The sequence below is a fragment of the Ornithodoros turicata genome, chromosome 3 (genome assembly GCF_037126465.1).
Source record: "Ornithodoros turicata isolate Travis chromosome 3, ASM3712646v1, whole genome shotgun sequence".
Lineage (NCBI taxonomy): Eukaryota > Metazoa > Arthropoda > Arachnida > Ixodida > Argasidae > Ornithodoros > Ornithodoros turicata.
The window spans coordinates 25,892,184-25,963,659 of record NC_088203.1 but is presented as its reverse complement, the minus strand read 5'-3'; the positions used below and the strand labels follow the sequence as shown (position 1 = coordinate 25,963,659).

The window sequence follows — 71,476 nt, the reverse complement described above, 5'->3', positions numbered from 1 at the left end:
CCAAGGCCGTTGCGCCCCTCCCACTGAGATGTGCAAAAACTGCAATGTGTCATGGAAAGGAGTCCGAGAACCAAAAGGAGAAAAACAGGGTCGCTGAAATTATTAGGAATCAGTCCTTAGGCACAGCAAGCCTTTTTTGTCCAGCGTCCTCCCTATACACCACTTTATCCGCACCGTATGTACGATATGGATATTAACCAGGGACGTACAACGTGTAAACAGTAAAACAGCCGTTCACGATTTATGTCGTCTAAACCGTTAGGTAGGCATGAATACGTGCTTAAAAGATGTGAATTCCTTTCCGTGGATCACTGGCGTTAATCTTCATTCGCTGTTTCTATTGCAGAGCACACCTGCGTTACATTCAAGTGCGCGGACTACCTGGTGAAAAGAAGCCTCGGTGCCATGCTTCACAAGCTCAACAAGGGCACCCCATGATGCTGCTGTGTACAATGTGCAAATAAATACTTTGGGTGGTAGTTCGCACCAACAGCTTGTCGGATGCAGTCCTGAAAATATAGCAAGGCCCACTGCGTTGTTTTTAGCAAAATAACATGCACACCCCGTAGAAGGGTGCTTGCTGGAGGCATGGATGACCAAAAAAGTAAGCTGAATGCTTCGAGCCAGTGTGAGTTCTGGGGCGCTTTAGAGACTGCATATTTTCTGCGGTAAGCCTGCATTGAGTTGTGCAGGCTTTCTGTAGCAAGGTACGCTCCATTTCTTCGACGGGTGGCAGCTAGTCTGCTGTATGCGTGAAGCCTTTCCGCGTACTAGGTCACTTGGAGTGTGTACGGTATCGAAAGCGGGGAAATTTATTCTACATAGACTTTCCATACGAAGTCTTGATCCGCTGGACCAAGAAAGATGAAAAAGCCTGCTCCAAGGTTTAAGCCTTTCTGAATACGGGGTCTGTTTAGTCATTCTCATTTCTGTAGGAAGACAGCAGAGCTTATAGTACGCAGACTTTCTATAGGAAAATGTGTTCCAATTGGGATTAGAAAGGTGACAGGTGTAACAGACGGTCTACTGGATTGTTTCACGTTTTCTGAGTACTAAGTCGTTTGAAGTCTGTATATTTTCTATAGGAAGGGCAGAAGATTTTTTGTAAGGGAAAGCAGAGTCCCATCACGTTGGGTAGAAGTAAGGCGAGGACGCATGCGCAATCGAATAGTACAAAGAGCACTACGTTGCGCAGAGTCATGCAACTTGTTGCTAACAACGCATCTTTCCTCAATCAAAGTCAACCATAGCATGCAAAAAGTTACAAAGCGTCGTCTCGCTGTGCCAGTGTTAGTATGTGTTCCGTATCTAACAGTCAGTGCGAAAGAAAGATATCTTTAGTGCTTAAAGGCGACGTTGTTGACTTGAACCACTCTGCGTAATCCAGACGAGCGGCCACAGTGAGTGATATTCAACGAGAACCATATCTACCACGCACCATGCAGTCATAAGTAATTTCAATAACTCAAACGCTACAACATTCCTCCCACTATACATTGATATGTTCGGTATGGCTAAGTATATGCCGGTCGCGGATAATCACAGGACCACGTTCTCTGGTGGACAACGACGCATATTGTTCAGAATGTCTATCAATGATCTGTTCCGTTAAAGGCGGTTACCCAACATCCGTTCAGACTGGTGGCCTGCTGACGTTGATCATCGGCTTGTCTCGTGTTAATATCTAGTAATTAGTCCTACCACAGATATTTAACGTCCTGCATGGCGTGTATATGAGTGAGTACGAGGAGATCCATCGTGCGTAATATTTTATGTGATCACACAGCACACAAATAAACACTTGGCTGTAACAAAAACTTAAAGGTAACGCTGCACCACAACCATAACCAAACGCTAAACTACACAGGGGAGCCTTAACCTAACCAGTCCTCTAGGTCTCGTAGAAGTGGAAGATATAGGTAGTCTATTTCTTCACGTAGTCCACGGTTTGAACAAAACGGTCAGGGTGAGCGGTTTCGTGCGCATAGTGGTGGTAGTCCGCATGATGGGTCTGGAAGTGGCCAGCGTCATCGAAGTATTGTCTCGTGTTGAGGAATGGGCCCTTGACGAGGAAGGCTCGTGAGTATGGACGGCCGTATGTCGCTGCTCCGTAAAAGGCTTGTCCAGCAGAATAAACGGGCTGATAGGCAGGTGCAGAGACAACGGTTTGAGTTACCGGCTGAGCGACAACTGTGGTAGCGGGCCTGGAGACGACTACGCTTTGAGCAACTGGTGCTGGAGCGAACACTTGAGTTACAGCTGGCTGTGCAACGACTCGCGAAACAGCTGGGGTCGCAACTACGGTTGGATGATGCTGAACAATACTGCTGACAGCGGGAGCCGCAACCACGTGAGATACGGCTGGCTGAACAACTCGAGTGACTGCTGGGGCTGAGACTACATGAGATACTGCAGGCTGAACAACTCGAGTGACTGCTGGGGCTGAGACTACATGAGATACTGCAGGCTGAACTACTCTAGTTACAGCAGGAGCCGCGACAACTTGAGCAACGGGCTGGTGGGCCACCACTCTTGTGTAAGCTGGCTGAGATAAAAAGGCCTGACTGTAAGCAGGTTGGGACAAGAAGGTCTGAGTGTATGCTGGCTGGACAGCTCTTGCCACAGCTGGAGCAGCTACAACGTGAGAGACAGCAGGCTGCACCACCCTGGTCACAGCTGGAGCAGCAACAAACTGTGCAACGGGCTGCTGAGCGACCACTCTTGTATAAGCAGGCTGGGAGACGAAAGTCTGTCGGACAACTGGCTGCACTACGCTGGACACAGCTGGAGCGGCTACAACGTGAGAGACAGCAGGCTGGACTACTCGAGTCACAGCTGGAGCGGCGACGACTTGAGCGACTGGTTGGTGGGCGACTAGACCAGAGTAAGCAGGCTGCGACAAGAAGGTTTGAGCGAAGGCTGGTCGGCTAACGAACTGGGTCGCAGCGTGCTGGGCATAGACAGCTGTTGGTTGGGCTACTACGTGGGACACGGCTGGTTGAGCAGCGAAGGTGGTGAATGCTGGGCGTTGAACGACCACCTGTCCCGGGTCGTAGTGGACGTAGGCACCAGAGGCGTGTACCTGGGGCACGACATTGGTGTTGTGGCGCACAAAGCTGGCCTGGTGAGAGGAACCGTCGGCGTGCTCGACGCGGTGATGGTAGCCCTGTGTGTGGGGATGGAAACCTCCGGCACTTACTAGCGCGGATGTTGCGAGGCAAACCAGAAGCAGGAAAGTCGTCTGGAATAAAATATATTATGTGGGTCAGTCTCAGTCCGAATTATAAGTAGCAGCAGCCCTAATAGCAACTTGAAAAGTGTGCCAGAACGCGGAACACATATTCCCCCCGTCCGTACCAGAACGCGGTTTAAACTACTCACACTCGCACTTTGGCACTTTAGAATTCTCATTGAGACCATTGGCCATGGAATATGCGCGTAGTGTGACGTGCAACCTCCCTCGGAGCACTGGGTTCAACGTTCAGTTGAGAAGTTGGCACGTTTGCGCGGTGTGGCGCTACGCGTATGTTGAAGGGCAGCTACCTTTAATAGTGCGCTTCAGTATATCGTACGCTATCGCATCCGCGTACGTATGGGATAGCGTTGCTGGATCTGCGCACGCGCAAGACACAAGCAGAGCTTTGCGCATCATCCCAAGAGTTGCATCGTCTGAAAGTCAATGTCGTAATCCTGCGCGGAATGTGATTTATTATTACGACTTAGTTCGCACTTGCTTTGTATAGAGACACCACGTGCACTCCGAGAGAAACTCGTGCCCTTCAGGCTCCGGAAGATGGAAGAGCCCGGTAGCCATCTTTAGAAAGGGCTGCCGGTAGAATGGAGCAGAAGAAGGCCATACAACGAGTAATATGTAAAGAATTGCAACAAAATCTTACAGTATGAGAAGCTACATCTAAACGTGACCTTCTTGTGACTTATTGATTTTGTGCTATAGTAGTTCCACTCCACCAAGTTGGCGGCGCTGTTATACCATCTGACATCATTTGTTTGTAAACAGGGACAGGTCTATTGCTCGAACCTTTTACCGCCGCCGGGCGGCGCTGATGCGGGTGAGTGGTGACATTTTACAGCGTCAGTTACGAAGGTACGACCGGGCTCACTGACAGACATTATGTGATGATGAACCATTTCAACCATTACATTATAAGAACCATTACGCAACTTTCTACGCACACTGATGCTGAAACTCAAGTTACAATTGCATAACTGTCCCGTCACCTTTTTTTTTTTTTTGTACTTGACTGAATATGATTTTTCGTGGCGTTGGATTTGGGTCATGAAGGACGCCAGCTCCAACATATTAGGTACTTGTGAGAATAATTTCCGTTGTACATATACTGTCATTCATACTCATCTAGCATAATCTTTTAATTTTGCTTTCTCTTGAGCTCTGCGCACCGCTGATACAAAATCATGCAGTTTCTGCAGTCCTCTGCTTGCGAATTTTCGTGGGCTTTTTGTGGCGAAATACAATCCAGTCATCCATATTCCTAACCTTTGCTTACTAGCTGGCCGACGCTTGACACACAAGACCCCCTAAACACGTGGGAACACATATGGACAGCACAAGAATCCGTCGCGCCGTCCGTGTGTATTCACATGTCTCAGGGCATTCATGTATGTAATCATGTATCACGAGCTAGCCTGCATTTTCTGTCTTCGTCCTGTCGCCGACGCTGACTGGATAGCCATTTGCGCACGCACACGCCTTTACACAGTTTTTCTGCACGGCGCCGAGTCCCATGTATGGAGGCTTACACGCTCTTCCCAGCCAATCCCGAAGGAACGTGCAGTTTTGAACGAAAATGTGAAGGAGTAAAAAAAAAACAAAAAATAAGAAAAGTGAACTTTGCGAAGATAGCGTTTACTTATCGAATTATTTTCTTTGTGCGTATGTACCGCACGGGTAGAGCTTTAGAGCTTGAAAAGAGCATTACCAAGGAAAGAGGCTGCGGAGTCTAGCCTCCCACGGCACGCGAGCGCCACGGCGCGGCCATAGAAGGTTCGAGGAATTAGTGACCACAGTTTCTCCGCGCGGTGCCAGGCTAGATCGGTCTGCTTACTTTTCCTCCATGACTAAAACTGTAATGCTCACTAACGCCGCACTTGTGACACTGGAAAAACATTTGCCCACTACCGTAGAGCACAGGCTTGCGTCTCTTCAGGGAAGCAGCCAAAAGGCGAAAATCATTGCCCGACACACACACACACACACACACACACACACACACACACACACACACACACACACACACACACACACATATATATATATACGATGATGACATGGGGCTGATGCCATTGCCCGAGATCCAAACGTTTCAAATATGTTTCAAGATTCATGAAATGAACGAAGGATATAGTGGCGTCCTGGAAGACGTGTGTAGAAACATTTGCTCTGCAGGTACCCAGTGACAGTTTTGTGCTTTAGTTATCTTGTTTCTGCTTCGAAGGAAATTGCGAAAATGGCTGGAGCGTTCATGTAAGACGACGATGTAAGCTATGTCACATTTCGTTCAATGTGCTCCTCAGTTCAACAACAAGCCTCAGAAACCTGATCATCATCTCTACGTAAGCGAGAGAGGCGAATACTCTATACTCCACACCTAGTTAACACGGCCCTAAGAAGTTTTGCTCCTTCGCAACAGTTCTTGTCAGATTAACTCCAGTAGACAACACTAATGTACTGCGTATTCTCTGACCACAAAAATCAGCACAGCACCATATAGGGACAACCAGCCCCTGGCGGGGGCCCCTTAAGAAACTAGAGGTCTCTCACTGATCACTTTAAATTCTGTGTTGACCCAATAAGGGATAAACGGAGGCCTCATAAGCGACATCACAAACCTTTCGGTATTCCATCTTGCAGCTCCAGAGAAGACACTCCAAAATCCAAATCAACTTATTTCTCTCACAACGGCGCTCTCCCGCTTTTATAGCGGCTGGAAAGCGAAACGTACACGTGAAGCTATCGGATCATCTGGCATAATTCATTCAGATCACAAGATAGCCAGAGACCCTTCTCCGGCGGCACTTCGAAGGCATCCCACGTTGCGCCCTCCAATGATGCGCCGCCGGGACAAAAGTTGACGTCAAGGGAGACCCACCAGGTCGTTCGGGTTACCCGGTCACTTTCGTTATCTTCCAATATCGACAAAACCGATCACTTTGCAACGCTATTGAAGGCAGTTGCGAAATGATGTAATAACAAATATGTGGGAAAGGGACGAAAGTTACCTCACCTTTCACATCGTCATCGGAATGAATGCCGATGAAGCGTGTCCTTCTGAAAGAACCGTTATTTTGTTTACACTTTCAGGGCAGTATGCTGCGAAATGAGAACGTGCTTCACACGTTAAATCAAATAGGCTTTGCGAATTCTGTGGACTGCCACACCACTCTATGCACTCATAACTGCGTAGACAGTATTCAGAAGGATGCGCATCAATAGGTCAGTTCTGCAATCCACTGTGAACGTGTAATGAAACATAAGACGCTGATATTACAATAAAATGGCATCAACGTAGGCAAGCTCCTGGATTGACTGGGATGAGAAGAGCCTGAGCTTGGATGACCACAAGGTTGATGACATAGAGACAGGGATGTTTCCTGTACAGTTTTAGACATAAAAACGGAATTATGGTTCAGCGCAGTGATTTATCCAGACCCCTCCTACACCACATAACAAAAAAAAAAAAAAAGGAAGAAAGAAGAAGAAGAATAAAGAATTGGGAGACACCCCCTAAAATTGTATGAGATTACGCAATATTTCGCCAAAAAGCATAGAAATACATGGGATTAGCCTCCATGTTGTCACGTCACACATCCCCTGCGGAGCCCGACACACCCCCAGGGACGAAATTCTGGGTAAACCACTGGTTCAGCGTCCCTTAATTCGTGCAGTGCCTATGCAATTGTGTTGAAGTTTCCGTTTCAATTTATTAGACGAGTACTTTAATGAAGAAATACGATGTCCAATGAGGAACTTTCAGCAAGAAACAATGCTTAACAATGTAGCACAGTTTGTTCGGCACTTTTTCATTTGTGATGATGGAATTCCGATGAATTCCGAAGCGTCAAACTGATTGCTGTCTTTCATTGTCGTGTACACTGACGCGTTTAGATTTTAAAGAATTAGATTTTAAAGAAGAAACAATGCCTAAAACACACACGAAATTACATAAATGAATGACAAAATTAAGTATGGGCATTATTTGCCAAAATAAACTGTTTTACTTTAGGTTTGAAGTTGCGAACTGGCGTAGCATGACGCAGAGCTAAAAGCTAATAATTCCACATCTTAGCAGCACCGAACGCTAGTGTAAACTGCCCAAAATTATAGTTCTTCGGGCTGGGAGCTTTATAGGCAGCTGCCAGACAGATAGGTTATGTCGGCGGCGTATAGTTAAACAGCTTGTTGCTTGTAAACTCAGCACAACAATTATACAGGGTGGAAACAAATAAAGTAGCCCAACATTTTCACACATAGCGCGTTCCCTGCATATCGTACGAACTTCTGATGGCGCACGACGGTGCATTTGTGCGGTGCACAGTGCCGGATTTACAGTGGTGGGGGCCGTGGGGCACTGTTCTGGGGGGGGGGGGGGGGCTCCTTCGTGTATTCTATGTCTATCCAATGTGTTATTCGGGGTCGACATCCGTGGACGGAGGACAGATTCTTACCAAGTTTCCGTTTCAGGGATGCGTTTCAGGCATGCAAAACAGGTTTCCCTTGGACAAGACCTTTACTGGTGGGGGCCCCTTTGTGGTGGGGGCCCCGGGGCAAGTGCCCCGCCTGCCCTCCCCTAAATCCGGCACTCGCGGTGCAAATCGAGAAAAAAAAATCGTGGTAACCAAACTTTGCGCAATAAAATCGTTAGCAACGCGAACTTCGATCCATGTATTTCCAATGAGACATGGCAGTGTAGCACAGTTGCGTCGCCCTACCGCTGGGGGTCCCACTCATGCAGAGACAAAACGAGATCTAGTACGCCTAGCAGTAGCTAGACGCAACTGTGACGTGTCCCTCATATTGACTTCTGCATAGGAAAATTGGGATGCACGGAGAGCAACGTTTGCATGGATAACTTTTTTATTACGTGGACTATACTATTCTCATACTATTTCTCATCCGTATTCATCGGATAAATGCGTCATCCCGCGCCACCGGAAGTCCATGCGGCAAGCAGGGAACGTCATACGTGCATAAATGTGGGACTACTTTATCAGCACCCACCCTGTAGACGTGACATGGCCTGCTGGCCGGCATCAGCCCCATCTCATCATCGTCTCTTCATGTGTGTCTGTGTGACATGGAGCGCTTTGTATCTTTAATGTGCTAGTAAAATTGCGGTAAAACTGCTCGAGGAGACGTCTGGTGGGAAATAATCCCCGATTTTAGAGTGTACTAGAAGAGGGAGAGTGAGCCACTTTGTGAGTGCGTCACAATTTTGAGCAAAATTGTGACGCAAGAGCACTGAAGGCTCAGTCTATCGAAAATGTAAATTTTCCCAGATTGCAGCTCCACTGCTTTACAGCATCGTAAGGTTATCCGTTCGAAGTTAATATTTAGAGGAATGAGATGGGAAGCAATTATAGCGGAGTCGTAAAATCCGTTTACGAATTTATGGAGTATGACAAGGTTTACCTGCAGAATGTGAAAAATGTTGGCAACCGACAACAAGCAGTCGGCAGATGGTATATATACATCCGTAGATCTAAAGATAAGACTGATCTTAGTGTTTTTCTCTTTTTCTTCATTTTTCTCTCTCTCTCTCTCACTTTTTTTTTAAGTGCGCAAAGTCTTCGAGCGCCCTTCAAAAACTAGCTGAAGTAGAGACTCGACATTAAAACCGCAACGGAATGCGAAACCGTAAGAACACCATAATATATTTGTTTACTATCTTGGGAGGGGGTATTTATTTTGGCAGGAAAAGTCGGCCAGGAAGGACGGTTTGCTATTCCTTGCTAAATAATTCCTTAGTGAGTAGTCAAGTTCCTGGGGTAGTTAGAGTCAGGCGATGTGGGGTCATAGGTCTCAGCCACGATGTCCCACCCACGATGTCACAGGCTGCTGAGGGGACCGCTATCCCGCAGATAGTGGAGAAGCGCTGCGGTTATACCACCGCTGCGTGTGCCAAGTAATGTTGCAAGAGAGATGTTGGAGTATCCGAGGCTGGTCAGGCGAGACTTGAGCATGTCGCGGAAGGTCTTGAAACGGCGGAAGTCGAAAAGAAGGTGTCGAATGTCTGGCTCAGCGTTGCAAGTAGAACACAAGGATGCCGTTTGCATATCCTTTTGGAACAGCTGTGCCATTACTGGTGAAGTTGGGGCGGAGCCGATGGATGACAGACTATTCCCTCCTTGAGACACGACTGCAGATAGTGTACTCCGCCGATGGGTCACTCTAAGAAGGGGTTGATCCTGGGATCCGCATGCATGCGCACCTTTAATCAACCCCACTATACGTCCGAGGCAGAACGTAATGTACTTTAATGGTCTTTATCGACTTTAGAGTTCGCTTCCTTGTAACCACTTCCTGTTTTTTATGACCCGTAGGGAAGGTACGAAAAATTTTCGTCGCCGCCGCCTTCATAATCAAACTTCACATGTTGTTGCTGCCTCTGTAGGTCAAGATGAGTCGCACTTATCATTATCCTCTTCGTGGGTCACCGCATGTGGTGTTACGTGACTTGGGTTTTGAGCCGTTAGATGTGCGACACATTCCACGTAGAACTTCTGCCACTTTCAATTGGGCTGAACGTTATTTCCAGTTTCTGCATTTCTTTACGAGTGAAACTTGGAAAAAGTGGATGGATGATGGAATGATAAGGAGATGATACTCGCAGGAATGTGAATGGTGGTGAGGCATAAGACGTAAACAAGGTATATTTTGACTTAAAGCAGATTCCTCAACGGTCGTTTGGGGTTGAAGGAGAAATGAAGGAGAAATTGGAAGGGTGAAGAAGAAATAAAATGGAAATTAACTGTACTCTTTTTGCGCACTGCCAAGCGCGTGAGAGATGCGGATGCTGAAACATGAAGCATTGTAGCAGACAAAGGGCAGCCCCTGCGCTGTGACAGTACATGATTTGTTTGAAATTGTTGTTTTATTGGTGCCCAAGAACAGCCTCATAGGCCTTAGTATTGGCGCACACAACATCACACATGTTAAAATGAGATACAAAATACTGTACAAGAAAGCAAGATAATTGAACAAAACTAAAGAAGACGCGAACAATAAAAAGAAAACCTACATAGAAACTATATGAAAAATCCAAAAAACAGACATGAAAGATTATCAAAGTAGTAGATGTTACGATAGGCACATGGTAATATCTCTCTTAAAGGACACAAAGGACGGAGAGAAGATGTCGCATGACATTGAAATTGAATTCGGCAACATTTGGCAACGTACAATAGGATCGTAAGGACAGAAACTCTTTACATAAAATGAAGGCGGATTGCGGAACGCAGCTCGAGGAAGACAAAAACTCAGACGACTTAAGAGAAATGAAGAATCAATAGATGAAAGTATAAGTAAACAAGGCATCAGCAATATTGCGTCGTGCATGCAGTGGGCGTAAGTTGAAATGCTTCAACAAACCATGGTAGTCATACAATTTAAAGGCCGGGATGCGCCGTAGAAAAAAGTAGTGAAGGATGTGAAGAGCTCTTTTGTGGACAGCTTCAAGGCGATTCACATCAGTGACGCACAGAGCATTCCACACAACCGACGCATACTCGAGTCTTGGGAGAACATAAGATTTGTACAGCGTTATAAGGACAGTGGGGGAATCAAAAACTTCACATTTATAGGTTAAAAGGCCCAGAACGTGTGCCGCATTGACATGTTCGCGGAAATGCAGTTTGGAGTCAAAAGCCACACCGACGTCACGAATTGTATTCACTCGGCATATCACACCATCGCACAAGTACGAAAAGATACTAACGTTCTTTTTACGAGTGAATGAGACGACTTTAGTCTTAGTACTGTTAATTTTTAGCTTATTGACCGAAAACCAAGTAGTGATATGAGACACATCCTCTTGTAACAGAACACAATCAGAGGAACTAGATATCACTTTCATCAATTTAAGATCGTCAGCATACTGCAGTAGCGTGGAGTGCTCAACACATGATACAATGTCATTAACAAAAATGTTGAAGAGCAACGGTCCAAGATTGAACCCTTGGGGAACCCCAGATGTAGGGAAGTACACATTTGAGTGTACCCCATGGACACAAACAGATAGTATACGATTACGTAAGTATGATTCAAAAAAGCGAATTAGGGAGCCACAAATACCGTATGTGGTTAGCTTGCATAAAAGAAGATCATGATTCATTAAATCAAACGCTTTAGAAACGTCAAAATAGATAACATCAACTTGACTGCGTGAATTCAGAGCGGGAGACACAAATGACATGAAATATACCAAATTAGTGAGGGTCAACCTACCCTTAGCGTCCGCTCGTTAGCGGTAGCCAAGGTCGTGCTGAAGACCGGGAGGTGTTGCGTTCGAATCCTGTCACCGGCTTTGCTGTCCGACGCTTTCCCGGCGGCAGACTTTCCAGGCGAATGTCGGCACGGTTCCCCTGAAGTCGGCCCAGGATGCACACCAATCCCTCCTGTCTCCCACTGCTTCCTCTCCTTCCTCCTCCTTCCATGGAGGAGGAAGTAGAAGAAGGTACAAGGAGAGGAAGATGGTCCTTCCTCCTCCTTCCCCTTCCTGCTGTCCTCTCTGTCCAGTCTGTACGCCGTTCATAGCTACAGTTGCCTCGTGGCTCTAACACGGGATCAACAGGAGCACACATTAGGGAGCTTTAGCGCATCCGAAGCGCTCCGCGAAAACTATACGATAAAGGATGCTGTCAAATCAACCATCAGCAACGTGATACCATCCACTTCAAGGAATCAGGCGCTTGGCTTATTATACTGTGCCCGGAACCAATATCGTAAAGACCTTCCAATCTGCTAAATCTCCATACTGAACCGGCGCCGCGATAAAGGAACAAACGAGGGGGAGAGTGCGTATCGCGACAGCGATGGTTGTCCCTATCCGTCTCCAAGCAGAGTGTGACGTGACGCGGCTATACAGGGGCCGCAAAAGTGCGTTACAGAAATGCAACCGCATTTAGAAATAAACCATGAAGAGATAGTGAAATTACTGTCGTACGAGTATACAGCTTGGGACAAAAGTTTATGGAACAGCGGCATGTCGCATTTCTCACCTGGAATGACACTCTAGCAGTAAACAGGAGCGGACGGACACATACTGAGAGATGGACAGAATTTTCGGCCACCCGTTTTTTTATTCGATCTCTTCTTGATATATAGCGGGGGACCGCTCCGATGAAGAAATACGCCAGTGCGGTGTTCCGTGAACTTTTGTCCCAAGCTTTACCAGTTTATAACGCGGGCGAAGCACGGATAAGTTGTAGCACGGTGGACGTTTGGACTTGTTATTACTCCACAACTGGACTGTTGAAGCCCTCAAGCGGGACACCGACGGACAGACGGAAAGCGCCTGTCTTCGTCGCGTCTTTAGTCCGTGTCCTGCTTCAGGGCTTTAACTGTCTAGTTATGGAGAAGTCGTACTACACTTCCTTAGATCTCTAAGCTTCAGAGTTTGGAGTGTACCTCAATGTCTCGAAATATTTGACTAGAGCGTGGAGCGTCCGTCGCCTGCCATGTGTGTGCCGTGGCTCCAGAATTTTGAATACGCTCAAAGGCGCTGCCAAGCAGATTCTAGGCGGCGACGTCCTCCAGAGTAACGATCATAGACATCTATGGGATGTACTGCCCTGCCTCCACAACTTCAAGCACCAAAGCAGTCGGAGGAGCACGCTTCTTGAGTTGAGAGAGGTGACTGTAGGGGACATTCAGGGGAAAACGACACAACAGTGTCTCTATGGGCCGGGACAGTGACGCAGGTACCACAAAGGCGTTGTCTGGGACCGCCCTGTAAAGTGACGACACGTCAAGCAGAATTCCCTGAACATTGTCTTGCTTATACACCGTTGTCCAGTCTCACACCCAGAGCTTTTGCAGCCAGCTCAGGCCAGAGAGAAGGAAAGCGATGCCTGGAAGGAAGCACACGGCCCGTGTGCTTTCCTTCTCTCTAGCTTGTGCGGTATACTGCTTTCAACGTCCTCCCCCGGCGTCTAGCCGGCGCTCCGTTTTCAATATGGCGGCGTCCATGAGAAAACACGTCTAGTCACTATATGGCTCAGGATTTTAGTGTTGGGAGTTACATTTAAGTACTAAGTGAATAAATAGCTGAGACAGGTTTTGATGAAATTTGTGAAAGCGGAACACAGCATACAGGCATGGGGACCGTTAGGGTCAATAATGCAGCTTGCCAGTCTTTCGCACCAGATCCTATAGTTTACTCTTAAGCGGTAACCGCATACGACGAAATCTCGACGGAAAACCGGCCACCGTCACCGTTTTTCCGGTGAGCCGACACGAGCAATGGGAACCAGGCTCCAACAGCTCCCCATAGAGCCCATAGTTTGAGATAATTCACACAACACTGGGCACACGACCAATGAGAGTGCAACGTTGTAGAAATTATGCAATGCCAGTCGGCCAATCAGGAGCCTTAACTTTGGCTGACCTTTCGACCGGTTCTGGCTACCATCGACTTCTACCGGATTTCACGCCTACCGCAGTTACCCGATATTCAAAATAACTGAAGCTTCTTTTGGCTATAAGAAATATTTATTTGACACAAAGCACTGATTCAAAGATCTGATACATGGATGCACTGTGAATACAAAGTCCACTGCGTTGCTGAGGCACTGTAACTAAGTTCGAACTTGAAGCAAAACGAACACAGCTCTCGAAATCCGACGGGGCCCGCGCTTGTTCTTCACACTCCAAGCGCTCCAACTCACGAAGCATTCCAGTTCCGGAGTTGATAAAGTGTTCGTGGGATAATAGTGGTGTCCAGGAACAGCACAACACACGTTGAATCACATCGACGCATGAATAAACCAGCGAACACTTCTACAAACTGTTCTGCCGATTGACATCACCGAAACACGGAACACAAAGAGGACGCCTTGCCGGCCGATTTTATGATGAGCATCTTCTTTCGTTGTTTGCACAGCGGAAAAGGCGCTTGTGTGGCACGTAATCGTAATCCTGTCTTTGTTGTCAGGCCTCAAAGTCCGAGGGCGCCCGAGCGCGTTCTTCACGCTCCAACCGCACCAGCCCACGAAGCATTCCAGTTCCGTAATTGATAGACTGTACGTGGGATAATAGTCGTGTCCAGGAACAGCACAACACACGTAGAATCACAAACTGTTCTGCCGACTGACATAACCGAAACACGGAACACAAGAGGCCGGACGCCGTGCCGACCGATGCGAGCTATTTCGAAACTATGCTGAAACTGCTGAAACGGCCGCCGGGACGCTGCACGGCTGCACACACATGCGCGCGTGCAAAATGCGATTTCAAAACGTTGTCGACCAATCGGAGCGCGCACGCAAGTCTGGGCCAATGAGCTTGCAACGTTGTAGATTGGCGCAGTGGTACATACTCTACAGCCGCATCCTCGGTTACCTGAGGAGGACTGATGGGAACTTCACCGATTTCTCGGAGACAGCGGTGGACAGAAAAATCCGGCGAAGAACGGAAGCGGCCGCTCGACGGCAGCCAATGGGACAGCTCCACGCGCTATCGTTCCACGAGCGGAAGTAGACGGCATTTCGAATGCGCGTATGACCGATCTGGAAACTTGGAAGCATGCTGTCGCCCGCCGGCCGCCGTCTGAGCGCGCTTTTGTAGTGCTTACTTCGCGAATATGCTTTGACCGCGAGAACTTCTTCTGTGCGCCACTATAACTTTTATATGTGTAGCAAAATATTTATCAGTTAATTTGAAGTCAAAATTTAACACGGACTAACGAAACGCCCGCTAGGGCGACACCGTACGCCGCAGTGGAAATTTGTGCATGCAGTTCGTCCCGCCGTTTCTCCGTCGAGTTGTCATGCCGGTGGGAAAGTTGGCGGTTTTTCCGTCTAGGAATCGCCGTATGCGGTTACCGCTTTACACAGCGAGACGTCAAAGAAGTAAGCTTCACAAGGACCGTGGTTAGAAACAAAAAATAAAGCTCTCTCTACCTCCCTCTCGCTCTCTGTCTCTCTTTCGATTTTTTTTCAAGCTGATCTGTCATGTTGTGGCCGTGAACAACTGTAACAGAAAGAAAAACGTTCTCTGGTTTCCAGATGCAAAGCGTGCAACAGGTGTGACACCCGTCCTATTGATCTGAGATAGATATCACTGAATGTCGGCGTGGGAGGGAAAGTGAAAAGATGCCCTAACTTTCGGTTGACGCTCGGCCTAAAATTCGCGTCACACGCCGATCACAATCGTCTTTTTTTTCGAGGAAAGCGAAAGCTATGCACATAACAGGATAGAGTTGTACATCTAGAATACAGATACCTCGCCAACAGCACCTGGACTGCGAAGGATATTCTCTTCGGCGGTACAACTCCGGCGGAAAGAAGCCAGATAATAGTTGCCTTGGCTGCCTTTCTTAAGGAAGCACATCCGCGGTGTCCTTCGCCTAGGTCCCCTCCCACTCTTCTTCACCACCAACAACGTCACCATCTCCACTCATGAACCTTTTCTCCGTTTTCTCTTTTTTTTTCTTTTTCTGCGACAGTCGTGACGTTGCCCGCTCTGGCGTGGCCAAATACGGCAAGCAGGGACATTCATCACCACCACCACCAGAATACAGAGACGGGGAGCAATTCATTACAAAGCAACGCATTACTGGTAATGCATTATAGTAATGAGCAATGTAATGCAATTACACTATGGCGGAGGAGCGTGGAGTGACATTACTCAGCAGCTGTGTTGTATGTGTCCCTCTTTTGTGATGTGTTCTGGTGCTGTTTCATCCACGGCATGACATTACTCGATGCTTGGGTTGAAAGTCCGCGAAATGGCTACAGCCAGCGTTTACGAATTGTGACTGATTCAGGCAAGGAAACTCTGATGAAAAGTAAGGGTTCTGAGGCTGAAACACACAACAGATGGAAATAACACAAGCCTCGAGGTGCTTTCCTCCCTTCTTTTCCTCTGTTCTAATATATGTATACCCCCGCCCCTCAAGGTGCCTACATTAGGAATTGGAATATGACAGTCGTCGGAAAAGCCAGACAGCGTCGGGATTTGAACCATGCACCGGGTGCCAGCGTAGTGCTGGGTTGAAATCCCACTTCTATCTGGCTTTTTAGACGACTGTCATATTTCAATTCCTCAAGGAAACTCTGTCTATGCTGCGATTGATGTTATCAATGATTGCTCATTTAGATTGTCCATACTGCTCTCATCTTTCGATGAAATCACTCATGGGAGGCGACTTAACTCTAATTACTATCACTGATAATACTAAGCGTTAGTGTAGACCGTGATAAGGTGGCTTCCTAAATACCGTGTCTACCACGCACCCAATTAACTGATAAGATTCAGTGGGTCATGCGTACTGCCATTGGTTAGGTATACGGTGCCTTCACGGTGACGTTATCAACGGTTTACTCTTGTAGGAGAGGAAGTGTGAGTGCACGAGAGGAAGTGTGAGTGCACGAGAGGAAGAGGACGAAGGGAATAAAATCATTCCGTCTCGGTTTGCTTCGAGGAGCAAACATATCTATGTTGTGTCTCTAGGAGCTCTACAACTCTCTAAGGGAGTTTTAGTACATCGGGAGGTGTTCACGACAACAGTTCCGAAAACATGATAAGCCAGCCCTGAAGCCAACATGATACCCTCTTTCTTTGGAGCGAATGACATGACATTGCTAAGCTTGGATTTGATAACATCCTTTACCGTATCGTTTTCGTAGATTCCTTCCGACGTACTGCTTGCGACAGGGTTGTCTGAAATCAGCACCAACTGGTTTATCCCATCCCAAATCTCGAGGTGCTGTCAGATCAATTATTTCGCGCAAGAAACACGTGCAGCATATGGTCCGCCTTTAAAGACAATATTGGAACAGCATTTTCGAGGGCAATCAAGGAAATATAGGCCGCGCGTAGAACTACTGACAGGCGATTTCACACAACAGTTTCGCGAGCAGTACTAAACTCGCGAATGTGTAACGAAGTAAAAGTCGGATCACCTCTCTGTACAATATACGCTTGAAGCACACGGAAGACTATTATATAGTTCTGGAAAAATGTAATGCCAAATTAACGTCACTACTCTATGAGAGTAATGGTATTAGTAGTTAAAGTTCGTTCTTGTGCTTCCTCCTTTCTGTTTTGCATGATTTGCTTCCTCCTTTCTCTTTTGCTTTTTTTCATATTTTCTTTCCTCCTTTTCTCTTTTTTTTTTGCTTCTTTTTCTTCGGTTCCTTCTTCTGCTTCCTCTTTTTACTTTGGTTTCTTTTCTTTACTTCTTTTGTCCTTCTTTTCCTTCCTCTTTTTGCGTTTCGGGTTTCGTGTTAGCGTTTAACCTAGGCCAACATACAGGGTGTTCACGCTGTGAACATATCTTTAAAAAATATATATAACACTTTTTCCAAGATGAAATCAATTGCAATATAGCATATGCTGAAGGGCACTCCCTAGGAGGGCATTAGCAAAGTCCAAAGGCAATGTCTTAATTAACTTTCATTAATTAACTTGTTAATTATAAAAGCGACAAAGTTGTCTCAATGAGAACATCTGTTCCTTTCGGTCACCTGATATCGTAGCCGTTTTCAAAACAAAAATCCGTTCGATAGATCGCCCGCAGAAAATTAGTGAAGGAACGCCTATTTTTTCTTTATTTTGTTCATTGCGCATCTTAGAAGACGCGTATTTCCTTCATCCCCAACGTGAGAGGGGAAAGGAGTACAGGGCCGCCTCATGCGTCGAAGACGAGCTTTAACTTGCGGAAACAAAACAAAAACAAATGTATCGGGTGACTCTATCGGAACTGGCCTTATCTTGGGTTGCATTTTCTGGTTCCTTTTAATCTTTTTCCAGGACGCGAGAAGCGATAGTGTGCTCTTTCTTCCTCTCACATTGGGGGTGAAGGAAAGACGCGTCTTCTACGAAGCGCAATCAACAAAATAAACAAAAAAAATGGCGTTCCTTCACGAATTTTTTGCGGGCGATCTATCGAACGGATTTTTGTTCTGAAAACGGCTACGATATCAGGTGACCGAAAGGAACAGATGTTCTCATTGGGACAACTTTGTATCTTTTATCATTAAAAAGTTAATTAATGAAGGTTAATTGAGACATTGCCTTTGGACTTTGCTAATGCCCTCCTAGGGAGTGCCCTTTAGCATATGCTATATTGCAATTCATTTCATCTTGGAAAAAGTGTTATATATATATATATATATATATATATATATAAAGAGAGGAAAAAAGCCATTAAAAAATAAGAAAAAATGACGCTAGATGTGTTTGATATTCAAACTTACAGATTAAGATGGCTTCTATGGCTGCACGTAGAAAAACAGATACTCATGGAACGATGCGACAGCACCGGAGGACACGTGTTTCGCCGTGTTTGCGGCTCGTCGGCCCTGGGTAGCTGCGCATCGTTCGGGATTGGCAAACCAGGGGTCACTCAGCGAGCGATATACACCTGGGAGGGTGGCTGAGCACTCCTCAATGCCACAGTGCAAGCCAGTGAATTATAAAGAGAGGAAAAAAGCCATTAAAAAATAAGAAAAAATTACGCTAGATGTGTTTGATGCGCAGCTACCCAGGGCCGACGAGCCGCAAACACGGCGAAACATGTGTCCTCTGGTGCTGTCGCATCGTTCCATGAGTATCTGTTTTTCTACGTGCAGCCATAGAAGCCATCTTAATCTGTAAGTTTGAATATCAAACACATCTAGCGTCATTTTTTCTTATTTTTAATGGCTTTTTTCCTCTCTTTATAATTCACTGGCTTGCACTGTGGCATTGAGGAGTGCTCAGCCACCCTCCCAGGTGTATATCGCTCGCTGAGTGACCCCTGGTTTGCCAATCCCGAACGATGCGCAGCTACCCAGGGCCGACGAGCCGCAAACACGGCGAAACACGTGTCATCTGGTGCTGTCGCATCGTTCCATGAGTATCTGTTTTTCTACGTGCAGCCATAGAAGCCATCTTAATCTGTAAGTTTGAATATCAAACACATCTAGCGTCATTTTTTCTCGTTCAATGGGCCACGGAACGAGCGCCACTGCCTGCACACGCGGCCAACTGGGGAAAGGGGAAGCTTTGAGGCTTGTATTATATACGTTGGCCTAGGTTCAACTTAAGGAGCTACCGTGAGACGTTTCGAGAGGGTTATGCTGATGCATTTCCAAGGGATCCACGAATGGATCTTCATCCACGAATGGATCTTCCTAAAGTTTTTTGAAGGCTTGCACCACCCTTAGTAACGACCCAGAGGCGTCGTTTGGTAGACGAGGTCTACGCATGTTCCTCGGTCAGTGGAGGTGGACCTTTGGGGACGGCAGAACGGACAAAGTACAGAGAACGCATATTGAAGGCGAGCTGGAAGTCTTTCCCATCGGCTTGGTTGAAGTCTCCAACCATGACGACCCACTCCTGAGTAATCATAACGCAGTCCATCATCTGCTCTACAGTGGTTGCCGCTTATCTGTGTGTAATCCCTCACTGTAGAACACAGTAACGACGTTGAGATCCGTGTGAAGGCACAGGACTCATCGTATTCGTGAACGTTGCTGCAAATCTCTCGAGGTGTAACGCTGATGCCATCCTTAGCGTAAATGGCAACTCCGGCCTTTCGGTTTCCAGAACGTTTGGCTCCAGTAATGTAGGAGAAGCCCTTGATTTGGATGGGCACATCAGGATCCATCGCAGTCTCTGAGGGTCTAAAGTTGCAGTAGCAGTCTGAGTCTAAAGATAACATAACTAGGGTGTCGTTTCTCGCTGTCTTCGTTGTTTTCGTTCAAGCTGCTCCTGTGATTCTCAATATCATGGAGGACTCTGACCGGTACAGATGTGAACGCCGGGTGTTTCGACGCCAATTTGAGCTCCTTGACCGTAGACCATTCAGCTTGTCCAAAGTATTTGGCTTATGGAGCTCCCCTGCGCACCCCTGCATGAGAGGGTGACTGAATCGCCGCATTTCTGGCAGACAGACTGCCCTTCCCTCAAGTGTCAAACGAAGAGCCTCTTGCGCAAGCGCAGTCGTGTACACACGTAACACGCGCTCGCAGGTGCTGGGAACTGGCTGGTATTGCAAGCCCAACTTCATGCCCAAGTTCATGAGTCCATGCGCAGTTTTCCACTCTCGGGAGAGGACCAATATTGACCCCACGATGTCGAACTATAGACATTGGTGAGTTTTAGTGCATCGTAGGCTATCGCCATTGGGTACGTAAGGAATAGCGTTGGTGGTTCTGCGCACGCGAGCTTCGCGCATTGCGCAGAACCACCACGCTATCTCTTACGTACGCAAAGGCGATAGCGCACGTAAGGGATAGCGTTGGTGGTTCTGCGCATGCGCAAACAATAAAAAGAGCTTCGCGCATTGCACAAACTCACTACATGTTAAGTACGCAAAGGCAATAGAGTACGATGCATTAAAACTCTAATTGTGGACGTGCGAAGGAGACAGATTGCTGGGCAGCATGTCTGTCCTGTTTTTCATTCTTCTTCTTCTTTTTTTTTCTTTTTTCCCCTCTCCGTCCTGAACGACGTGTGTGAACGGTGGCGTGTTCGAATGTTTATTCAATGTGTTCTGATCAGAACGGGCAACGTAAGCGGAAGTCGCCCGAAACGTGCTTTAGAATTGATCGTTGCGGCAGGCCCGCGTTCACGTGCCTTCCGCCGTGTGTCCCACTACATTCACACAAACTTGCGTGATAGCTTCGTGGATATGTGCCACAAGCAGAGTAACACAGGCTGAAGGAAAGGATAGAGAAAGGTTCATGTTATCGAATGCTACGGATCATGACTGGCTGTCTGAAGGTGCGAGGTACGTCTGGTGTTACATTCTGTCATATACCTTACGCCCATAGGAGTTTCGTCATTGTCAATCTGCGTCCCTATCAGTATTGGCCATAACCTCAGAATGTAGCTGTATCTTGTTTATTTTTTGGTATCAAAGTATTATATACTTTGTTATATGCTTTATTATATATGTTACGTTATTATATATTATTACGTTTGTTGTTATACTTTATTATATACAAAGTATATTTGGCAAAGTACTTTTGTACCCAAGATACAACTTAACAAGAAATGATAAAAATTGATTAGCCAGATGGAAACACCCCGTTGTAACGATGAAAGATGGAAGTCACTGAAAAGGTTAGCCAGGCAGTAGGACTCGAACGCACATCTTCTGAGGCTTGCGTGTCTGTTTCGTCCCTAATTGTGGTCTGCCTTGGTCGTTTCTCCTTGTTTACGTCCGAAAGCACCTATCGCATCTGCGCTTTCAAGGAGCACCTGCACAGGGTTCCCTTTCCCATCCTGACAAGTTAGGGAATCTGGCTAAAAGCAACCAGTATATTACAGCTCACACTAGGGCCCTGCACGGGCCAACTTTTCCGAGCCCGACCCGGCCCGGGTGTATCGAAAGGCCCGGCCCGGCACGACCCGGCCCGGTGACTCAACGCCAGAGCTAGAGCTTGCCGATATAAAGACTACCTCGCGAGATAATTCTAAGAAGAAAGTGATCATTCTTGATCGTAGAGCCGGGAGTAGTTAGTGGCGTATGCGTCTCGCTTTATTGATTGCGAATGATTAGTTCTACGCCCAGCAAAAGAAGCAACATGTATTTTTATATATCTTTGAAGTATAACGAGTGTACGGAGTAGAGTATGCAATTTTCTGTGTTTACCATCTACATTCCTCTATTAATGGTTTCTGCTTTCCCTTTGTAGAGATACATTTTGCGTCTGAGCTTCATTCACACATGCTCCGACATCGCATTCGCCTTCTTTTGCAACCTTCTTCTTGCCTTCTTCTTGCTTTCACCTGATATCACGTTAATAGCCCTCTTTCGAAGTTGTGTTGCCGTAATTAGATGAATTAATAGACCGATCATTATCAACATATATGTCACTTTAACATATAAATTATTGATGGTTGCAGGATGCTCGATGTCCCGTTCTAGCCCTGTCCTTTTCTTTCTACTTTTGCTGACATTCTCCACCAATAGTGTAGGTAAGTACATGAACGTAAGAAGAACGCCACCCTCGCTGTTTCACTTTTGGAAGCATTCCAGTTTCTCGCATTTTTCCTTTCTTACTGCTGCTAACTATTCTTTGAACAATAACATAAAACACTGTATCACGATTATCGTGAAAATGAAACCTTATTTGCAATGTGCCTTTATATACATAGAACTACACTTTGAAGCTTCGTTTGCGAATACGGTTTCGTGATCTTTCATGCTTACCCACCAATAGATGCGACATATGTCTGCAACCTGCGTGCTCCTGCGTAACATAGTTTAGAGAGCAGAGGAAATAGCTTCGATTGCAATATAGCACGTACACAGGACTGAGCACAGGCAACCCAACTAGATACAGAAGGCCTGCTTATTGCCTCCTCTCCCTCCTTCGCTAGGTGGACATATAAAGTCAGAATTCGTCCGCTACTGCGATTCGCCGTTCTGTGAATTCAAGAACTCGCAAATGACTGCAGCTAACTTGGAACCTGTAGACCTGAATCTATAGTGCAACACGGTTTCCAGAAAATCAGTCTATAGAGAAAGATATCGGACCGCTTTGCGCTTTATTTTCAAGATTTCTTATTTAGCACATGGGGACATTCAATCACTACTCGCAGACGACGGTGGTTCGTCTCCATGGCTACGACCGCTGAAAGCACGTTCGTGATTGGTTACGGTCGTTGAAAACACGATCCTGATTGGCTTATCCTTAGTTGTTACGTCACGTCGACGAGTAAGCTGTCCTTCTCTATCTAGGTGGTGTTAGAGTCACTAGATAGGGGTACAGAGTATCGCATTTGTTTTCCGCGCGGGATACGCTATTCGGTGTTTGCGATTGGGCCGATCGTGTCACGTGATTTCTCCTTCCAAGTACGGCGCGCCGTTCATGTTGAGTCCCCTCCATCCAGAACCGGTTTCCTGCGTTGCGAGCTGGCTCGACTGAGCGCTGTTCTCCGTCGGAGAAGGGGGAGATTGGCCTTCCATTGCTAGGCCAGAGCCGTTTATGAGGAGAGTTTGGCTATTCTGTGATCTTTTGCCGCCTGCGGAGATAGGAAGCCGCCGTGACGTCAGATTCGTCATCGCTCCGCCCACTTGACCGGGATGGAAGGCGAGCCACGGCGGCACGTGGGGATTTCAAGGCTGTGCCTCTGCTCCAAAATGGCGGAATGGGAGATTTCAAGGCTGTGCCTCTGCTCCAAAATGGCGGGATGGGAGATTTCAAGGCTGTGCCTCTGCTCCAAAATGGCGGAATGGGAGATTTCAAGGCGATAGCTCTGATCCAAAATGATGCCGCTGGCCTTGGCGCCTCCCATCGTGTGACGTCAAATAGCGCGCTTTGAGACAGGCTCCTCCCAATGGCCAAACTCTCCTAATAAACGGCTCTGTGCTAGGTGATGCAGCAGCGCCGGACCCAAGATGGCGGGCTCGCTCGCGGGCGTGGCTCAGAGTCGCTACTCTGCGTCCTATCTGACGACTCTAGGTGGCGTCGGCACAGGTCGGTAGGTGTCCAGGAAGTACGATGAATGATCCGATACCCACGCGTTTCGAAAGGAAGCGCCAAGGGTGCGGATCAGCCATCCGTAAAGACAGAGATGCAGCTCGCCGATTTTACGGCGATGCTGAGCTGCTTGAAAACGCTCGCCAGGTGTTCTCTCCCCAACTCTTTGGCTTTGGGCTGAGAATATAGAAGTGGAAATGACCGGTCATAATAGCTTCCAGGATTGCGTGTGCGAGTCGATTCACCTCACTGTGAATTTCGGGATACCTGGCTTCTGTTGATGACTGGATTGTAAATGTATTGGTGGCTTGATGGATGAAAGCGTGGACGCTCGTGTTTCTCCGGCTGCGATGACAGCGTGACGTCCGTAATGCGCGAGGAAACGCAGATAATCTGGGACATTTTTGCTGTTGCGCACGGAAAGGCTCAGTGCAGGAATGGCCCTGGGTTCTGCAACTACCAGGCGAGTTTTTGCACCTCGTGAGACAGCAAGCAGCGCGTGAATTCTTTGTAATATTTTGCTTTGTAATATTTAATAAGGTTTGCTAGGTTGCTAATGGGCCATAAAAATGCCAATCATCATCAGCAAAGCATGCAGCTAGGACACATGTTTGAACGCGTTAGTCTTTCAGCAAAAGTTATAATTAATCATTTGGCGAGCTCTGCACAGAAGCCGCAGTTTCACTAAATTTGCCAAGAGTGCTATTTGCTATACGTTCGTATGACATCCATAAATAGCGCTGAAGACGCTGATGAAGCTCGAGTCAAGATGTTCCAGCGGTCGAAATGCAGATGTTGTCTGCACACAGGGAAGCACTAAGGGAAGTTTAGTTTCCGTCGAACGCAAGTCTTAATCCCCGCCATTACAATATTGAACGGGTGTACCTCGAAATAAAGTGATGGAAATCCCTGTTGCAAAATAAACTACGGTAAATGAATGTTATCAGCCTATAAAATACGCAGTCGACCGTGGGAAACTGCCAATGGCGAACTGCGACTAACCTGGACATAAAAATGCAAACACCGAACTTGCACTAACCTAATAATAAACTACCCACGACGACGACGACGTTGATCTGTACAGACGTTCGCTCATTCTGCTCCTGCTGCTATACTAAGCCTAACTTCGCTTGCCTGGGGTTTGACTTCTCGTAGTCCACCCCAGGGTTCTTCACGATGTCCGCCGCACTGTCCTGCGCGCTAAGCACCGTAAGGCCCCCAAAGGACCATGCTTTCAACTTCACCGTGCCCGACGAGGCTTCCGTAGATGGCGTCATGGATGCCGTCTGTGATCTGGTAGGTCACGACAATGTACACTCCATTCAACACCAGGGTGGTCTGTCTTTCCAAGTTCTTGCCAAAAATAGGCGAGCCCGTGATACTCTTCTCGAAGCCGCAAAGGTGGTGTATGAAGACAAGGAAGTCTCTCTTGACCCAGTTTCAAGCTCAAGGATCACGTATTTGACAGTCAAAAGGTTACCAGAATACGTGTCGGATGACGCACTTGTGCGGGCCCTTGCACCGTATGGAATAGTGAAGGATCTTTCGTTCCCGGTCTACAAAGACCGCCCAACTATACGCAACGGAATCCGAGTAGTCAAGTTCGATATGAGGAAGCCGGTCCCAAACTTCCTTCTGGTTGGGTTGGACCGTGCTATGGTAGACTACAAAGGGTTAAAGAAAGTGTGCGGTAGGTGTGGCTCGGAAGGCCACTTCCGAGGCGACTGTAAGGTATCACGCTGTGAGAGATGCGGAGTCTTTGGTCATCCAACTGTGGGCTGCCGAGCCCCCTGTCTTCGATGTGGTCAGAGCCATGCCACAGTCGACTGCGTTCTGCGTCGGTCCTATTCCTCAGCAGCGAAAGGGGAACACTCAAGGCCCAAGACCCCGTCTCCCGATAATAGAGGTCATGCCCGTGCTCTTGTGGACAGTGTTGCTGGCTTCCCAGTTTTGGAACCGGCAGTGCCTGATACCGGAGATCATGCCCACGATACTGCTGCTACACCTACCCCTACTTTTGTGGATAGCGTTTCCGACTTCCCGGCTTTGGCATCGGCGGCTGGGGTGACGGACAATGCTGTTTCTCCTAAGTCGGTACCTGATTCTGTGGGCTTGGACACGTCATGCACTCACAAGCTGCCCGACATCACAGTGCCAGTAATTGCGGCTGGCGGTCTTCCCCAGCTCAGTGGCTCTGAAGCAGGCACGGAAGAAAACTGCAATCTGTTGGGCCCAGAGGCCTGGCCAGTGCTTGATGATGACGGGATGGATGATTCTTCAACGTCCCTCTACTCCATCGCGAGTTCGGACGTCGATGAGAACTCCTCTGAGCCTCGAGCCGCAAAACATCAGCATTTGTCTTCGTCTGGGGACGCGGCTGCTGCTCCCATGCCGAAGCGTAAGAAGTGTGGTCGGACGAAGTCACGTACGGGCTCCCCGCCTAGCGTCCACATGCCGCCTGCGTCTGACGGCGAATCATGATGAGTGTATCCAGCTCTTTCATCCTCACTGTTATGGCTCTCCGCGTCATGTCCTTAAATGTCCAAGGGTTCCGGTCGCCCGCCAAACAGGTCTCCGTTATTCAGTTCGCTCGCAGCCTGAGCTGCGATCTACTTTTCTTGCAAGAAACGCACTTCACAAGGTATGCTGACGTCTTTGGCTTTACTGCGAGGTGCAACGTCCGCGCGTTTTTCAGCTTCGGGACTGTACATCGGAGTGGTGTGGGCGTTGTGGTTCTCAACCCGAGCCTAGAATCTCATTGCTTTGCGAGGCATGATGCGGAAGGTCGCGCCCTGCGCTTCGACTTCATTATCCAGGGGAAGAAGCTATCGTTCATCACCGTGTATGCTCCATCCCGCACAAGTGACACCAACACCTTCTTTTATCACCTCCGTACGAGTTTCATACCACCTAGTGGTGCCGTCCTGTGTGGTGACTTTAACTGTGTGGTGGATTCTGACTGTGACGTTCGTGGCCCCGGGCGCGGACGCCCAACTTGGAACGCGCGTGAGCTCCGTCGGTTGCTGCAAGAGCACCGTCTGCGCGACGCCTGGACGATGGTGCATGGGGATACATTCGTGGCAACGTGGTCACGTGCAGGCTCTGCGTCCCGTCTGGACCGTTTCTACATACCTGGGGACCTTCAGCCGTACGTTACTGGCTGCAGCGTAATCAGCACTGCCCAGCTCGGCGCTCATGTTAGTGATCATCATGCTGTGATCTTGATTCTAGATGTTTCACAGCTTCCCGGCAGCACTGGGCATGCAGTGCGTTGGCGTCTCGACTCTTCGCTTCTCCATGACGACTATGTTGTTTCGGAGATCAAGGGTAAAATCGCAGAGTACCTAGCAAGTCGGTCGCCAACTCCAGCAGAGTGGGATGAGTTCAAAGTCTGGGTGCGCGACCTCTTTCAGACGTGGGGACGCCGGAAAGCGCGGGCGCGAACAGCCATGCTTGCGCGTTTAGCTGCCAAAATACGTATTGTGAGCAGAGGAGCGCCGTTGACACCCATGATGGAGGAGTATCTCGCGGCGCTGCAGCACCGCTACCGTCTACTGCTTCAAGATTCTTCTGGACGGGCGCGACAAAATTACTTCAGGTCTCAGGCGCTTGCTGGCCCTGGCGTGGTCCGGTACCTGGATTCCGTGCGCCGCACCGAACAGCGTGAGCTTCCTCGTTTCCGAAGACCAGACGGCAGTGTGACTGAAGACCCCGGGGAGGTGCTCGCCGGCTTTGAAAACTTTTTTCGGAACTTGTACACTGACGAGTCTGTCAGCAGTTCGCGAAGCTCATTCTTCGAGGGCCTTCCGGTCCTTCCCCGGATCGACCACGACGCTTTAGAACATCCTCTGCGTTTGGAAGAGCTGGACATGGCGGTCCGATGTGCGGCAGTTGGCAAGAGTCCAGGACCTGATGGGCTTTCTTCCGAATTCTATGCTACGTTTTGGCCTTGCATTCGGGAGTTCCTCTTCGACGTTGTTCGAAGGGCTTTCGAAGGTGCCGACTTCCCGGAGTCGTTTGGTTATGGACATATAGTCTTGCTCCCGAAGACAAGCGGCGACCTTGGTAGTCCCGAACACTGGAGGCCAATAACGCTGCTGAACAGCGATTACAAGATAGTGACTTCCGTATTGACCAATAGAATCCAAAATGCTCTCCCGGCAGTAATCCACCATTCTCAGACTTGTTCAGTGCCAGGCCGCACGATGTACACCGCGCTGTCAGGGCTGAGAGACGCACTGAGCTACGCCACTCCACGTGTACCGGATGGTTGCTTACTTTCACTTGACCAGAAGAAAGCATTCGACCGTGTGGTGCATAGTTACATGTTCGCTGTCCTCAGAGAGTACGGGTTCCCTGGATGGCTCATCAGTGCCATCGCCAAGCTGTACCGCAATCATCGCAGCAGCCTGTACATGATGCAGCAGTTGTCTAGGGAGTTCCCAGTCTCCAGGGGCGTACGGCAAGGCTGCCCACTCTCTCCAGCTCTGTTCACCTTGGCAATTGATCCCCTGTTATGGAACATTGAGACCAACCCTTGCATTCGCGGTTTTCCGCTTCCCAGATCCGGGGAATGGAAGGTCAGTGCGTACGCTGATGACATCACGGTTCTTCTGCGGGATGCAAGCTCTGCGTCTGAGGTCCTTCGAGTCTACGAGTCCTATGCTGCACTTTCCGGTGGGATGCTCAACTTCGCCAAGACCAAGTTGATGCCACTCGGGAGCTTTTCTCCGTATTCATCACTGCCTTTCCAGTTCAGCGCGTCACTAAAAATACTGGGCATTGTGTTCGACTGCCGCGGCCCAAAGGTCGATAACTGGTTCAGGGCGCTGGAGGAGCTCCAGACGAAGTGTGATGCGACACAGGCATTTGACCTGTCGTACTGTGAACGATCGTTCCTCGCACGTACTGTCTTACCGGGACGCTTGTGGCATCTTAGTCACGTTTCTATTGCCCCACGTGCAGTCGTCGTTCGGGTGCACTCTTGCCTCTTGTCATTGTTCTGGAGAAAGCGGAGAGGCCCTGTCCTACGGACCATGCTGGCATTTGCGAATTCTAAGGGCGGGATGAGCCTTCCAGATATCGGGCTTATGAATCGGGGCATCGCTCTCAGCACCACGTTGCGAATTGTGCACGCTGAGGAAGACTCGCCGGCGAAAGTGCTGCTCACCTACTGGGTGGAACTCCTCGGGCCAAACCCTGTCAGTGGTTCACGGGCGGTAGCACCATTGGGGTTTCACGCCGCGGTTCATACGTACTACCAACAGCTCTCGCCCCTTGTTCCTGATGGCAGCCTCGTTGCGGCTTCCCCCTCTTCGATGGCTGGTGCGCTGTTGCTGGACTCCGTGTCAGCGAGCGAGAGCCTTCGAGTGCGTGTTGAGCAGGCGTCAAACATAGCATGGACGGTGTTTACATGGCTCCCTGGATTTCTGCGGGACACCATGTGGTCTTTCGCGTGGGGCGTGCAACCCACACGGGACCGCCTGTACTCGTGGCACGTAACAGCGACAGATTTGTGCCCTTACTGCAGTGAACGTGAGACAAACATGCACGTGTTGTTTGCCTGCCGCATTGCTCGCGTCTTTTGGAACCTTGTCCGACGAAGCACGAACATAGTATGCCCAGTGCGCTTTAACCAACGTCACCCACACCGCCTTAGTGTACTTCTCACAGCTTGCGGCGCGGTTGTGCTTTGGGAGGCTCGTTGTAAGGCAGTCGCGCAACGTCGTCGAGATGTGCCCATTTTTTGCTTGGTGCGGAGAGCGCGCATACTGCTCACTACTGAGTTGCAGCGGGAACTGTTCGCTATTGGAGATGACAGGTTTCTTCGTCGATGGCGCTTCCATCCGTCGCTTTCAGCCCGAGGTGGCTGCGTTACGATCAAGGGCACGCCGCCGTGAACTATATCATATCATTTCATCGATCACCATGTTGTAAATAACCGTTGTACATAATCGTTGCGTCATCCTGCAGCCCCTGAACATGTGACCATACCTGTCTCATACCTGTCTCATTAAATTTTCCTATAACAATAAACTACCCAACATGCTACGCCCCGTCGTGTCCGCCCTGCAAAGCCTAATGGCTGCCAAAAACTGGTATTCGATCACTAATCGACTTGGACAGACATCGGAGACCCGTGAATTTGAGTGGTGAAATACTGATGTCGTGTTTTTTAAAACAGGCATATCGTCTTACGAAGCAATGGAACATTCTCCTTGATTTTTCTTGGTTCGAGAACGTGAATTTCGAGATCGGGGATTTTGCGACTGGGAATATCGAGGTCCTCCCTATAGGCCTCAACCGAAGAAACGTCACCGTGACGTAATCATGACTTTGGTAGACATAGTCAAACCGAAACCGGGCGGGCGGAGAACACCGCCGTTTCGCAAAGCCGTATTCCTTCACGAAGGTCGCGGGTGGCTTCTTTGTATTAGTGGTACACACAAATGAGGTCACGTTTTTAGTCGCTTTCGTGTCTTCATTCGCGTTCCCAGTCCACAGCGGAAAGAAAAGAAGGCTTCATCGCAAGAGCTGCATCATATGAAAGCCAATGTTGTAATCCTGTGCGGAATGTGGTTTGTTATTACGCGCTTGCTCTGTATAGAGACACCACGTGCACGTGCTCCGAGAGAAACTCGTGCCCTTCAGGCTCCAGAAGATGGAAGAGCCCGGTCTATAGAAAGGTCTGCCGAAAAGATAGGACTACCGGTAGAATGGAGCAGAACAAGGCCATGCAACTAATAATGTGTAAAGAGTTGTAAAAAAAAAATCTTAAATATGAGAAGCTACATTTAAACGTTGCTTTCTTGTGACTTATTGATTTTTTGCTACAGTAGTTCCACTCTACCAAGATGGCGGCGCTGTTGTACCATCTGACGTCACTTGTTTGTAAACAGGAATTGGTCTATTGGACATGAGCGGTTTCAGTACGCTCCCCTGTGGCATTGTGTGCTATTCTAGATAGTTCTAGCGATCAGACCGGGAAAGCCACACGGTTGCGTCGGAGCTGTATACTTAAGAGTGACATTGCACTGAAAAGAAACATCGCAGATGCGTACGGGAAGCTGCAGGTGTGCTCGAATTATGTGATGAACTTTGTGGCGTCAACGTAGTGTGGTGGAAAACGAATTTTATCTGTCACAACAAAATTCTTCTCCGAGAGTGAGCGGATGTGACGAACCCTTATGTCACGAACCCTATGGGTATATATGGCGCCGTATACGTTCGAACAATGCTCAGATGGGGAGAGGTAGAATGAAAGCCAGAGGACAATTTCCTGGTGAGGCGACGGGACGGCGTGCCGCCGAGACTCCGTGTCTGAAAGAAATTGGAATCTGAAAGAAAGAACCATCGCCTCGAGTGAGTCGACAGAACCCGACGGCGGCGGCACCCAAAACCACCTGGGAGGACAGAGCGAAGGACAAACAAGTGGGTGGCCGGGAGACAAAAGGGACCGAGCTTTCGAGCGAGGAAAAGGACCCTTGAGAGGGAAGAAGAGCAGCATCCAGCGAACAGAAAAGATCTCCAGACTGGTGTGCTCCGAGCCGGCTGTTCGCCAGCGAACTCCGCCGTTGCAGCCTCTGTCCCCCGTCAGGAACCAACCTGGGCCAACTTCGCCACCATATGTCGACGTTAGCGACAACCTACCTTCCCCAGAGCAAGCAGCCTCGATGAAGCAGTGGTCACGCCGCATCGTAGTGGTGAGCCCGACGCACATGCGATGTTCATAGATAGGAATTAAACATTCTGTAATTGTTTGTCAGTTCCGTCTCGTCTTTCCTCACCTCAGCGTGGACCCACACAGTTCGAGTCGATAGATTTAATCGTGAGCGTGACGGGAGCAGGCGTGCGCATCACACTTCCCTTGCAGAAGCGTAACGACAGCTCCGGAGCTCCCACTGGGGATTTGGTAGCCCTGGAGGTTCTCCTTTAGGCTCCTCTTGAATCTCCAGAGTCGGGCAGGACTGTCAAATGGGGATGGAGGTGAAGAAAATTGGTGACAACCCTGCCGATGAAGCGCACGGAATGCCCTCTGTACAAGCTTGCCAGCACGTCATGCTTCCTGCATGACCTGGATGCTCACCCTCCAACGGGCGCTCAGCCTGGCTGCGGCACGCACGCAGATATTTTACACGAGAGGCAGACCTAGAGTGATGTGATGTGATGTGATAGAAAACTGAAAAAAATTGGGATTCAAGTCACGACAAAGTCAGACTGGCTACCCCAGACCACTTAGCCGCAGTTAGTTGAAATAAATCAAAAGGAGAAAGCCCAGTAGTTGGGTGGCGGGAGACAAACATCCCGGACTAGTGGGAACACTTGTCACGAACGAGGGACCAGAAAGTCCCACAAAAAGTCAATCGGATACGTTTCTTCAAGGAAACGTAGGAGCGCTTTCAATGCAGCCGCTTGATGATTGAATGGCTGAGGTCCCAGGAGCTTTACAAGGTCAAATGGCCGGGCGCCTGGACGAGCCAGACTTGCTTCTAGTGTCCTGCGACTGTTGGCATACTTGGAGCACCTGAGGAGGATGTGCTCTGTGTCCTCGACAACATCCCATTCACTGCAGTTTGGAGATGATGACTTGGCCAGTTTGTGGAGTAACCGACCGCTGTACGGGACATTCAGCCGGGGCCTGTGCAGGAGACACTCTGCTTGCCGAGGAAACGACGGATGTACCTGGAAGCGTAGCTCGGGGTCGACCCTGTACAACAGCGAAGATCGAGCAGATCCTGTCAGCCACGACGAGTTGCACATTTGTTGTCTCAGCTTACGTATCATCCTCTTTGCGTCCCGTTTGGTGAAATAAATGGGGGAATATGTTTATTAAGAAAAAAGAAATGAAAGGTCAGCCAGACGGAGGTCGGCTTGCTATTAAAAAAATGGAAAATTGGGAAGAAAAGAAAAGGAGAAGAAAAAAGGAGAAAAGGGGAAGAAAAGAATAGGGAAGAAGACAAGGAAAGGGGAAGACAAAGAACAGAAGAAGAAAAGGAAAAGAAGGAAAGAAAAGGGGAAGACAAAGAAGAAAAGAAAAGCGAAGGAAAGACACAAAACTAAAACTGAAAAGTCACACAATCACAAGGCGTTGACAAGGTTCGAAGCGTGGAGAAAGCGGAGGAGCGCAGTGGTGACTGCCCACTGGGTCGACTGACGAACGGGACCCAGTAAGGTAGCCAGTGTCATAGTGCCGTAGCCAAGCTGGGACAGACGACAGAGGGCGTCACGGTGCAGAAGGTGTTGCCGGCAGTGTAGGATGCAGTGGGGAATATCACCCACCACACCACAGCTAGTGCAGAGGGGAGTGCTTCTGCACCCATTCTGAACAGTTGCAGCGGTGTGCGGGCGACGTTTAGAGGAAGACGGTGCAGGAGCGATTCCTCGTGACGAGTGCAGCGACACGTAATAAAGAAGTTCATAGCGGTGTCGATTCATTGCAGGTGACTGTTGTATGAGGCGGCCTCAGCTCTGAATGCTTGGCCCGAGCAGCACACCGGCGGTGTATAGACATACAACACGCAGAAATAGTAAGGGGCAGATGTACCGTAGCATGAGTCACAACTTGTGCAGCACGTCGTGCATCCGCATCTGCGTGTGAGTTACCAGATAAGCCCACATGACCGGGAATCCACTGCAGAGAAAGAACGTGACCATTTGCACAGAGCCGATTGTATGCCTCGATGATCATGCTGGGCAGGTCACGTATGATGGTGGGCTGGGAAGACAGCAAAAGGAGGAGGGACGCCCTGCTGTCAGTGAGGACAACCCAGGACTTCCCAGGTGGCAGACCAGCAATGTACTCTAGGGCTGCGAAGATGGCATACAGTTCCACCTCAGTAGAGGGCACAGGATAGGGCAACGTGCAGGCTTGTTCGTGACGTAAAAGGCTGCCCCTGATGTGTCACACATCACAGATGCAACTGTGAAGATTTGAGGACAGCAAGGGTAGGTGTAGTTGATATGTGCCAAGGAGAGCTGATGGGCTACTACAGGAGGAGCTTCGTGTTTTCGAGGAAGGTACGGGATTGCAGGTTGAATGACGGGACGTTCAAGGGTCCACATAGCTGGCGCAAAGGAGGGAGTAGGTGTCGTGGTCGGGAGATAATCCCTTAGGCGGACAATGGCAGTACCGAAGGCGGGAGCAAGGCAGCTTTCTGCAATCTGACAAAGGGGATGGGAAGGGTGGGCCAGACAGCGGGCGTATACGCGCAGGGTGGTTGAGTCCCGTAGAGTAGGAATAGGGTGTTATCTAGCCTCTGCGAGGACGGAGTAGGTCTCCGTTGTCCGAGGGATCAATAGGCAGACACAGAGGCTGCGGGCTTGAAGGTTGAGAAGCTCTGGGTCTTGGGTGGGGCTGATTCCATGGAGGATAGGGAGGCTATACCGTAGCGCGCCCAAGAGAAGAGCCGTATGGACTCGGTGGAGGTCACGGCAGGAGGGGCCCCAGGACGCACCTGCGACATGCTTAAGGACGTTAACCAGGCTTGATGCTTTGGCAACAAGTGTCTTCACGTGGGGAGACCATGTCAAGCCTCGGTCAACGGTAAAACCCAAGTAACGGCAGGTTGAGACAAATGTGATGAGCGACGCTGAAAGGGATAATGGGTACTTGTGAAATGACTTCATTGAAAAGGCCATGGCTACAGTCTTGGCAGGTGAGATCGTTAGGCCTCGGTCGGCGAGATAGTGACATATTGTGTCCAAGGGGCCTTGCAGACGACGTTGGATCGCATCACGACGAAGGGCAGATTTCGAAATACAAATATCGTCCCCATAGAGTGTAACGTGAGTGTGTTTTGGCAGCTGTGCTGAAAGGGAGGCCATGACGAGATTAAACAATAGGGGGCTGAGTACGCTACCCTGTGGGACACCTCGTTGGACGTGATGCGAAGCAATATCCCGTGGGATCGACGCTTGGACTGCTATTCCTGTGAGTACCGTAAGGCCCAGTAAGCGTTGTGCGGAGTGCTTGGATGAGACATGGACGATGAGAGTGCATTATTTATTCATTCTGTGGCGGAGGACCTTGTCTTGCGTTGTGGTGAGCATATATGGCCTTTGTTTGTACGTGACCATGTTGAAGTGGTCGGCGCGCAGCAGCATCCGCAGTCTCGATACCGGCTATGCCGCAGTGACCAGGAATCCACTGTAATATGATATCATGCTCCTGTGAGACTGCGGCATCATATAGGTGCAGCTCATCATGAACAATTAGGGCCAGAGACCCTATGACTCTAGGCCACATCTTGAGTCACTGTACACAGACCACTGAGCACATCGGTTGAGAAATTATGAAGCTTAGTGCCAGATGGATCTCGTGGAGCTCAGCTGCTGAAGCCCAGGTGGTGTGTGACAGCCGTGCTGATCTTTCGACACCCATCTCAGGAATGACGAAGGCACATGACGAGCCAGATGCCGTTGTAGGTGCTTCAGTGAAAAGTTGAACTCTACCCGCCGACCTCTCCATTAGGTGTTCTGCCGGAGGACTTGAGTCGATACATCTTTCCGGCGTGGTAGACCCGGGATATTGACCCTCACTTGAGGTGGTGTCAGGGCCCACGTTGGAACAGCTCGGTACACGTGCTGCTTGTGCTTAGAGAGGATCAGCCGTTGTGCCTGGACATAGCCTGAGTGAACGCAGAACTGGAGCGCCGCAATAAGGCCCAGAGTGACCTGCTCAAACCTTAACCATTTACACCAAATAATGAATGGGAACGGATGATCAACTGTTCCAGCTGGTCTGCCGAATGTTGCAGGTAGGTATTCTGCGCACATGCGACACGAAGCGAGTGCCAGTCCGTTAAATTGACACTTTTATTTCCGTTCTCAGTTTCACTTGATGTATGGGAATGCGGACGCTACCTCTGCCGTCCAAGTCAGTGCAGATTTATTCATTGATTTATTTGTTGAGATACCTCAGGGGCCCCAGTGGACGTTACATGATATCGAGCCAAATCGAAACAACGATGTGCATGCGGCCACTTGTGCAAGGGTAATGCGGTGGGCGTGCTTTCTCCTGGTGATTCTCATCAGTTGAACTCCCTCTCTCTCATAGCTAATCTAGGGTGAAAGTGACGGCGTAGCGAGTCCGACCCTTCCGCGACTTACGACCCTTTTTTTTTTTCCTGTTCCCACCAGCACCACCATCATCATCATCACTTTTGATGACACACACGTAAGACGCTTAGAAACAATATAAATACATATACGTAGTTGTGATTTGTGTCGCATGCAATGTGCGCGCTGACCTACATTACCTACTTATGGACTGCGCCGCCTACCAGGAGGAACAGAGCGCGAGATCTTGCAGCGCAGGATGCATGCAGTCGACCGCCGCCCTTCTATCTTCGGCATGGTACTGGGCCCTTGGTCCAGTCCAAGTCATGTGCATCGAAGTTCCTGTCACTTTTGGTGTTTCTGTCATCAACCGGCCTCTCCACCGTGGGGCGCAGCCAGAAGATATTCCGTAGCAGACGACAAGAAGAGACGCATTTCATTGCGGCATCTCAGTTGACATTCCCTGGCACGGTGCGAATGCTCAATGTAATAAGCATGTTTTGCCCCGTGAGCAGTTTTTTTTTTCTTTTCTTTTTGCGCTTTTTTTTTCCCGCTAGGATGTTCCGTGGGGATGACAGAAGACGCGAACTATATCGCAATTTGTGATAGCACGGTTGTGCAAGTGGATACAGTCCTATACGACATCCTGGGTATAGTTGCGAAAAACTCCCGATCCCGTCCCGGGATCCCGGGATCCACATTTCAAAATCCCGAAATTGTAAAAACGGCTCGGGATTCCGAACCCTACACTGGTTCGTTAGTCCTCAGCGTAGTAGACATTCTCCACCAAGTTCAGCGCCTACGTAGTGAAGGTCATCATACATCCCTGCAGTGGATTCCTGGACACTGCGATTTAAGAGGCAGTGAGGAGGCTGACAGAGTAGCAGCAGCTGCTCATCAGTCGCCGACGACCGTGCCCATTGTGCTGTAGAGGGGCGACAGGAGGACGCTTGCGTGTTTTCAACCCCTGACTCTGCAGCAATGGCGCCGGAACATCACGGATCAATCTCTCATGTATTCGGTAGACCCAAATTTGTTGTTTTATTTTCCTGCCTGTTTATAACGCCATTTTACCGCCGTCCTGAGTAGTATCAATGTGGCTTTCACCCCACAATTCAAATACATGATCAGATGCCGTGAGACAAGCCTCAGCTCCACCTGCGGTGTCGTGGCGAACACCGAGCACATTCTTATGAAATGTGTACTCTACGGCCCGCAAAGGCGGATACTGTGTGATAAGCTTGCTGGTATCAGCAGGAGACCGCTCAACTTATCTGCACTCATTGGCCTCTGTGAAGATCCTGTGCTCCATCGTCGGGTTCTTCACCTGTTGATGGACTTGCTTGGTTGGTTGGTTTTAAGGAAAAAATAAAATGGAGATTCATGGACTCCTCTCGTCGAATAGGTTGCTCCAGGCGCTTTAAGTTGTTATCGTGTTTTCATCATTCCTTCATCATCTTCATATAATGTTCCACGTGCAATGGGGTAGGGTACCGCACCGCCACGGTGAAACACCCCATCTCATCGTCAGTATATATTGTTGTTGTTATTGTTGGGGCAGCGCCTAGCCCGCTGGACGGCATCAGCCCCATCTCATCATCGTCTCTTCTGTATGGCGTGCGTGCGTGTGTTTTAGTGATTTAGCAACAGGAGTACATGAGCCATAATATTAATGAATAGTTGATGTTGCGCCCTATAACAGACGGACGAATGTAAATATAATTATAGTTTGAACAGCACTGTTTAGTGTTAGTTCATGCTTAAAAGCAACGTGATCAGATACGGAGGCCAGAGAGTGGGGGGAGATCGTTCTATTCAAGAACATAACGTGGAAAGAAATGCTGCAGAAAACTTGCTTTGTATCGACCACTGATGGGTTCTGTTTGAAGAAGGTGACCAAATCGTGGGCACACAACATGCTGGGATTTTAAGAAAATTAGGTCGGATATGGGGACTACGCAAGAATTCATGGAGCAGAAAAAGAGAGCTACGCAAGTTAAGGGCCGAGAGGTTAATAGAGCTTTTAATAGCAGAGACGCAGGAAGGATGACCTGATTATTCATGGTGAAACGACTAGCACGATTTTGAACATCTTCCAGGGAGGTCAGATAGGTTAAATATATTGAGGTCCGCGATATACTACGGGTAAGTTCTAATTTCGAGCTTATCAAATGCAGTGTAGGCGGGTTGTTTTGGTTGTAGAAGGAGGAAGCCTTCGTGTGTGCTTCAAATAACCAAGTTCACGAATACTGTCGTTTATTATCGTATTTACACGATTAGACCACGAGAGGTTAGACGTAAGGTGCAGTCCTAAGTACTTACTATAAGAAGGGTACTTGCGGTACAAGAGATCCGCTGATAACCGTAAGTGTAAGGTTGCTTAAAACGTGAGAAGGAAACAGGCACGTATTTCGATATGTTAAGCGAAAGCTTCTAAGAAGAGCAGCAGGAACGAATGGAGTCGATATCTTTCTGGTGAGACGCTGAATATAATGCAAACATTATGGATCTGTATGAGTACGCAGTCGTCCGCAAAAATGCGAAGTGCGGTGTGTGGGACAAGAAGGGGAATATGAAGTAGAAAAAGTACTGAGCCTCGAGGGTTTCAAATTACGGCAGATGTCTCTTGAACACAGGGACGTGCCCAAAACACTCGCCTACAAATTTTTACATGATAAGTAGGAGAGCCGTCGGTTAACGTGGCACAGTTATAGGCTATTCACTAGTTCAGACAACAGTTTCCCTCGGCGATTGGTCTATGTGCACCTCCGCAGAGGATGATGAGCGTTAATGTCGCCAACCACGAGAATGTGGGTTGCGATGTTGTAATATAAACACATTGAGCGACACTCGTCACACTCCCAGTCAGTAAGCTTGTTGCGCAGGCTGCGTGAATTATGACATTGCATGAATATAGGGCGCTTATAGTACAACAGATCCACAGATGTACACTCTAAATCGTTTCACACCTTTAAAGGTGTAAAATAGGTGTATTAACAAAGATCACACCCCTTTCACACCCTACAACTTTGTTTTGGAAGTTCCTGAAGGTGTAACAATGGTGTACTACGCCCTCAGGTGAAATATGGTGATAAGTGTGTCGCCTGGGTGTAGAAAGGGAGTATATTTATTTTCGTTCACATGAACGAAGGTAAATATATACAACAACAGGGAACAGGAAGTCACATTACAAAAGTGCATGGCCTGGATTTACAACACGTCTACCATCTGGTAATGCATGCAGATTTAGAAGATCTGTTGCGATAGTGCTTAAATTTCTAAAATACGTTGCTCCTCATTGCAAGACAGAACAAATACATGATAGTGCTCATCATACTCAACTGTAGTTAATGTTTGTATGAGAAAAATGGAATCAGAGTTAATAACATGTATGCCTGCAATCTCAATGAACACGGGTAAGTCCTCCTCGGCTGTGAAGAGGTCCCTTGTAGAAACAAGCGGAGGGGAGTATGTCTGCTGTTCAGTGCGAATGGGTGCGCTTGACTTCACTGTGATTTCCCTGTACTTGCCCCCAGCGACCCGATATGACGTGAATAACCTCAAGAACATTCTGGACGGCCTGACACAACCGTTTGTGTTATGCGGGGACTTTAACGCCCACCACGTCAGCTGGGGGAGCGCACGCTCGGACTCACGGGGAGAACGACTTGCTGTGCTCTTCGAGGAGATGGACCTCCACCTCCTCAATGATGGCTCCCCGACATTTGTACAGTCCCCGCTGATATCATCATGCTTGGACCTCACAGCTGTGTCTGGCTCGATTGCACAACGCTTCACCTGGCAGGTCGACGCTGACTCCCTTGGAAGCGATCACCTTCCACTGCTAATCAACGTCCGCGGCGCACCAGGGGCTCAGCTGAGGCGCACGGTCAGAAAGACTAACTGGAGCAACTATAGGGCTGCCTTCGAGTCTAGTTCCGCTGATCTTAGGGACGCTAGTCACCACGACTTCTGCCGCGCGGTGGTCAGCGCTACTCGCAGTGCCACCAGCGTCTTCCAACTTCCCGTGAAATTTGCCGCCGTCGATACTGAGTACGCTAAGTTGCGTGCGATACGCCGAAGGGCTGAAAGACGCGCCCGCCGTTCCCGTCTCCCCGCCCACAACCAAGAGGCCAAACGAATACAAAAAGCGGTTCAGAGGCACCTCTACAAGCTGGCTAGAGACCACTGGAGGAGCTTCGCTTCGTCCTTATCTCCGCGCACACCGCTATCCCGAGTCTGGACGGTGCTAAAAGGGCTAGCCGAGCCGGTTACCCAACGTAACCCGTTCCGTTCATTGTCTTTGGCCACGGGTCGCTCAGAGATGAGGTTGGCCGAGGAATATTGCGGCAGACTAACGTCGTTGCCTACCGACGGTTTAACGTCTGCTCGAGACATACCTGTGGCCGATGTCCCACCGGCGGAAACTTCGCTCGATCATATGTTTTCGCTTCCTGAGCTGGAATCAGCCTTGAGACATTCATCACAACATACCTCCCCAGGCGCTGACCAGATCACCTACAAGGCCCTACGTAATCTCCCCTTGCGCGGACGCCATCTTCTTCTTCAAATCTACAATGATTCGTGGCGCACAGGGTCGGTGCCTCCAGACTGGAAGTCCGCAATGGTCGTCCCTATCCTAAAACCCGGTAAATCACCTCATGATATTGACTCCTTCAGGCCGATCGCCCTCACCAGCTGTTTGTCGAAGACGATGGAGCGCATGATTCACTCACGGCTAAGCTGGTTTCTTGAAAGTATGCGGTACTTCCCGGAGGTCATGGCTGGATTCCGGCAGGGCAGGTCATCCATCGACAGCGTGATCGATATCGTCTCTAGTGTTCAGCAAGCGCGGTCTGAAGGGCAGCTCACAGCAGCAGTTTTCTTAGACGTCATGAAAGCATACGATAGCGTCTTCCACAGCGCCGTCGTCGCAACTCTGCAAGAATCTGGTGCAGGCGCCCGAGCCGTCTCCTGGGTCCGGGACTTCCTATCTGATCGCACCCTTTTTGTGCGCACTGCCCACGGTGACACAGCTCCCTTCCCGGTAAGCCGCGGGGTGCCGCAGGGCAGTGTGTTGAGTCCATTGCTGTTCAACCTTGTCATCGCCTCACTCCCCGCACACCTACCTGCCAACGTCAAGATCACCATTTACGCAGACGATGTCTGCATTTGGACTTCAGGCACCCGGAGAGACGCGATTCAGCGGCGCCTGCAGCAAGCCCTCGACGTCATTGAGATATATCTCGCCGACAGAGGCCTACGTGTCTCCACAAGCAAAACAGTCGCCATGACGTTCACCAACCGCTCATTTAAAAACTACCCACTCTACGTCGCGGGAATGCCACTTGATTTCGTCCCCCGCTACAAATATCTCGGGGTCATCGTAGACAAACGGCTGTCATGGTTCCAGCACATCAAGGCCCTCTCTACCAAGACGAAGAAATTCGTGAACGTGCTACGGCGCATCTCTGGAGCGTCGTGGGGTCCCTCGTGCAGTGACCTCCGACACGTCCATAACGCACTTGTGCTGGGGCTACTACGGTACCACCTCCCAGTGCTCCACGGGATCAGTAGGACGGGTGAGCGAGACCTCCTCAATGCCCAAGCGCGCGGCCTCCGGGTATGCCTTGGACTGCCACGCACGGCTGAAACCTACACCGTACTTGCGGAGGCGCAAGAGACGCCCGTGCATATTCTACGGGACCGAGAGACGCTCCGCATCTTTGCGCGCTTCGTCACGCAGCACCCTTGCCACTACCTGCTGTCCATTGAGGATGCCCGCCCCGCATCGGCCTTTGGCGGAGCCGTCCGCCGTCTTAAGGCTATCCTCCCGGATCGCTCCTCAGGTGTATCCTACGCCCCTCCTTTATGGGCCCTTGCCAAGCCCCAGGTATTGACCAGCGTCCCTGGCCTAGGCCGAAAGAGGGAGACGCCGTTAGCCGTTGCGCGTCAGCTCGTCCTCGAATACCTATCGACGCATCATCAACACCGTCAAGCGATCTATACAGACGGATCCGTAACACTTGATGGGGCCACTGCAGCCATCTACGTTCCTCAAGGTAACATCGAGCAAGCTTTCAGGCTCTCCCATACCACCTCCTCCACCGAAGCCGAGCTCTTCGCAATCCACGCGGCCCTCCGGCACATCACGACATCGCCCCCAGGAACCTGGACGATCCTGTCGGACAGCAAGGCGGCACTGGAGACACTCGACTCATACTGCACCAAAACAACGGACGACCTGCACACAATGGCAATGTCCCTAGCCAACACCGCCCTTGCTTCCGGGCACAATATATGTCTGCAGTGGATACCCAGCCACATTGGCCTCGGCGGGAACGATCGAGCAGATGCTGCGGCCAGGCGCGCACACGAACAACCCGACTCCGCGGCGCGCATACCGCGCACCCCTTCGGCTTGCCGCATCCAGATCCGCCGCTGGGCCGCCCAAGAGGCGCAGAGATTCATTTGTGAATCCGCCCGTTCCAATGACTTCCTTCGCTCCATCGACCCGGCGGTGGAGTTCTCCCCACCACGACGTCTCCAAAGACCACAAGAGACACTCCTCCACCGACTGCGCCTCAACTTGGCATACACGCCACCGGTCCAGCGCATGATGGGGAGGCAGATCTCGGCCCTCTGCGATGCTTGCGAAGTGGTTGCGGACACATCACACCTCCTACTGACCTGCCCCAAGTACACCAACCATCGCGATACCCTTTTCCGCTGCCTCGAACGTTTCGGGCACAACCAGCTCACGCTGGCCGCACTTCTTGGCCCTGTGCCTCAGCACCAACAGTGGGCCGTCACAACTGCCTTACTGCACTTTCTGAAGTGCACTGGCCTGGCCTCTAAGCTCTGAGCTGCGCGCTCCAGGAGCCTCACCTTCGTTTTCTTTCTTCTTTTTTTTTCTTCTCTTTCTTCTTTCTTCGTTGCTATTTTTTCCTTCCCTTCTTTCTTTTCGTTTTTGTTTTTCCTCCTTTTTACGGAGACTCACCTTTTCCTCTTCGTCCTTTCCTTTCTATTTATTCTTCGTTTTCTTTTTATTTTTTTAATGGAATAGCATGCCGACCTTGGTCTGGCAGACCTTTCCTTTCAATAAATATATATTCCCCCCCCCCTCCTCGGAAGATTCTTTGGCAAGCCAACAGCAAATGTGTTATCATTATCAACTGCACTTTTCACATAGACTATAGATTCTGTGTGAATATCACGGTCATGAATGTAACTCTGAATTGCTTCTGGGGCATGTTGAAGTAGTATCTCCTTGGAACCATCAGTAGATGTGGCATTTCTCATGAAGGGCTGCGACCACACATGCATTTGATAAAATTGATGCCTTCTTGCTAATGAAAGGGTTATGTTCTTAAAATGTCAATTTTTTCTAGCAACATCTTTAAAATGCTGGTGTTTCCCTTCGAAACGCGTACAACCATACAGATAGGAAAGGACCAAACATCCTGATGAGTCGCGAATAATGAACAACGTAATGCATTTTAGAAGGGTTAGATATTTGTGGGTACAACACTGTAAAGCCTTGAAGAAGCGAATAAATGCAGCGTTCTAAGTAATGAACACGCATATGGGGGAGGTGCCTGCTCATGAGAAGGTCTACAGTTTCACGAAAAGCTATATACAGCTGCCATGCTTCACTGCCATGCACAGCTGCCACGCCATACATGATTGTCTGTATGTCGGCTGTGCATGTTTACACACATATTTAGTCACCTTGATGTGCATACATATATGCACCTCAACGTGATTATACGCAATATGCTGGTAATTGTGAAAACACAGTTATCAGCATATTGCCACAAACCCAACAGTTTATTCGGCGTTACACCCTTTACACCCCAATTGCCATATGAGGGTGTCAAAATACACATTAAAAGGTGTGCGCCATGAACATTTTGATTTACACCCTTTAAGGTGTAAAACGATTTAGAGTGTATAGGGGCGGTCGTCCGGGGCGCAATATTTTTTTGGGCGCCAATTCTCGACAGAGAGAGAAAGCAGTTCGAAATAGAAACAGTAAAACTGTTGATCACTTGAAAAAACTCTCAATTTTTAACATTGGGCGCTGTTAGAACGATCTTCTGGGCGCCTCAAAGACGTAGGCGATTGAAGCGAGGTTCGATATAACATGCACGCCGGTGCAAAATTGCATCGTGTGTGCTTCGGTAGTAGGCTGTGTGCACTCAGACAGCAGAGCATATTCTCAAAGTGAAGCAACCGAAGCGCAAAGTCCATGAAACGCTTTCTACTGGATGGGGGGGGGGGGGGGGATTCTGATGCATTCCTGATATGTGTCTTATTTTGGGGTGTGATACTCCTTTCGCCCCCGGCACTGGGAACCCACGCTACGCCATTCGATATAAGGGAGCGCGGCCTCTTCAACCGTCGGGAAGCCTACTGCGCGGGTCTCTGCTTCTCCGTGGCCTTCGTACAGCGGGAGGTTTGTATAGGTATCGGGGTAAGGGGCTTCACGCTGACGGGTTGACTGGGGAGAGAGACACCTCTGTGTTGTACCTGTTGCGTGTCATCCTAATGTACCGTTGGGTTAGTGGACAGACCCTTAGGGCCTATTTATACCACCGCGTAACGCCGTCGAGCGTGCGGGCGTAAGGACTGGTTTGCAGTCTGACGCAAAGTTTTCTTCAGTCGCCGCCGCGTTCCGCGCTACCCGCCAGCGTTCGCAAAGCCACGCTTCGCCATCGTCACTTCATCATAATCCGACGATACAGAGCGGAGCGACGACACGATGTCATCATTTGCATCCGTACCACTTTATTTGTCAATGTGCGCGTCCGCCTTCAAATCTTTGACAGACCTGTACCGAACAGCATTCCAATACTTCTTGCATCCGTATTGATGAGACGAAGCATTGTTAATGCAACGGCGACGAAAGACAATAAGCAGTTTTAGCACACCGTTGATAAAGGCTGGTTTAGAGTCCGCCGTATACCGGGTGTTTCAGTTATATCCCCGGGCTAAATAATTCGCGAACCGCTGCACCAATCGAATAACTTTCTTTTTTACAAGTATCTACCCAATACCGCCTACAAGATGCGCACCGCGTGAATGAGCGGGAGGCGCTCACTATTTAAATAAAAATTCAAATGAGTTTCGTGAAAAAAGCTAACTTCTAAAGCAGGGCGCCGTCGGCATTAAAATGGGTACTACCCCTTCTGGGACCTTCAGTAGAGACCTTTTAGAGAAAAATGTGCAACCCAAGCGGGTCATTTGTTGCAGTAATAAATTGGTTTCGGTTTACGTATTTTTGTCGCGGCTGGTCGCGGTGAAGCGCAAAAGGACGCTCTTCCACTCCCTTATCCACCAATGAATTACGTCCTTACACCAATGAATTACGCCTTTTGCGCTTCGCCGCGACCAGCCGCGACAAAAATACGTAAACCGAAACCAATTAATTACTGCAACAAATGACCCGCTTCGTTGGGAGATTTTTCTCTAAAAGGTATCTACTGAAGGTCGCAGAAGGGGTAGTACCCATTTTAATGCCGACGGCGCCCTGCTTTAGAAGTTAGCGTTTTTCACGAAACTCATTAGAATTTTTATTTAAATAATGAGCGCCTCCCGCTCATTCACGCGGTGCGCATCTTGTAGGCGGTATTAGACAGATACTTGTAAAAAAGAAAGTTATTCGATTGGTGCAGCGGTTCGCGAATTATTTAGCCCGGGGATTTAACTGAAACACCCGGTATAGTCTTCGCCCATCGCCGCCCGCGTTCCGCACCGACAGCTAGCGTTGTTACGCCACGTTTATTCATCCTACCGGGATCATAGTCTGACGCGATTCGGCGCACGCAGCGCAACGAAAACACTACCGTAGATCTTCAAATTTCGTAGTGGGAAAGCAGTCATATCTGGCAACTGTACCCGGGGGAATCTGACTAAAGCCAGTCCGTGTTCCCATCGTTGGCACTGTTATGTTTATACTACTGTACGGTTGGTACCCCAAATATGGACTATTATGTCCATATATGGACCATATTGAATAAGAAAGTCACACGTCTTCCCAGCTGTTCTCCCTCTTTTGTTTGTCTCTGTAGTCCATCCGTCGTGTATTACATAGGCATGGATTCGATTAACGACTTAACGACTTCGATTAAAATCTCAATGAGAGACGCCATGTTGGGAAATACAAGCCCACCGGAGGTAAAGGCTGGTTTAGAGTCCGACGTAGTCTTCGCCCATCGCCGCCCGCGTTCCGCTCCGACAGTGCTAGGCCACGCTTCCTCATCCTACCGGGATCATAGTCTGACGCGATTCGGCGCAGCGCAACGAAAATACTACCGGAGATTTTCACATTTCGTATAGTGGGAAAGCAGTCATATCTGGCAACTGTACCCACGTGTTGGAATCCGATTACAGACAATCGTTGGTACTCTTATGTTTACACTACTGTAATATGGTTGGAACACTCAAACATGGACACAGAATTGAAGAAGAAAGTCACACGTCTTCCCAGCTGTTCTCCTCCTTTTGCTTCTCTCTATAGTCCATCCATCGTGTATTACATAGGCAAGGATGTTCTCTAACAGCGTCGATCAAAAGCTCAATGGGCGACGTCGGGTTGGGAAATGCGAGTCCGCTTGAGCCCACGCCGTGCACAGCTCGCTGGCCACCGCCATGTGTAGAGCAGTGCTCTATAGTCCCCCGACGGCGGCTGATGTTCGACTCTGCGTCTTCGGACGTCGCAGTATAAATACGTCCTGATCCTCTGTTAGTCCGCCGGGGTGGTGGTGCTGAGCGTTTCTTCCGGAGCATGACCATCCCATGCACATCTACCTCTAGTGGATCAAGTAGCACTGAAAATGTTTTCTTGGTGGTATCTTATGGCAGAACGTTTATGGGCCGCCGTAACGAATACGAAGCGGCATGAGGTTCCCCGCCATTGGCACATTTCGGTTTTCGCTGCGCCGTGCACACGCAGAGAGTGTGCGGCTCAGAGCAGATCTCGCCAGGTGGAAGCATTGTGTCGGACCACGTACACATGTACCTTATGCTCTGGGAACCAGAGATGGATCCATCGTCATTGTAGATGCGTCGAATTTGACGATGAACCGTTACGACCCCCTTATATTCCGAATATAGGAGGCGAGATACTCGTTCGTACATTCAAGAGGAACATTTATATTCTCTTCGTGTTTCAAATAGCTTGTAGAATGCTATTTTATGGCCGCAAACTTAGAATCCTACCAGGAAAAGGAAGTGAAGAAAACAGCAAGCGTACAGAACAGGGCAATGATATGCAGGAAGTCCAGCAGTGAAGCCTTCTTTAATATTCGAAGCTTTCATGTAGTATACTCTGCACTTCTTCAGGTGCGAAACCTTTGTACAAGTCGCACAAATATATACAAGGAGTGTTCCACGTGAACAGTAAATAGCGAGAGGGAAAAGAGAGAGAACAAGACGCACATTTCCTTTTTTTTTCTTCTTCTTCTTCTTTTCGTTGTTATCTTTTCCCTCTAGCCATTTACTGTTCACGCGGGACCTTCCTTGTACATATTTGGGCAGCTTGTACAAAAATTTTGCAGCTGAACAAATATACGTGGACTACTACATAAAAGCTTGTGAACATTAAAGAAGGTTTCACTGTTGGATTCCTTGCATATCAATGCTACCAGGACCAAAATAATCCAATAATTCACGTCCGCGCTGAGCTACCGCGTTAATGGGAATAGGAAAATCTATAATGCAAACAAAACTATCTAAAATTCAGTAATTTGAGAATGCTCTACTCAATATATGTGCAAGTCTGAATATGAGGCACAGGTTAAGGGTCAGGGTAAGGGAAACGTCACATCTAAGGCTGCACGTAGGTAATGTCCAAATAGTTGTGGCCTGAATCAAACGGATCCCAGTGGAAGAGACACGCCTTAAGATTACATGCTGATCCAGATCCTAAACTGATCCTACAGCTATCACACTCTTACAGGTTGCTCCAGACGGGACGTCTCGTCGGATCATGATCCACAGGAAGCAAATGCCAGCACAAACTTGCCACTTCCTCTTCATGACACTCTAAAAGTCAAGTGTAAGCACAATATGGTGCCTAATTACAGAACAATAACCTGCGCTGTTGTCGATGGCCGACCTGAGTGGTTTGCGGGTCCTGACGACCATCGAGTCCAGGTGTCCGAAGTTGCATGCGTCGGTGAGCCATAGCTTGTATGTCTTTTAAGTTGTTTCTTTTTCTGCCATGTGTATGTATGTGTGTCGACCAGGGTTGCGGAGTTGCCACTCCGGAGTTGGAATGATTCCGGAATGATTCCAGATTTAGCAGAGCCCGGAATGGAACTGGAATGGAATGGCGCAAACTGTCCTATAGGAATGGGAATGGAATGGTCTGGGTGCCCCGGTGGCAATTTTGGTTTCAACGTGCTGGTTTCTGCCCTCGCACCCTTTGCAACCGCACCTGCACACGGTCAAGAGTGAAATAACCTCGTCTTTGTGCTTTTTTCCGTGCTTGGAAATGTCAGTCTCCTCTAGCACAGCTGGGCTTGCTAGTATGGTTACCGGTCCTTTTCTTTTATTGAGGGAATTAACGGAATGGAATTGGGTTGCCATGCCATTCCAGGAGTGGGAACTGACCATACATTTTCATTCCGAGGAATTGAAAGGAATTGAATTATCGCAAATTTCCATTCCTCGGAATGGAATTGGAACGGAATGGAAGACCCCATTCCGGAACTCTGGTGTTGACCTCTTGGAGAGCTTTTTGTGCGTACCTACGGCGAAGCACATTGTTATATCTCACCGTGCGTCTCTTCATAGCAAGATGTCCCGCCACAGTCCCACAATACCTGGAAGTGTCGGACATGGAGCCTTCGCATGCTGCATTTATCGACAAGGCGGCCGGCGAATCTGTCTTAAACTTTTGCAATAAAGGCTTCAAGTCTTTCGGATCATACCGTTGCAGGGAGGCAGACAACGAAACAGCCGATTGGGAAAAAGATGACAGCGTTCAACCACAATGCAAAGGTAAGGACGTTCCCCACTTTGCCCTCTCATATGCAAAGCATTCCAAGCGGAAGCAATTAGTGGAAAGCGACACCGGAGGCAGTTGGACATGACATTGTTGTAGATAGTAAGCACGTTTGAAAATCGAGTGCGCTGCTATGATGTCTATACCCATAGACAAATGTCGCTGCAAGGTGTGCAACAGCGTTCGTGCCCACTAACTCTAAGAAAAAAATGAGTAGTTTTACTCCTTTTGGGGACTAAACGCATTGCCACAAAAAATAGTCCCTTTCGTGAGTAAATGCACGGGAGTAAATGTACGTCACAGAGTGGAGATTGCATTTCACGCTCTGTTCTAAGAGTCCTAGGTACGTAATTGGTGTGCATGTATGAAACTACTTTGAGTCAAACCGTCAACCGTGATGCATCGAGTGATATAAAATCTTGCGGCATATAGGGCACAATTTCTGAAGAAAGAAGCGCTAAGTAGGCTGAGTTATACAGCCTTAAGCTACCAAATTGACAAAGAGCACATATTTACGTAGACTGTTGGATTCGGAAGACCATTTGCGAAGTTCAGTGACAATTTGCAGTCCTGGGGAGTAAATGTCGGGGTTAGGGGACTAAAATGGAGAGTAATCGCAGTCTAGGGGTCTAGAAGCTGCAATTACTCCCCCCCCCCCATTTTGCTCCTTTTTCCCTTAGAGTGCATGGTACTAAATTTATAGTGGCTCACGTTCAAGATTTTGAGCTACGGCGATGATGCTAGATGCTACTGAGGGTTGCAATATGAAAAATTTGGAACTTCGAAATACTGTAGCACTTTCTTTGCAATATTCCTTACAGCACTTTGCCCTCTGAGAGTGCCAGATAACATTCAAGTGCCCCACATGAACCCTTCACACGATGCATTCTATAACAAGGCAGCTGGTGAATCCGTTATCCAATTCTGCAAGCGTGGGTTCGGGTCCTTGGGCAGGTATAACTGTAAGAAGATCGACGACAAGAAAGTTGGTTGGGAGAAGGACAAAGAATATCCACCGCACTGCAAAGGTATGACCCACGCAAAACTATAGAGGCTAAAGGAAGTCAATAAAGCACATTTTTGCAGCAGCGGACAACAGTTAGCAAATTTAGGTGCCTGCGTCAGTACGCAGTCAGTCATACAAAAATGGGGTGAAGCAAAGCAAGTGAAAGTAATTGCTGAAACAAAAGCCCCCCTATCAAGCAAATCAAACAATGACTTCAAATTATGTGACACCCTGCTATAAAAGGGTAGAAAAATAATTTTTAGCTGCAGCAGTTCCTTTGATCGAAACTCGAAATTGTGAAAACACGCAGTGCCTAATTAACTTACGTTTGTAAACCGCTTGAAAGACCCTATTCACTTTGATCAATAATCTGTTCACTCCATTTCCTAAGGCGTACTGTAACAGACGAGACACGAAAGAGAGTTTGCAGCCTGATAAGCAATGTTGCGTGCTTTGTTTCAGCAGCGAACTCTGCTAGCGCTGTCCACCAGCAGTTCCTCATCACCCTCATAGTCCTACTGCCATGGCGTGTTTCGTGAGACATGACTATGACACATAGGGCCAAAATATTCGTATCATCGCTGCATTCGTATAGGGCTGCTGCGCAGCCCGACTACAAGACATTACACTGATAACCAGGAACGCAAGAAACCAAGAGCCAGATCAAAAGACATGGACGCCGAGCGGATCTACGTACCAGACTCCCAACTGTTTCTGACTCAATGAACAGCATTCACGAACTGGTCACAAGAAAGCCAATGCGTGTCCCTGCCAGGATCACAATCTGTGGGCATTCGGCTGAGATATGATCGGCATGGCCTTCTTGTGGCATATTGTGATTCCAGTAGCGCCAATAGCTATCGTCCAGGAAAGTAGTGGACAACGAGTCAACCCTTGAAACTGTCGTGTTCGCATGATACCTTTTCACTGACACATCCACACAGCATACTTGCGCTGTGGTAAGGAGAAAGCAGGTTCTCTATTTCCTACAACCGATATCATTCCAGCAAGGAAACTGTAGTGATTTACGTCCCAAGAGGGCCGAAGTGGGACGAAAAATCTTGCAAGTGGGACATTCCAGCCGAAACCAGCCAGAGGTGTAGCTCAACCCCCTAATGCTTCCTGGGTGACTCTGGGCTCCCGGACTGCCTCTGAGCGATCGTGCACTCATGCCCCCTGCTGCCCACGTGCCGCTTGCGTCTTTTTCCTTTCCTGTTTCTGTTTTCTTTTTCTCCTTTTTTTCTGTTCTTTTTTTTTTTACAAGCAGTAGCAAGTCGACCTCCGTCTGGATCACCTTTCCTTTTTGCCTGCCTTTTTTTTTTTTTCGTAATAAAGATATTCCCCCACCCCCTTAGAGTCGCTGAAAAAAAGGAAGAAAAAGAGTGTGTATTCCCTCATGGGTGTGTATGCAGGATATAAACTTTTTTCTCTCGTGATTTTGTTTTCTTGAGCATTGGGGGCGCCTCGAACTTGGCCCAAACATGAAAAAGTGTTGTCCGTTCCACTCGTGCTTCTGACACATAGACGGCATGTCTGCGCTTTCTTTATCTGGTGTTAGAGGGGAAGGGTTCATCTAGATTCCCGAAGGTCATATGGAATGAGAACAAATCCGGTGACGTCGTAAGAGCTCAAGAACGGAGCAGGTTTTGAGCCAAGTTCACGATAATTTTTTGCAAGTTAGCATTCTTTCAGGAGCCCGAGATTATTTGTGCTCATAAACTACTGTATTGGAGATTCACTTCTCGTAAAAATGTGAAGCTGATCTATATTAATTGTGTGATTAGGCAACCGAGAATATCAACTATTTGTAATAGCTGACACTTTTCAGATAGTATTTTCACATACCTGAGGTCGTCTAGGAAGTGAAAGAAGTCGTGCTATTTGTAGAACACATCCTCTTCTCTAAGATATTGAAAATCTATAGTTTTTTTGTTTTGTTTTTCTTAAACGAGAGAGAGAAAAAATTCGTCATCATACTCTGCCTCAGGTCTTTCGTTAGTTGAGGTTGTCTAGGAAGTAAAATAGATGTACCTTTGTGGAAGATACCCTCTCTCATAACATTTTGAAAGTTTACATATGTATCTTTTCAAAAGCAAGAAAAAAAAATTGTCAGCGCATTCATATCCCGTCTGTAAGGTGCCATTATCACCCTCTGAAGGAGGTTCGCCTTCTACTGTTAGCTCTACCGCGAGTACTCACAACCGCTTCTTCGTAGCAGCTTTGTTGTCGTTTCTGGTTGCCTGACTCATGAGCAATGACTATGTTACGGTACACACTATTCGTAATTTCATTGAACAGTGTCCCAGAAATATACTACCTGTCTGATTGCGCGTCGCAACAGGAAAACAGAAAATCCAAATTTTACTAACCTTTTCCCTCACAAGCATCACTTTGGCATAATACGTAGCACTTTTTTGCCTCATCCCGTGGTAAAGGGCAATTTGACGGCGTTAGCAGTACAATTTAAAAGGTTGGCAGCTATAGGGCTAACAAGCAGCGCCCCTATTGAATGCAGACATTGTGACACCTGCGCAGCCGTTCATCTTGGTAAAAGAAAGCTTGAAGAGAGTGCATGCGTTATGACTCACCGCCGAAGACACACGGTTGGAGAATGAATTACTGAATGTGAAACACAATAAGGGTGCTCCATCCGGGGCACCAGGAGGTACTGTTCAGCTATATGCAGCAAAAACGTCCGTTTCCAGTGAAAGAAAGGCAGCGCGCATATAGCTACTTTTCTTTCTTTCTTTCTTTCTTTCTTTCTTTCTTTCATTCTTTCTTTCTTTCTTTCTTTCCTTCTTTGCTTTCTGTTGTGGCAGAAGTGCCGGAGAGACCATAACAAATGGTTTCCAAAGACTGTTACGACTGTTAGACTGTTCTGACGTGCTCTGAATCAATAGCAATGGCCAGCTGGCGCAGTAACATCCACAGAAAACAGTGGAAGAAAGATGATGATAATGGTACCTCACGCAGCGGACGCAAATGTGCTGACGAGACGAAGTTTTTTTCCCGTTCAAGAATACATACACTCTTAGAAACGAACTTCACCGCATAGCACGCTTCTAGCCAACCATAATCTCGAATGATAGCGTCATATGCCCTGATTTGTTGAAAACGGGAGGCGTATAGGTGTCACAAAAAAGGCGTACGCCTCCCGTTCTCTCAGATAACGATGTCATTCGAGATTATGGTTGGCCAAAAGCGTGCTATGCGGTGATGTTCATTTTTAAGAGTGTACGCCAGCAGATTTTTAATATGTTATTGGAGACGGGTCCGTTCTTGAAATGGTGTGATTGTTTCACTTCTCAGATGACTTCAGGTATGTGAAAACAATCATAAATGACAACGAATCTGTTACGAAGCAGCGCCTGAGAGTGTTAAATTGGCAGAACTTGTCAGAACAGCAGAAGGCAAAATTCGTCCAAAGGGTGACAATAGTGCCTTACAGACGGGATTTTTCCCGTCTGTAAGGTCACGAAGGCGCTGACAAATCTTTTTCTCGCGTAAGAACAAATATATCTGTAATTTCAAAATGATAAAGGAGAGGGTCTCTTTTCACAGGAGAGGGTCACCTAGGGCATCAGTTTATACTTCCTGGACGACCTCAACTAACGGATGACCAGCAGCGGAGTATGGTGACGATTTTTTTTCTCTCTCTCGTTTAAGGAGAACAAACACCTGAAGATGTTCAATATATTATCGAGGAGAATCATTTTTACAAATGACACGACTTCTTTCACTTCCAAGACGACCTCAGGTATGTGAAAATACTATCTGAAAAGTGTCATTTTTTACGAATGGACGATATTCTCGGTCACTTTGTTAAACAATGAATATAGATCACCTTCATATCTGTACGTGAGGCGAATCTCCATACAGTAGTTTATGAACATATATAATCTCGGGCTCGTAAGAGAATGCTAACTTGCGAAAACATTACACTCAAAAATCAGAACTTCACCCCATAGCACGCTCTGCGCCAACCATTGCTACGAATGATACACTCTAAAGAATGAACTTCACCGCATAGCACGCTTCTAGCCAACCAACATCTCGAATGATATCGTTACCTGCCTTGATTTGTTGAAAACGGTGGGCGTACGCCCTTTTGTTGTCACAGAAAAGGCGTACGCCTCCCGTTTTCAACAAATCAGGGCAGATAACAATATCATTCGAGATGTTGGTTGGCTAGGAGCTTGCCATGCGGTGAAGTTCATTTTTAAGAGTGTAGGATTATCGCTTCTGATTCGAAGAGACAGGGAGGCGTACGCCTTTTTGTGTCAATTATCATATATCCAAATTGACACAAAAAGGCGTACGCGCGACTCTCTCTTTCGAATCAGAAGCGATAAGCCAATCATTCGTGGCAATGGTTGGTGCAGAGTGTGCTATGCGGGGAAGTTCTGGTTCTTTTGTGTGGGAGAGATTTACTAGACGGATTTCACATGGTACTATACAACAAGCACAACACGCACATAACATACACAACACAAGATCAACGATACAGGGCGATGCAAATTGCGGATATTAACAATGAGAGGCGATGAGTGAGTTCTGGTTCTAAAGCGTATCGTACGCCTTATACTTGGCCCAACGCGCTCCGTTCTTGAGCGCTCACGACGTTACCAGATTTGTTCTCGTTCCATTTGCTCTTCGGGAAGCTAGGTGGACCCTTCCCCTCTAACACCAGGCAAAGAAAGCGCAGACATGCCGTGTGTATGTGTCAGAAGGACGCGCGGAACGGACAACACTTTTTTCGTGTTCGAGCCAAGTTCGAGGCCCCCAATGCTCAAGAAAACAAAATCACGAGAAAAAAAGTTTATATCCTACATACACATCCATAAGGGAATGCATACAATTATTATTATTATTATTTTTTTTCCCAGGTAAGATCCCAGACCTGTCCACTTGAGGACGCCTCAGACTTCTTTCTCGGGGAGTACACTCTTAAAAATGAACTTCACCACATAGCACGCTCCTAGCCAACCATCAACCCGAATGACAACGTTCTCGCCCCTGATTTGTTGAAAACGGGAGGGGGAGCCTATTTTGTGCCATGCATAATGGCACAAAATAGGCTCCTCCTCCCGTTTTCAACAAATCTAGGGCGAGAACGTTGTCATTCGGGGGTGATGGTTGGCTAGGAGCGTGCTATGTGGTGAAGTTCATTTTTAAGAGTGTATGCTCTTAAAAATAAACGTCACCACATAGCACGCTCCTAGCCAAGCCAACCATCATCCCGAGTGACATTGATCGTCCTTTCCCTTCATTTGCTGAAAACTGGGGGCGCACGCCATTTTTGTGACATTATGATGTTCATAATTGCCATAAAAATGGCGCACGCCCCCGTTTTCATTTAAATGAAGGGAGAGAATGTTGTCATTCGAGATTATGGTTGGCTATAGGAACAAGCGATGCGGTGAAGCTCTGTTTTTAGGGTACTACTGTGCCGATCGCGCGAAATTCTGGCGGCAGCAGTCAACGTTACCGGCAAAGTGTATGGCAAGTCCGGGCTTGCCTCCCAATCTCCTCGGATGCCGCAGATATTCAACGTTTTATGAACTGTACTAAGGTGAAGTTATAATGGTCACGATGATAAGAACTAGAAATATCCAGTTTTCAAATAAGAAATGGCACATTCTTAAAAATGAACTTCACCGCACAGCACGCTCCTGGCCAACCGTGATCTCGAATGATATCATTATCTGCCGTGATTTGTTGAAAACGGGAGGCGTACGCCTTTTTTGTGACAAATATGAACAGCAAAAATGTCACAAAAAAGGCGTACGCCTCCCGTTTTCAACAAATCAGGGCAGATAACGATATTATTCGAGATCACGGTTGGCTAGGAGCGTGCTGTGCGGTGAATTTCATTTTTAAGAGTGCACCTTCAATCGCAAAGTACGGATGTCTCTGCACATACACTCTTAAAAATGAAGTTCACCTCATAGCACACTCCTAGCCAACCATTATCCAGAATGATATCGTTATCTGCCGAGAGGCGTACGAGAGGCGTACGCCTTTTTTGTGACACTTATGCTGTTCACAATTGTCACAAAAAAGGCGTACGCCTCCCGTTTTCAACAAATCATGGCAGATAACGATATCATCCGAGATAATGGTTGGCTAAGAGCGTGCTATGCGGGGAAGTTCATTTCTTGGCAAATAGTACGAAGACAGTATTTTACCCTGCCAAAATGACTGTTCCTGACCTTAAGTACCTCAATCTCCGAGCCGTGCGACGTCGGGCACAGAGAAGAGTAATAAGAACCGGGCTAGAGGTCGACTGGATCTCGTACAAGCTAATCTCGGCTGCACATAGAAGCCACGTATTAAAACTGAGGCGCACACAGTGGAAGCAGTTTAGTGAGTCCCTTAATGCTCACACCCCTGTCACAAAAGTATGGAGTACACTGAGAGTCATTGAATGCCTCCCTCAGCCGTCAAACCCGCTGGTCACGCTACGCTCTCCGTTTCATACAAAAGAGAGCCTAAGGATCTCGCAGAAGAGTTTGCCACAGAACTAGCGCAAGTGGCCAGCTGCAATGATCCTGCTCCATCGCTTAGGGTCTCAGCTTCCGGTGGTTCCCCAACAGATGATGACATTAGCATGACTGAGCTACAAGAAGCTGTCAAGGGCTTAAAACGACGCAGCGCCATTGGACCAGACGGAATATCGAATCAGGCCCTGAAGAACCTAGGCGACGAACAACTTATCTCTCTCCTCCAGCTATTCAACAAGGTCTGGTGTTCGGGAAGCATACCCCCTGATTGGAAACACGCCCGTGTCATCCCTATATTAAAGAAGGGCAGACCGCTGGTTGGCTGAATGGCTGAACCTCGAGCGTCTCCATCGAGCCGGTATACGGTGGCCTACCCAGCTTTTCCAGCATTACCTATACCTATCTGGAGTCCAAGGAAAAGCCCGTCAACGTCCATTCAAAACTCAGAGGGCTCCAGTTCATAGACAACGCAACATTTCTGGGCAAGAAACAACTCCCCACCGGTCTTCAAGACAACCTCACCACGTCCCTAGGCCGCCTGGCTAGGTCGCACGCCAATTGCGCCCTGCGGTACGATGAATGAATCTTACGACCTGCTACTCCATGGCGTGAAGTAATGCCCAATATCTCGTTGCCCATTCCAGGGTTAAGAAAGAAGGGCGAATCCAGCTCACTGGAAGCCAAGGCAGCTGCTGAGGTCCTAATTAGTGACACTTTTCACGCTCACACTCTGGTGTTCACAGACGGCTCTGTTGACGCAGAGTGTAGGAGCGCTACTTCCTCCTTTTATATCACATCATTAAATATGGCATGGCAAGGAAAATCAGTTCGATACACAATATGCTCGACGACGGCTGAGCTTCTGGCAACATTACATGCAGCAGCTGCGGTACAGGTCAAGGGAATCACCAAGGTTGTCACCCTCACGGACTCACGTAGCGCCCCACATGCAATAGGATTCTAGCCCTGTGTATCAGAACGCCATGTGCCCAACACAAGACAATCGGTGGAGACATCTCCCTGCAATGGATCCCCTCCCACGTCGGCATTAGTGGCAACGAAAAAGCGGACCAACTAGCACCTGCTGCACACCACAGCACTAGCCATAGTTTGCCAACCCCGGGAGACAGCGACAGAAAATTAGTCAGTCAATGAGATAGTTCTTATGCAGCGCCCTGGGATCCGGGACATCCTGGAAAATCATCAACTTGATTTCCCGCAGTCAACAAACTCTACTCTTCAGGTTGCGAACGAGAAGTGCTTTCACTAAATCACAATTATTCAAGATTGTCTCTCTAGACAACGCAAACTACATACATTGTCAGTAAATTGAAACTATCGAGCACATCCTACTGCATTGCTGTGCATATGCTTCGGTGCCAGAGAAATACCTTGGCCATTGCGGGAACGGTACGGTGGATGATGTCCTACATCCCAAAGGCTCTTTCACGGAAAGACCGACTCCAAAATTCGCAGCCTCGTCGACTCTCTCCGGGAACCTGGCCTCGCTCAGAGGCTATAAGTACTGCTCAGACATCTCGGCAACTCTGCAGTGACAGCCCTAAATCTTAAATTTCGGCCATCAGCATTCCTTCAGCTGTTATCACACCATATCACCTCATCCTGGCTACAGTCGTGACGCAGCCCACATACGTGAGGCCAACAACGGCAAGCCGGTTCGTCACCACCACCACCACCTCATTTCTAAGAGTGTAAGCCATTGTCGCGGCACTTTCATAATGCCTTGAGCCATATCTATACCGGAAGTTGGCGCCTGTGCAGGCTTCACCTTTCCCAGATCGAGCTGGTGGGCGGGCTTGTTATTGGTCTTTGGAGCAGAACTCGTTTAGGGCTCGCTGGAATAAAATTCAATCGTGCCCTTTCCGCTGTTTAATGTTTATACATTTGGAGTATTATGTGAATGCTTAGGTCAGGTTCATGATAGATCACCATGTCATACATCGATGAAGATGAGTGAGCTTGAATGTGGAAGAGATGGAAGAGATTTAATACGAAGGTTCTTTCGTGTTCAACGTGCTTATTGGTTCTGTACTCCCTTTTCCTACACACACAATTTTGCGCCGTACGGTGTTACATTGAAATACCTCTATCTCTAGTCTGTTAACTGGTTTATATGGCAAAAGTAGGACAGGTTGGCACGCATTCACTGTGAAAGCGACGATCGAGACACAAGGACAAGGAGACCATTGCAAACAACATGTGTTTCTGCACGTGTCTCTGTCTGTATAGATCGACGCCCTTCCAATCAGTATTGGCAGTCCCTACATGCTTAGTTATACAGTATGCAGTAAATAAAAGATGTTTCACTCATGAGGGGCACTGCTACTCTGTGCTACGACGTCACAGGCTTGCCGCATCATGTAGATTCGTAACTATTTGACAAAAATATTTTGTCGATCAGTCTTTAATAAGTTCAACGAAACTTACAGCATTCCTTCCAAGTTGTCGCGGCAATACACTTTCCACTGTTTCATTTCTGACCACAGTCAATGCTCAATGAACCCACTCTCTCATAACAGCAGAGGCATTCGTAGTACGGCACAATTGTAGATACACATATGGCACTCTCTTCACATTTCAAGTAACACGAGTTGTTTCTATATTTTACATTTTTATTTTGATTCTTCCCTTTCATACGCGAACAAGCTTTGCTAAAACACACGAACAATAAATATATTTCACGCTTTTGTTCTCTGGCAAGTCCACTTATTTAACTCCTCCAAACGAAGGTGTAGACATCATAACGACGACTCGGCCAGATTTCTCTGTCAGGTGCACTCCTCATGGATGAGCAGTCTCGTGCCCAAAGTGGTGCACCTCAGGATGGTGGGCAAGGTAGTCACCGTCGAGACCGGCGTACTGCCTCAGGGAGTGGGTGTTCCTCACCTGGTAGGACCTGGAGTACGGGCGACCGTAGAGAGAAGCAGAACCGTAGAGACCGGAACCGTAAAGACCGGTTCCGTAGCCAGCACCGTAAACGCCACCATATCCAGCACCGTAGAGGCCATAGCCACCACCGTACAGACCGCCGTAGCCAGCTCCGTAAAGACCACTGTAAAGACCACGACCGTAGAGGGCTCCGCCGGAGAGACTGGTGCGGTAGAGGCCGGTGCCGTAGAGGCCGCCGGTAAGGCCTGTACCGTAGAGGGCTCCGCTAGAAAGACCGTGGCCGTACAGGGCTCCACCGTAAAGACCACCGCCGTAAAGACCACCGCCGTAAAGACCACCGCCGTAGAGGGCACCGCCGTACAGACCAGCGCCGTAGAGGCCATGACCACCAACAACAGCAGCTGCAGGAGTGTGGGCAACGACGCCTCCGACACCGTGAGAGACGACACCTCCAACGCCGTGAGAGACTACACCTCCAACACCGTGAGCAGCGACTCCACCGAGTCCAACTCCATAGCCTCCGTGAGCGAGAACCTGAGCAACGGACGGAGCGTGCGCGTTCACGGCAGCGAAGCCTGTGGAACCGAATCCGAAGCGGCCAGGCTCCTGGTGAACGTAAGCACCGCGGCCATCGTCACTGGGGTAGACGTTGAGGTTATGGCGGACATGGGTCTGGGTAGATCCACCACCACCATAGTGGGAAACGGTGTGGTGATATCCTTCAGTTTCTGGGTGGAGCCCAGCGCCGTTGACGAGGGCCGCTGTAGCCAGCAGGCAGCTCACAAGCAGAGCATGCATCTGAAAGCAGAACGTTAACAGAGCCTTTGTCACCTCGTTGTACCACAGCTCGTTGGGGTGAAAAATCACTGAGCTTTCATGCAGAATCTGCCCTGCTTGAGAGTCTCAGAAGGCGCACACCCCGCGTCGAAGCTTATTCTATTACATTACAGTTATTCGAGGATGTTCGATTTTGAATGTTTTCTTGTTGTTTTCTTTTTTTACTTTGGAATAGCTTCTATAGCTAGACTGTGCTTATGTTTGGGAACCCTAGTTGTGATGAAAACAAAAAAACAACAACACGAAAGACAGCATGCATATTTGAGGAACACAACAAAGCACAAGCATAGATTGCACGGAGATGACGTTCAAACAGTGATATGCCGCCATGAAGCAATATAGGCAAAAGTATACTCTATGCTACCAAAATTTTCAACAGTGGTTGTATAAGGCCGAAGCGGCGGCTGCATTTGCAATGCATCTGAGCGAAGGCGCAAACCACGTCGAAAATGTACGTACGCAAGCAGCCGTATATTGCACAGCGGTGCAGCGGTTTCTTTGCTTTTATTGTGTCAAGACGAGTACGAGGGAAGTCGCGGCTACTCTGATCGTGCCTGGCAGAGCCGTAGAGACGGGGGGGGGGGGGGGGGGCAGCGCCCCGGGCGCCCTCGCCAGAGAGGACGACAGGCCCTGGTAGGTCGGTTGGACAGGATAAAGTGGGAACGAAGAAAATTTGAATTTACGATCTCGGCAGGGCAAATAAGCATTTTCATTTCTTTGTTTACAGTGCTTCTGACGCTAGTGGGAGAGGGAGGGGGCGATTCTGATTTGTCCTGCCCTGCGCGAAAACTTGCCTCGCTACGGCTCTGGTGCCTGGTACCCTTTCTTCTTTCTTTTTGCTGAATAGCAAGCCTACATACTTTTTGGCTGAGCTTTCCTCATTTTTTTTTGTCTGTTCTAATTAATATATCCCCCACGCCCCAGATAGGTTTTACACTCAGTCAGGGTTTGGTGTTTTACGAGGTAACGCGTTCGTGTGATCCTATCGATCATTTCCTCATCATTTGAGACGGCTTTAACGAGTAAGTTAACTTCGGGCGAGATTATAGTGTATGTATTATTGAAAATACCAATATTTGCGACGCAGTCACAAGCAACATATATAGATCACCGGCTTTGATTGCCGTGTCTTGTTGTCGTACACCGTGCACGCGACTTCTCGAATGCCAATTCCGATACTCGCGAAACAGCCTTAACTGGCACGAGCTATGGGATGGAGTATAGCTTATCATGACGAGACACCCAAATTGTCATGATAAATGTAAAGCGCTGATAATGTTGCAACTTGCACTGCTTATGAGGCGGCATCAAAAGCATTACTTTTTTGTAATTGCTTCCCGTTTTTGACCGACACGGTACACACTAAGCACGTTAAGAGGTATTTGGCTTAACTACAGCTGGCAGAACATGACAGTGCTAAGTTCTTTTTTTCTTTTTTTGCTAATACCGCTAACGAAACAACGACGCATAGAGAGTATGGAAGAGAACTGATACTAAACACGTTTTTACAATTTCCTTGCGGCAAGGGAGATGGGCATTGTGGTGTCGCCACTGTTCCCCTTCCCCCTTTCCTTTGTATGTAGGCCCTTGTCGCCTATTTCAAAGTTTAGTCCTGTTGAGGGCAGCGCTGACTGCCGAAACGCCGACCCCTAACTGTAAATCTATTTCTAGTACCCCCGCCCCCTTAATTATTAATGTAATAAAAGTAGCAATTGTTTTCAGTCCTTATACGGATTCCCAAGTATCTTCATTACTTGTAGTCTATATCTTATTCGCGTCCATCTGTACCCAGTTATCCGGTCATATATAAAGATATATACATATATGTATATAGGTTGAGGTAAAAAGGTTATCAAGCGGCCACGAAGTTTTACAGAAGTTGCAGAAAAAGACGCGGAAACAAATTTTACGGAAGTTACAAACACTAGTTTATTACGTAGGGTGACGTTAAAAAGTAAAATGTGCAAGGGGTCGACGTTTCGACAGTGTCTTCGTTAAGACAAAAGACAAACTATAGGACAAACAAAGTACAAACTATATATATTTGTAAAATAATAAGACGTGGACAACTGACTATAGGGAAGTTAACAAAAACTAGTTTATTTAGTGGAGAAGTCTACACGAAAACTACAACATGCTATGCGACATTTAAATAAACGGTTGACGTTTCGACAGTGGCACTGTCTTCGTCAGGACAACGTATATTCAACTTTCAGATATGTTCGCTGTTGCAAACACTGCTGGTAGCAGCAAACAATTACGCCCCGCGTGTTAGACCTCTGTGCATTTCTGCTTCATCTTCGTGCTCCCCAGTTTTCCCTCATCCTTACTTGCTACATTTAACTTGCATAACTCAGAACCTGAGCCACTCTCCCACCATTCTTCCGACTTACCATTCTGTGTTCTCGTTTGCCGCACAACCTCAATCCACCTCGCTCTTCAAACTGTCTCATTATATAAAGCTTTAGCTCGCTTTTATACCAGGATGCGAGGAGGCAAAGTAATACAAACTCGTCAGCTTATCTCGCCTAATGAATTCGCAGGAGATCACAGACAAGTTCGCTGTTTTGTGCACCGTTAGTTGCGAACCACAACACGTGCGCGTCTGCAAGGTAACGACGCGAGATGTCTGTCTATATGATCAATAGGAGGACGTCGTGTAGGTCACCCAGTTAACGTCACTGGCTTCTTTACTGGATGATTCCCGCATCGTCCGATCTGCCGAGTAGGGATCTTCGAAAGAGCGAAGTTACTTTCGGAATTGCGCAATAATGGCACAGCTGGGAGCTCTGTAGCTCTTTACACGTCTGCCTTTGATAACAATCCTGGGGCGTGCGTTATAAAAAGGAAGGACGTCCTTGTGCTGGGCTTGATATCAAGGAAGGAAGATGTTGGATAAGAAGATGGTGACGTCGCGCCTTTTTTTTTTTTTTCTTCTTCTTCTTCTTTCTCTCCCTGACGTGGGAAAATGCCTTTAAGATGCAATGGCGAATTCCATTCGAGAAGGTGGGTCAAAGGATTGCCCCGCAAAAAGTGCAAAAAATGTTCAAACATCGGGATCACACTCTAAAAGCAGAACCTCACCACCTAGCACGCTCCTAGCCAAGCGCCATTCCGAATGCCATCGTTCTGTCCCTTGGTTTGTTAAACACGGGAGGCGTACACCTTTTTGGGACTTATATCGGCACGGTCTACTTAGAAGTCGGCCCAGGACGCACATTTCCCCAGGGCGTCAGTCGTGACGTTGCCCACCTCTGCGTGAGGCCGACAACGGCGAGCGCTTTCACCACCACCACCTTGGGACATTTATGCAGTTTTGTTAATTGTCCCAAAAGGGCGCACGCCCCGCTCTTTCCACAAATCGTGAGTGATAACTTCTGTATCATTCTGTGCAACGGTTGGCCTTTACCGTGCTATGTGGTGAAGTCCAGTTTCCAGGGAGGTTTCCTAGGTTCGAATCCAGGCGCAGACTGTGCTGTCTCCCTCAGACGCTTAAACAGAAATGTCGGCGCAGTTCTCCGTGACCTAAGAGAGTGTTTTATAGATTCCGTTTTCACCGCTTCCGGTTTGGTGCCAAAACAAATGGTTTGGTGCTCTACGCCAACCACTGTGTCGATTGATACAGTTGTCGCTCCCGATTTGAGAAGAGAGAGGGTCGTATACGCCTTTTTTGCGGCACACCACATTGCCAGAAAAAGGCGTGCGCCTCCCGTTTTCAACAAATCAGGAAAGCGAAAGATATAATTCCGCATGGCAGCTGGTTCCGAGTGTCCTTAGTCGCGGAAGGGCCGGAAGTCTTCGTGGCACCGGAAGTTTTAGCGGGGGCTTGTTTATGTTTGCTCGAGAATGTTACGTATCACCCAGGACGTTCCCAGGACATACGACACCCCGTGTGACAGTCGTGACCTGAGCATGACCGACTACGGCGTGCAGTTCCATCATCACCATCAATACCAGGTGTTCTTTCGGGGGTGCAAGTCATGCGTGAAATGTCCCGTTGATGGCGGAGTGGCAAAACGTTTGCTCCAGCAGGCAATATACTTTTGACCCGCCAGGTTTGACTGGGGGCAACATGACCGCAGCGGGACGAGAGAGAGAACAGGCATACGCGCGACAAATGGAGGCCGTCATGTCGTTTTTTCCCGGACTTGTTGAAGTCTATAGGACATGTTGGGCTCGAGGTCTAGCACCTGCTGTGCTCTCGGAGCTTTTCCCTCTGTTTTCCCACAAACCCTCCAGCCAGTATTGGCAGAGTTCCCCCAGACACACCCACTGACCCTCTTTCACCCCTTCCTGGTTTGGACACTCTTGGCCGCTGTTGTTACACGATCCTAGCACAGAATAAGAAAGAAAAAGTATAGCGTCTTTGAAATCTCCTTGCAACAATATACAGCGATAATCCCGTTGTTCTCCTCATCATTGCAGCCCAACGCTCCGCTTCTCTTACCACTGGTTCTCACACTCAACAACAACATAGATGAATGGATGATGATGATGATGTGGGATGTTTCCCTGCGTTGAGAGCAGGACCCTACCCCATTCTCACACTCAAGATGTCCTTGAAATAATGTATTTCCAATGTATTTCTTCGTATTCGGCGAGTCAAACGCAGGCGGCGGCCATATACACACCCATTGTTATCAGCATAAGAATACCGCACCCAAAACCAGGGTCCGAGTAGTACTTGCTAGGATACATTGTGCTCCGAAGTTGCCTTATGGAGGATTGTAATGTGCTACAAATCTAAGTCCGATATGAACCACAGCCGCCGTAGCCAGAACTAGCCAGACCGTTCCACGGTCGGTGTAAAACGTTTCAACGTTCTACCCGAACAGTGAGAAGCACGACACACTGCCCAATGTTGTCTGAAATCGTCTTATTCATTCATTAAAAAGATGTCTCTTCGTTAACTTTACTTAGTAGAAACATTTGGAAACACTGAAAAACTCCGCCGGGCAACTCTGGGTCACAAGTCAGGATATGCTTTGGTCACCTGGTTTCACGATCACCGGTCACTTCTTTCAATTTGTGTCATTCAGAAAGAATTCAGCTGTATCTACCGAAGCCAGACAGCCGGCACAAATAGGTGAAGGGCAGGATAGGAAGAGGGCCAACATTGAACTTGATCCTGATCCTGTTGATCCTGTGCGAAGCAACACTGTTCTGAAGGATAATCGCGGTAACTATTTTCAACCATGCACTGCTCTCTCACCTGTATTCTATCGCTGTGCTTTTTCTCTTGTCGCGCTCGTTGATTCCCGACAAGATAAGGTTATTCTAATTCCTCTGCGCTCTATACTGGCGTAAACAAACCCTAACCTTGACATATAAGGTATCTCCGCATTCCATGTGAACTACATGTACACTAGCAGTAACGGTATTTGCCGATGCCGTTTGTTTCTTAATTGCAGCGCTTCTAGATTTGATTAGTAGATATGTGTGTAGGTTGTGGTCGGGCATGTTTTAATCAGAGCCAGTTCTCCAGTTAAACGTACACTCACCAAGAGAAAACTCAAAAGCCGTTTTGCTGTGCTTTCCATTCCTGGTCTTGAAGGCCGACTAGTCTAATGGAGAATCCGGGTGGTAATTTCGTGGTAATTTTTATTTATATTTATTTTTTTTATTTTTTTTGCCTGATCCCGAGCAGTCATGCTCGCTTGGTCAAAGTGCAGCAATCTCGCATGTTCGCTAGGCGCTTTCCGAGCGCCAAGAATTTGACAGTAGCACTTTTTTTTTGCCTGGTCTCGATACAAACGGGCAGTGGGTTGTCAAACTATATCCTGTGTCGTGACATCCGCATTGGTCCGCACGTCAAAGTTCACGTGGGTTAGCTGACGACGAAACCCGAAGTCGAGCGACCGCTATGCCCCTAGCAGTGATCCAAGCGACTAAAACCGCTAGATTCCTGGCACTCATGTTCGGGTGGCAACGGTCACGTGATCCAGCGCAGGCACCACACTAGCAATTTCCGAGCGCTAGGCAGTGTAGCCACGGAATGACCACCCGAATTCGTCATTACATTCTCTGCTACACTTCTCTGCTTGTACACCTGTAAATCTGTTGCAGTGGTTCTTCAAGACAATGTCGAAGGCAGTGCTCAGATAGGTGCTGTATAACTTTATTTTTAAGATGATGAATGGGGAGCTTTTTAATTTGCAATCATTGCTGTATAATTTGCTTTCCAGATACAGCACTGTCGTCGAAAGATTCGTCGAAAAAGCTTTGTTCACACACGTTGATTATTACATCGAGGATGTTCAGTGCCACAACTAAGCGTATTGATGCTTCCACATATTTGGATGTTGCAAAGTATTTGACTCTATTATGCATGGCGACTTAGGATGCTTAGAATGCTTCAGGGCAGACTTGTACGTATTTGGAGTATTGTATTTAAAATACTGTATTTTAAATACAATTTGCGGTATTTTGGTACTCTATATATACTCAATACTTTTTGTTTTGTGTATTTGTACTCTATTTAAAATACATTTTATGGTATTTTCTAGTCAATACTCTAATTACATATTTTAGATCTCCCTCTCGAACTTTCTGTGTCTCGTCTTTCCACTATCTTGCTTGTTCAGTGGAAATTCCCTGAATTCATCGGACTCGACCCGGACATTGGCCCTTCTTGGAAGTCTCCATTTAGAGATCTTGCCCCGTATGTTCTAATCCTTGGCGGGTGAGGGTTCTATTATGTGTGCCCTGACGTGGTAACGGCGAATTGTGACCTCTCCCAGCAGCCCTGCTAGAAGTTTGATTTGTTCTGGGTCACATATACTTAGTGGAGTTATATTATATCTCTTTGTCATCTTTTTGGGACTTGTGTTTAGATGACTGCTATCACACAGGGACGGCTTGCATAGTATGCGTGTTTTAGGTGATTCATGTCACATAGCGGCGACTCGCCGCATTGACCACTGACTGGTGACTTTTTGCGTTCAAGGATAAATAGTATAATATGTATTTCAAATACGTTTTGAAGTATTTCGTACTCTATCTTAATTACTTTAATTTTCATGTATTTATACTCTATCTTAATTACATTCTAAGGTCAGTATTTATTATCTTATCTTAAATACATTTTTGAGTATCTTGTACATGTCTGCTTCAGGGTCACATCGCTGGCATTTGTTGAGACCTCCACTTTTACCGGTCCTTCGAAGTACGTTAAATTTCACTTGCGCTGCCAGTAGGTTCTGACGAATGTGGCGGAAAACTTCTGATTGAGGTATTATCGTAAAGAGAGACGGACACGGGGGTGGATCCATACACTGGGTTTTGGGGTCGGTTTCTTCGTTGAAGCGCGTAGTGGAGGAGGGGAGAGAGGGAAATCCAAAGTATAAACTGACGTTTCGGGGAGCGATCGGCCCCACCTGGATCCGTCACTGGACAGACATACCCTTCGCCTGCCTCCACACAATCGGCGTCACCTACAGCCCAGGAAAATTCATTGAGTGATTGGTAAGGGAAAAAAAATGATATGTTAGTCCCAAACTACTCGGGACTGGATCCTCCTGAATGCGTTATTTAGGGCTCACTATATGTAAAACAAATGAAGGGAATGGAGGGCGGGGAAAAAGAAGAAAGGGGAAACTGTACAAATCTATATACTTTGTGAGGCACACGTACTGCCTAGACGCGAATGGGAAAACTCAATGCACGAAAAATAAACACAGAACGAGCGTCTACAGAATGTCAAAGAGATCCGTCGAGACGGGGAATTGCCCAGGAAAATTCGATGCTGCCTCAAAAGTGACTTTTACCGAGTGGACCAGATGACACGCGTGAGACTCACTGGTTTCGTAGCCCTGTGGTTCCCGTCGGTCCCTCCCACCTTGGTCAGTCTTCCGGACCTTCAGCACTCTCAGAAAAAAAGAATGGAGCAGTTATACCTTTCAGGAGGTAATATTTGTCGCATGTGTTGTAGCAATTTGGATATATGATAATTGCTTTTGCCACCCTTTTAAACCCTTTATCAGACGCTATGTTGACCTGGGTGGTAACTATAGAAGTTAGCACTTTTTCACATCCTTATTTCTGTCTGAGAGTGAGGAACGTAGAGACCAAGTTTCCCTTGTCGCCCTTCGACACCATGTTCATACCCCAGTACAAGATAAGCCCTTTACTGATGGCAGAGAGGAATTGTCTGCATCGACATTCGTTAATCGTCCGAGGGCGTAGTGCAATGGGGGCGCCTTTCGCAGCAAACCTATGAAATAAAACGAAATAAAACTTCATTTGTGGGAAGAAAAATAAATAAAAAGGAGAGCGTTGTCCCCCAATTCTCTTTCTACAAAACGCTGTCGGTTTTAGCCCCCGTGCATGCATGGAGAACGTTCACAGACTGGATGAGAAGAGAGGATAGGATGCGAGGATCGTCGGTCTCCGAGGTCACGGATGCGTTAATGGCTTACCGCAACGTGCATGAAGCAGGCCACAAGCTAGCTCTCCTTTGGTCCCGACCAACTGAGAAGTTGTGGGGAATGAGCAGGATGAATGCCCCATAGAAGCAACTCTGTCTTAGCAGACGGAGGAGTACCACACTGCTGAGAGGTGACCTTCGTTCCATTGTAAGACTCTTCACGTAAACCGTGATGTCGCGACAGTGCGCAACAGACATTCCATCCACATCAATGTTCACGAGAGTTGATCCCACGCTGGCTTACCGCATACCACGCAATATATCCCGTCGGGACACTAAGTTAACTCATCATATGGAACTCTATGTCCCTGTTACTGATCCTTTGCCTTACTGCTTGATGCAAATCGACACGTAAAGCTACATTCACTGCGGTAACTTGGAAACCCTGGTACGCACGCTTGGCCACGTTACACCCCTTCCAGGGCTACACATACTGGACTTTTAAATCACATTGACTATAGCCCTCTAACAACGACGAAACTGTTTGGTCCCTGGCCAAATCCAGTTGACGCGTTGCCTTCTCTTCACCTTCCTGGACAATGTAGTAGCTCGGTCTTCACTGCGAGGGTCACCGTTATATTTTCACCAAAATACTGCGATTAATGTGTGTCGGCTGTCGCGATGAAACGTTCCAATCGCTCCAATCATGATCATTCGAATAAAGTGTTCTTGTTGTTGCGCAGCGCCGTTCTAAGTTGATGTACTAAACAGAGGCGATGGTTCATACACACACAGCCCATTTATTCATCAGAACCACAACATCGATCAATAGCCAGAATGGTAGCACTTCCCGGCCGCACGTACAGACATGGCCTACTTCCCAAGTACGGGAACGGCAGCAGCGACAGGGTGGTGGGTTTGCGTCAGCGTTGAGTAGGAATAAGAGAAAGCAGGAACGTGTGCAGCGACAACAGCGGGAGCAGCGTACACAGGAGCTGGCGCGGCGGCCACGAATGGAGCGTGATGTACCACAGCGTGGCCAAATGCGGGGGCGAAGACCGGTGCAGCTGCTAGCGGTGCTGAGATGACGCCAGCTTTGGTGCAGACGACGCACAAGGCGATGGTGGCAACGGCGAAGAACTGAAAAAAAAAAAGTAACGTGGAAGGGTAGGTGGTGATGTCTTCGTGGTTCTCCATAGATACTATGGAATCTTAGTAGATCGGAAGGTTCACACAATCAATCAATCAATCGCTCGATCGATCGACTGTACTATCCCTTTCAAATGGGTGACATCATATTGCTTATGTTTAACACGATAGCGTCGTTTAGAACATCGTTTTCGTGCGGTTCATCGGTCCACGAAAACTCCTTTTAGATTCACAAAAAGAACATAAGTTTACCGAAGTCTAGCACCACTGATGCTTGCAGCAATCCTTGTTCATTGCAGACTTCACTGTACTATTTGCGTTCAGAATATGAATATATCTGGCAAAGGCGACATTATTATAGAAGTACGAAGCGGTAAACAAAGCACATCACTAAAAATGAAACCTGACCCACAATAAGACATTTTCTATTCTTCCACACTGGTGACGTCAGCAGCATTATGAAACGACGAAGTAAAATAGATGCCTTTCATTGAGTTAACGCAGAACAGAGTCCGATCATGACGAAACTTCCCATTCATCATCTTAAAATAAAGTTGTTGTTGTTGCTGAGTCCGATGATCTTTTAAAAATCCAGTTTAATCCAATCAAGAGTCCGATGGTCGTGGACTGTGGTGCTGAAGCCGTTGCAGTGATGCAGTTTATCACTTTGGCTATTCGCATTGAAAGCTGACTAAACGCAAGGACGTTGACGACATCACCGGGTCATTTTACAATTGCGTAAACACAAAGATCCATGAAACCTCAAGATAATGTGTTGTGTTCTAGCCATATTATTGCACTACTTCCCATAACTAAGTCCTGTTTACTGGTCATTCAACATAGGCTAGCATAGACGTAGTGATTTCGAAGTGCTATCAGGTTATTACATGTGGTCGTGCTCGTAAGAACGGCCCGTTTAAGCTCCGTCCTACGCTTGTTCCTATTGGATGCAGTACCTCGCAACATCACTATGCGTCACGCTGCCCACACAAGTGAGGCGAACAACGGCAAGCCGGTTTTCGTCACCACCACCACGACCACCACATCACGATGTAGTCCGACGACTCCGAAGTCCGGATACACATGAACCCCATAGGGGCGCACCAGGGTATTTTTCTGGGGTGTGGTAGTCCGACCTTCGACAGCATATAACATATACTGCCTAAGACAAACTGAAGCACTACGTGAAGATAAAGTATGAAGGGAGGGTGGACGGGTTCAGGAACATCCGGACCCGTCAGCTATTTGGTGACTGGGTGCAAGTTGTTGAGCCACGTCGTTTCCGCGAGGGACGTTGAATAATATGACCTGAGATTTAGGTGCGCGCTAAAGAACTCTCAGGTGGGCAAAATTAATCCACAGACCGACCACACTGGCGTCTCTCATGATCACAGTTGTCTCGCGTCGTAAAACTACGAATTAATAAATTATTATCAAACTCATTCTAGGGCCACGGTACTTTCGAACATGCGCAATACATCTGGCACGTCGCCTTATATAGTACTTACGGACTTCATGCTGACGACTGGAGGACACTTGGCTTGCTGCGGCTGCAGGATGCTTTGACACTTCGCCGAAATTGAGGCGTTTTTATATCTGCCATTCGTGTTTGATTTCCCACTTGAGAGTAGTGCAACGTCACACGTTCATGGACCGGAACGGCTTAAAAACCGAAAAAGGAAGTGGGCGACATGTTTGTGTTTCTTTAAAAAAAGAAAAAAGAAAGAAAAAGGAAACGGTGATCAGGGAGTATTTTGCAAGCGACTTCGTTTCGGAAACACTTCCTTGCCTGCTTGAGATGTTGCTTATTGAATAAGTGCGGTGACTGCTTCTCCTTGGGAACTGGGTCTCTCCTCTGAATGATATATTCGGGTTGACGTACGTTATGCTGCAGGGTTTAGAGTGGTGAAAGCGATTTAGGTATGCATAGTATTCGTAAAGTAGATCATTTATCACGCGCG

The 71,476-nt window shown here is 48.1% G+C and overlaps 4 protein-coding genes across 7 annotated transcripts in view; 2 read left to right on the top strand and 2 right to left on the bottom strand.

The window, feature by feature from the left end:
• Positions 1-490, top strand: part of LOC135390081 (uncharacterized) — a 3,348-nt gene extending 2,858 nt beyond the window's left edge. For all 3 annotated transcript variants that reach the window (XM_064620093.1, XM_064620092.1, XM_064620091.1), the window contains one exon: positions 347-490. In XM_064620093.1, coding sequence (XP_064476163.1) covers positions 347-438 — 92 coding nt within the window. In that variant the 3' untranslated portion in view covers positions 439-490. The remainder of the gene's footprint in view (positions 1-346) is intronic.
• Positions 491-1,752: 1,262 nt separating this feature from the next.
• Positions 1,753-5,912, bottom strand: LOC135390080 (calphotin-like). The gene is made up of 2 exons (XM_064620090.1): positions 5,869-5,912; positions 1,753-3,241 (listed from the first exon to the last, which is right to left on the bottom strand). The coding sequence occupies exons 1-2, from the start codon at positions 5,881-5,883 to the stop codon at positions 1,925-1,927; spliced, it is 1,332 nt and encodes a 443-aa protein (XP_064476160.1). The 5' UTR covers positions 5,884-5,912; the 3' UTR covers positions 1,753-1,924.
• A 14,943-nt stretch (positions 5,913-20,855) lies between these two features.
• LOC135390078 (complement factor H-like) lies at positions 20,856-51,184 on the top strand. 2 transcript variants are annotated; one of them, XM_064620089.1, is made up of 6 exons: positions 20,856-20,975; positions 22,097-22,168; positions 47,696-47,914; positions 48,535-48,741; positions 49,567-49,773; positions 50,217-51,184. In XM_064620089.1, exons 1-6 carry the CDS (start codon positions 20,939-20,941, stop codon positions 50,288-50,290), a joined length of 816 nt encoding a protein of 271 aa, XP_064476159.1. In that variant the 5' UTR covers positions 20,856-20,938; the 3' UTR covers positions 50,291-51,184. The 2 variants fall into 2 exon arrangements, with proteins under 2 accessions (XP_064476159.1, XP_064476158.1); XM_064620088.1 differs by having other exon boundaries at positions 50,214-51,184.
• A 7,479-nt stretch (positions 51,185-58,663) lies between these two features.
• On the bottom strand, positions 58,664-62,493 carry LOC135388318 (uncharacterized). Its single transcript, XM_064617795.1, has 2 exons — positions 62,395-62,493; positions 58,664-59,962 (listed from the first exon to the last, which is right to left on the bottom strand). Exons 1-2 carry the CDS (start codon positions 62,452-62,454, stop codon positions 59,057-59,059), a joined length of 966 nt encoding a protein of 321 aa, XP_064473865.1. The 5' UTR covers positions 62,455-62,493; the 3' UTR covers positions 58,664-59,056.
• Between the last annotated feature and the right edge of the window lie 8,983 nt (positions 62,494-71,476).

What these genes read in the sequence shown, in the direction of transcription:
- LOC135390078 (XM_064620088.1), top strand. Translation starts at nt 20,939, where the DNA reads ATGCTACGGATCATGACTGGCTGTCTGAAGGTGCGAG. An exon ending in TGGCTGTCTGAAGGTGCGAG is followed by an intron (nt 20,976 to 22,096) that starts GTACGTCTGGTG and finishes TGATGGTTGCAG; the next exon opens with GATGCTCGATGTCCCGTTCT. An exon ending in GTCCGAAGTTGCATGCGTCG is followed by an intron (nt 47,915 to 48,534) that starts GTGAGCCATAGC and finishes GTCTCTTCATAG; the next exon opens with CAAGATGTCCCGCCACAGTC.
- LOC135388318 (XM_064617795.1), bottom strand. Translation starts at nt 62,454, where the DNA reads ATGAGACAGTTTGAAGAGCGAGGTGGATTGAGGTTGTGCGGCAAACGA. An exon ending in GCAAACGAGAACACAGAATG is followed by an intron (nt 59,963 to 62,394) that starts GTAAGTCGGAAG and finishes TTCTGCTTTCAG; the next exon opens with ATGCATGCTCTGCTTGTGAG.